Source organism: Lupinus angustifolius, chromosome LG01, assembly GCF_001865875.1.
Source record: "Lupinus angustifolius cultivar Tanjil chromosome LG01, LupAngTanjil_v1.0, whole genome shotgun sequence".
NCBI lineage: Eukaryota > Viridiplantae > Streptophyta > Magnoliopsida > Fabales > Fabaceae > Lupinus > Lupinus angustifolius.
In genome coordinates, this window is record NC_032009.1 from 20,758,340 (window position 1) to 20,827,133 (window position 68,794).

Below are 68,794 nucleotides of genomic sequence, written 5' to 3' on the forward strand. Positions count from 1 at the left end.
ATTTTTCTGACAGCCAACTACCTCATACGAAGATGCATTAGTGTCTCGTCCATCATCTGGCTTTGTTGAAAAGCTCAGCACATTAGGATCTGATGGTGGCAGAGAAGCATGATTACCTACAACGTCTTTAACCATGTTATCATACTGATCTGACTTTTGTCCATGGTTGATATCTACCTGTTGTTTGTCCACCACATTATCTGAAACTTTGAATCTCTTGAAATCTCGGTTATTGGGATCAATATCAACATCTTGCATGGACTGAGCTTGATTTAGCGAAGAGAAATTCTTATGCAAAAAATGGTTTGGTCTTAAAGATCGACCAAAATCTTCAATATCTCTAGGGGTAGCAGCTGGACTAGATTGAGATACATCGCGTGTGGATTTCATATGTGATGCACTTGTTGTCTCTTCAGAAGCATCAACACTCAAAGGAAATATCTGCTTCCCAGAGAGCTCATTACAATCTTTCTCTGAATCTTCAATACCTGACTTCTGCGGTCCAGGTGTAGTTTCACAAACATTAATTGGTAGTGGACGGGATGGAATCATTGAAGTATTAGGATGTTGCTTGCTAGAAATACTGGTCCATACATTGTGTAAAACTTTTGAAGGGGCATCGTGCAGTGATGTGCTAAATGTAACAGAAGGATGAGGAGCTGTGCTAGCCTCCAATGATGAAATTTGCATGGCAGACTCGCCTGGAGCAGAAGCCAAATCAAAATGGCTACTTTGTGCTCTTTCAGATTGCTCGTCTAACTTATTCATGGAAGCAGTCCGATCAACAAAAGTTTCATCGGCACAATGAGTATTAGCCATGTTCTGATTTTGAGTGTGAATCCTGGGGAAAGGAAAGCCAGGCGTTATAGCCTGTGGAATATTTCCCAGCACACTGTACTGTGACGCTTTATCAAAAGTTTGTCCTGAGGAACCGGAAATGTTATTCCTATGCTCATGAGATGACTCTCGAGAAGGAAAAGTCTGAGTAGCAGCCAACCACGTATGACCCATATCCATAGTCTCAGATGCGACATGTGGTGTAGCATGAGAAGATGCAATAGGAAGCCTCTGAGTGGGAGGAGCCAATTGTAACCCAAAGCCTTGAGTCGAAGAACTTTGATATTGTTGAGGATGTACAGAAGATCCATCAGAAGATTTAGTATTTGGCACCCTGGAAGAGAAATGGCGGTTAGAAGTGCTTGTGTTTGTTGCAATCCCATGCTCCCCTGACTGATCCACTTTATGAAGAAGCTCAAGAATATTTTGACTACAATAATTTTAACAAATCACGGTTGAGCTAATGTAACCATGTAAGTCATGGAAGAGAAGAGTAGAAGGAAAACGAAAGAAAGATAAACAAGTAAAAGATGTTGCAGTGAAAACTAGAGCAGAAGTTGGGATATCGTAATATAAAACAGACAGTCATGGTTACTTTGACATTAAAAAAAAGGATAGAAAGACTATTTGAAAAATAATAATTAAGATGGAACCATCACATGATGAAGGCTAAATTCATAAGCTCAAAACAAAAGCGAGAAGATTTTTTTCAAATCTTGTTCAACTACCTGGGTGAAGTAGTCTTGTTCAAGGCATAATTACCAATACTTCTATCAAATGAATTCAATGTTTTCGGCATATGACTAGGTGATATGCCTCTTGAAGCATTATCATCTGAGCTTTTTGAGTCAACCTGAAAAGTAAGCCGATGCATCTGTCACTTTTAGAGGATATAGACAACTTTGGATTCCAATAAGTAGAGAAAATTTTGTGCAATTTATGTGACACTTGTATGATAAAAGTAAAATCTCAAAATTACCTTCTCCGATTCAGTATAATTCCCATCGTAATGACCATACTTCGATTGCCCAGGATAGCTTTGATCCTGGCCTTTAAACCCTCCAAATGATTGATGGGGCATAGGCTGTGAATTTAACACATGTTTGTTTCCATAAGGTTCCATCTTAACACCAGAATCCCCCATCGGATGATACTGAAATTTACGAGTTATGGGAGTTCTTTGATTTCCCGGACCAGATAGCTTGGGACTAAGTGAATCACATCCATCAAAACTAGAAGTTTCTCTCTTACCACCAGCGATATGATGGGAAGGATTAGGGTCAATACTGTCTGATGATTTATCCTTTTTGTTAGAGTTCTGCATATCATGTGCTTCACCGTCTATCTTTTCATTCTTTGATGACTCCAAAACTAAAGGGTTCTTCTCCATATGATGTGTATGTGTTCCTGGAGCTTCATTCCTTCTATAGTTTCCCACAGAATCTGCATGTCTCCAAGCATCAAGATTAGGAAGCTGCTGGTTGTTTTGCCGGCTGACCCATGTAGAACCTGAATTTGGTATAGCAGCAATTCCATTTATACCAGAATCGTCCCCACAAACCTGCATATTACTGCCAGAATTCACATGTTCCAACCCGAGAGATGAATTAGTGTCAGAATCATGTTCCCACATAGCAGGAACCTGTCCCATCTCCTGCATGGCTTCTGTTTGGGCTTTCAAAATAGAATTGTTATCAGGTGGGGCTGATTTGATAGCATTCCACCCATTAGATCTATTAAATGGCTCACCGCTACTATTAGGAGATGATAGTGTCTGCTGATGGGCCCAAGAGTCTGAAATAACCTTCTCATTCATTTCTAAACCTGAAGAATAAGCAACATTTCCATAAATGCGGCTCCCTTCAGCATTTGGTTTTTGATGAGGATTGCAATCTAACCATTTGCCTCTTTCTAAAAACTGTGGAACTGATCTCTGAGAAGAATCACTTTGTAACCTGTCATGCTGTTCTTGTGCAGAATCAATAGCAGACTGTTGAAATCCAGCAACAGAATAGTTTACAGTGGTATTGGGCCGGCTAACATCATTCGGGCGAAGAAAAGGTCTTGAATTTATATTGGATGCTGACTGCAAGTTATTTTCAGACCAAAGTGATTGTTGTTTGCTGCTATCAATAGTTGAAGGCTGCTGAATTCCAGATGAACGTTCAGCACTCTGGAAATTTATACCACTCCATTCTTCCTGTATAGCCGTTTCACTACTAGTAGTTTCAGCTACAGCAGATTGCATAAGTGCACTCCAACTCCCACTCTGAACAGATGGCAATCCATTAAAACTATCAGTACTATCCAGTATATTGAAACCTGCATTCCTGCCAAATCCATCCCACAGACTGTCATCTGAACCAAACAAAATCTTCTCTTCAGTTGGATCTAGAGTAGCCTCGTTCTGTGAAGGAGCAAACTGCATTATCATCTTGTCCTGTGAAGTTTCTGATGATCCAGCTAGTTCCCGCCTCCCATGAAAATCTTCAATTGGTGCATTTCTGTGCTCAGAATTCACTTGCTGCAAGTTATCCATATTTAGTCCACTATTTAGATCTTGAGCAATAGAACCAAACATACTTTTTCCTGGAATATCTTGTCTTGAAACCGAAGTTCCATTGTTTGTGTTAGTTTGATCTGAAAATGCACCATACTGATGGGCTGGAAATGAATTAGCACTGGCTGGTATGTGTGGCAATGCAGACTTATCCCCTTGAATGTGAGAATATTGGTGTGGCATAGAAACCTGAGACACTGCAGGCTTATCTGCTTCAACATGAGGATACAGGTTAGATACTCCTCTTGAGCCAGAAATCGGAAGCCCGTAAAGAGACTGATCACCCTGATTAGGAACCAAGCCCATCAGGCGCACTTGTTCAGGAGATAACGCAGGTCCATTAGAGGACCCTTGCATAACTCGAGATGCACCACGCTGGAGCCAATTTGCATTAGTCGCCATAACTTCAGGCTGCCACAGAAGGTTAGATGCCTCATTGATAGGAATGCCATTGATATGAGATGCAGGATGGCTTGTGACTGTCTGTCTCGAAGTCGAGGAAGCCGGAGTCATACTACTATGTTGCCTTGCTTCTAGTTGATGAAATTGTTGCTGCCTCTGAAGTTCTTGCATCTGGTTGAATATTGCTTGCTGTTGTAAAAGATGCATGTCATTTATCCCTGACGACTGTCTAGGCAAAGACTGCTGAAGCATGCCCAAATGCCGACCACTTATTTGCTGCTGATTTCCAAAAAAATCATAATTGACAGGAGATTCAGTGGCATCAGTCCGAGTCAGGTTTTTCTTATAGAGTTCAAGACCAGCCCCTTGTTGTGACTCCATCACTGATATTCCTCTAGGTAGGCTAGATATGCCATGCAAATCAGCTTCTGCACCCACTCCCAAAATATTTGCTTCATTTTGCCGAGACTGGAAAATCTGAGGTCCCTGCATATAGCCATTAGCAGCTGTTTGTTGGTTTGGGGGTTGATTTCTGCCAGAGTCAAGTCTCCGATTTGATTGTGCCAGGTTGAAACCATGTCGCAAATTTTGAGAGCTAGTTTGTCCCTGTTCAGAATCTTGGTGCATATAGAGGGAAATACCATTAGTAATGTAAAACCAAACCATATAGCAAAGTGAAAATTCAAAATCACAGTTATTAATTACGTAAAACCAATAGAGTAGCTACAAATAAATACATTATTGATAATAAAATAAATAATTAAGAAACAACTTCACAAAATAAAAGAAACTCTACCTGATTGCTGTAGATTAAAGTTCTTCAAATTGGGAATAAAAGGTGCACCAGTTGGCCTCTGGCTACCATCCCATAAATTGTTGTTTAGCCCTGGCCAGTTCCCTTCAACTGCCTGTGAATGATATTGGCCCTGGGACAAGTTCTCTTGACCAAAAAAATTATGGACCCTGTCTCCTACTTCGTTTCCAGGCATAGATAACCGAACCCACAATATTTCAGTAGATAATTATTGTAAGAAGTCTATGTGGACCAAGGAAGATCAAGTTTCGCTAAATATTATGATGCCCAAAAACACACCTCTGAGAAACTACCATTTATTCCTGGAAATTGTTAAAGGAATAAAAACTATCACCCAGATGCAAATTTATTTGGTTTATATGAACTAATAAAATAGTTGTCAAGACACAGCAGATTAACAGTAAATGACATCTCACACAAGACGCCACACTCAATTCATAGTCAACCATAAGCACCATGTTATCTCCAACGACACAAGGTTGAACCACTGCTTATGTGACACGTCCTAAGCATAAGCTTATTTTTCATATATTTTTGATCTATTCTCAAGTACGGAATATTGTTCCAAACATATACTAGTACTAACACCGTAGCTCTGTTTTCAAAACTAACAAAAGGTTCGAACAGAAATGGTCCTTCTCCAAAAGTAAGATTGTAACTTATAAGACATGAGTGATAAGTACCACGCCTCACCACAAAATGCATAAAAAATTACCAAACATGCTTAGCCCCCTACTCCAAAGTTCACAGCAAACTGAATGAATGATTGAATGATGCAAACAAGGATCATAATGATAAATACTTAAACAGGCTGCAGCAACTTCCAAACCAACCATAACAAAGAATATTAAGAACTAAAGAAGCATGCCTATGAAATAGAATTACAGAACCTTAAAGATGTTTACTGCATAGTTAAGTGTCGGCAAAACCATAGTCATTGGAAGACGGGGAGAACAGTACAATACCACTGTAAAGCTTATATTTCATATTCCCTATATGCAACTCCCTCTTTTTTATTTACAAATGGTGTTGTTCTAGCAATGGCATTCAATATTATTATCGGTGTTATGACATATTTAAGCCCCCCAAGTTCTTAACTATTCATATAACTTATCATCTTCAAGAAATTTGAGGAATGCATCACATTCTTAGCAAATGGCAGTTATTCTTCAAAAATAAAAAGCAAACTTCAATTTAATGAAAAACATATCAAGTAGAAATCCAATGAGTAAACTTGTCCAAAAACCGCAAAGCGTCTATGGTCTTACACTTTTTCCTATCAGTTCTATGTGTACACACAAAATTCAGCCACAGCTATACAAAGAGGTTCACTGCGAAAAATCCAACATTTGTGCTCATGCCCACTGGTTATAAAAATCACTTATATGGCAGAATTTGACAGTGCAAGAAACCCTTCTAGTTTTTCCACATAACACAGAGAGAAAGTACAGAGGTGCATGAGCTGATTAGCCTTAAGTCATATTGGGATGCCAAGGATTCAATTCACACTCCCTATGGATACAGCAGAAACCAAAACCTAGAAATAATCCATTGACACAAACACTATGGGAATGGGAAAAGAAAACCACATCCAAAAACTAAATCAAATATGCACAATTGGGGCTCAAAATTGAAAATCAAATAAGCTGAAAATTTGCACTTGTTAAACAAATGAGAGGAGGCAAAATACAAAAAACTCAAATTCGTAGCAGCTGAGCTCATCCAAAAACCTAAAATAACTTCGAAATCTCAAATTTATCCCCAATACTCATAAGATCCGAAACAACACAATTGGGGCTCAAAATCGGCATTCAAATTGACCACACCATACAAAACCACTACACGAGCTTCTTAAAATGCGCCCAACACGAAAAACCAAAGACGCAACCATAGATTTGATTTATTTTCTTCTTTTTCGCTATAAAAGGGTTCCTAGAGAGAGAAACATGGTTTATATAGACAGAAACATAGTCCAATAACTCACATCGACATTGAGGATCCACCATTGAAGCTGAGAATCGATCCTGGGTGAAAATTTGAAGAGCCACGCGTTAGGGTTTGGAAGCGGTGAAAGGGAGAAAAAAGAGAAGTCTCTTTGAGCTCACACAGATAAAGTGATCGAAATAGTGCAAAATTTTCAACGAACAGAGAAACGAAGCTGAGGTTCGGGCTGGAGCTGAGGTTCGGTGCCACAGGTTTGTGGTTCGGAACCGAGGCTGGGCCGGTTTCTCTTACGAAATGGGAAGTGTTCAGAAAGTGGGTGTCAGCTATACACAAAAGCCCATGAGGATAAATGGGCTATCCAATTGAATGCAGACACGTGTCAAGATGACGGCACCACAATGACTTTCGTTTTTTAATGGGTCATATATGTTCTTTTACCTGAAAATAAATTAATATTTACCTTATCTTATTATTACTAACAATGTGTTCGTCTAATGGTATAAAGTGTTATTATTATTATGTTCATGAAGAATACCTATATAGCTTTAAAAGATACACATGAAAACCTTAAATAGCCATAAGGCTATGTTGGTATGCACCTTACCTAAGCTCCAAGGTGTAAGCCTATATTGTCAATATCTTAGTCATTTGGCTAATGTATAGTTCACTTTTCAAACCAATTTGTTTCATCATTTCATCCAAAATTAGTTCAATTTTTGTAGATTCTACCTCAAGTGGTTACAATTTACTTTAGAATAAATTACACTAATATCTTATTAGTTTAGTGAAATTATACAAATCATATTTTTTATATCTATATAAATCACTTATATTTATATTTATATATTACAGTAATTATCTTTATATGAGAAGCAATTGTGATCCTTGAAATAAAAAAGTGATAAATATAATTAAATTAATCAAAATATGATATATTATGGAGATAAATTCAAATAACATAAGAATCAGTCAATCAACGTATGTTCGTTATTTTTGGTTTGTTACAAATGCATCAATAATTATAAAAAGATATTGTTTGTACCACTCTTTTACTATATTATAACAATAAAAAATAAAAAATATATATTATTCTTATACTATCTTGACGTGTTCTAGTAATATACCCACATAGTTGAATGTAATTTATCTCTTTACTTTATTAAAATGAGCTTAAAATCATACACCATTGATTTGTATTATTTTTGTTTAAGAGTCAATAATGATTAATAGATCAATAATAGATGATTAACTGATAATGTAAAAAACATTTACACTGTCAATATATACATATTAAATCCTATTAAAATTGGGTAGGCACAATAAATATTAAATATATGATATGATTCATGAGTGGCCACACTCAAGTGGGTTATATCCATTACATTAAAGAAGCTATTTAGCCCAACAAGAAAAACAGAAAATAACGAACTTAAAAAGGAAAAAACAAGAAAATGATAGAAGCCTCTAGTACATTCTCCTTGTAATGCATAGTTGTTGGGAAACATCGCGAACCATTGCGATTCATCTTATACGTTAACAAATACACACATTCCCTTCTTTCTCTCTCACACAACACCCAAAACTCACTCAACTTACATTCTTTCTGTGTTATTCTAAACAAACTTGTTTCTTTTTTTGTCCCGTTTTCACAAAGGTTCCATCTTTATCACCCAAAGGTATGTTCTAAAACTATCTTTATTGCTATTACTCTGTTTTTTCAATAACCCAGAATTGTTATATCTTTAGATTTTGATCCTAAGCTTATAAACAATTCATATTCAATAATTTCTCATGATTTTTTTATTAATATTGTTAGAGTAATAGTTGACAAATACTGGGTCGTGTTCAAGTTCTAATTTTTGTATGCTTTGTGACTATTTTGATTCAGGTTTGAAATGAATCCTGACAAGTTCACTCACAAGACCAATGAGGCTCTTGCTGGGTCTCATGCACTTGCAATGGATTCTGGTCATGCTCAATTCACTCCTCTACACCTTGCATCTACTCTGATTTCTGATCCCAATGGCATTTTCTTCCAAGCAATTTCAAATGCTTCTGGTGAAGAATCAGCACGTGCTGCAGCAAGAGTATTCAACCAAGCCTTGAAGAAATTACCATGTCAATCTCCTCCACCAGATGAGATACCTGCAAGCACAACACTCATCAAATCCATTAGAAGATCACAAGCAGCACAGAAGTCACGCGGCGACACGCACTTAGCGGTTGATCAATTGATTCTTGGCATTCTAGAAGATTCTCAAATTGGAGACTTGTTGAAAGAAGCTGGTGTTGCCACTTCAAGGGTTAGATCAGAGGTTGAGAAGCTTCGCGGGAAAGAAGGGAAGAAGGTTGAGAGTGCTACTGGTGACACAACTTTTCAAGCTCTTACAACTTATGGAAGGGACTTGGTTGAGCAAGCTGGGAAGCTCGACCCGGTGATCGGGCGCGACGAAGAGATAAGAAGGGTTGTGAGGATTTTGTCAAGGAGGACTAAGAATAATCCTGTTTTGATTGGAGAGCCAGGAGTTGGCAAAACAGCAGTGGTGGAAGGTTTGGCACAAAGGATTGTTAGAGGTGATGTTCCTAGCAATCTTGCTGAAGTTAGGCTTATTGCATTGGATATGGGAGCATTGGTTGCTGGTGCAAAGTATAGGGGAGAATTCGAAGAGAGGTTGAAGGCGGTTTTGAAAGAAGTAGAAGAGGCTGAGGGGAAAGTTATTCTCTTTATTGACGAAATTCATTTGGTACTTGGTGCTGGTAGAACTGAAGGATCAATGGATGCTGCTAACCTCTTCAAGCCTATGCTTGCTCGCGGCCAGCTTCGATGCATTGGTGCTACCACTCTCGAGGAGTATAGGAAGTATGTTGAGAAAGATGCAGCATTTGAAAGAAGGTTCCAACAAGTTTATGTGGCTGAACCTAGTGTGGTTGACACCATTAGCATCCTTCGTGGGCTAAAGGAGCGTTATGAAGGACATCATGGTGTTCGGATTCAGGATCGTGCTCTGGTTGTTGCTGCTCAATTGTCTAGTCGCTACATTACTGGTATGTATTCGCTTTTGGTTTGAGTTAGATATTTCTGGTTTGAAACTGAATGATTTAGAAATGTAGTCGATGTTTCTACTAGCATGAGATGCTTATATTCACTTTGCTTGTTCAGGACGTCATCTTCCTGATAAGGCAATTGATTTAGTTGATGAGGCTTGTGCGAATGTGAGGGTTCAGCTTGATAGCCAGCCTGAGGAAATTGATAACCTTGAAAGAAAGAGGATGCAACTTGAAGTGGAGCTTCATGCTTTAGAGAAAGAGAAGGACAAAGCTAGCAAAGCCCGTCTTGTCGAAGTAAGCATTGATTTTACTGCATTGTTGAGTTTTCCTACTGATTTTATTTTTAATTGTAACCCCTTTCAATGTTTAGATTTGTGATGGTTCTGATTTCATTATTATGTTCAGGTAAGGAAAGAACTTGATGACTTAAGAGACAAACTACAACCTTTGATGATGAAGTACAGAAAAGAGAAGGAGAGGATTGATGAGATTCGAAGGCTTAAACAGAAAAGAGAGGAGCTTCTCTTTGCTCTACAAGAGGCTGAGAGAAGATATGATCTAGCTAGAGCCGCAGACTTGCGATATGGTGCTATTCAGGAGTTGGAAACTGCAATCCAGCAACTTGAAGGGAGCACTGAGGAGAACTTAATGCTGACAGAAACTGTAGGACCAGAGCAGATAGCAGAGGTCGTAAGCCGCTGGACCGGGATACCGGTCACAAGGCTTGGCCAAAACGAGAAAGAAAGGCTCATTGGACTTGGTGATAGATTGCACCATAGAGTTGTTGGACAAGACCAAGCAGTTAATGCTGTTGCTGAGGCAGTGTTGAGATCAAGAGCTGGACTAGGAAGGCCACAACAACCAACTGGTTCGTTCTTGTTCTTAGGTCCAACTGGTGTTGGTAAGACTGAACTTGCTAAGGCTCTTGCCGAGCAGCTTTTCGATGATGAAAATCAGTTGGTGAGAATTGACATGTCCGAATACATGGAGCAGCATTCAGTTTCAAGATTGATCGGTGCCCCACCAGGGTAAGTGGATTTATAAACTTGAACTGTTGTTACTTATCATACATACTTTGGAATTTAAGAATTACATATCTCACTGTATAATATATTCGATTTTGTTCAGTTATGTTGGACATGAGGAAGGAGGTCAATTAACTGAAGCTGTAAGGAGAAGGCCTTATAGTGTGGTACTTTTTGATGAAGTGGAAAAGGCACATACATCAGTGTTCAACACTCTTCTTCAAGTATTAGATGATGGGCGGTTAACGGATGGCCAAGGCCGAACTGTCGACTTTAGAAACACCGTCATCATCATGACTTCAAATCTTGGAGCAGAACACCTCCTAACTGGACTTTCAGGAAACTGTACCATGCAAGTTGCGCGTGATAAAGTAATGCAGGAGGTATGTTTAGAAGACTATATATACTTTTAATTATTTTTATGTGCTAATCTGTTGTGACTTTTTGTTATAAGCAATATGTTGTGACTGTGTATTATGCTAACAAACATGTTCTTGCTTTAACAGGTAAGAAGGCATTTTCGGCCAGAATTGTTGAATCGGCTTGATGAAATTGTGGTATTCGATCCTCTTTCGCATGAGCAACTGAGGAAGGTTGCAAGGCTACAAATGAAGGATGTTGCTAGTCGTCTTGCTGAGAGAGGAATTGCCATGGCAGTCACAGATGCAGCATTGGACTATATACTTGCTGAAAGCTATGATCCTGTAAGTACCATCATATAACTTGACATATTTGATTTACTATAAGAATATATAATGCATAAATATCGTTAATATGTACTCAATAAGTTTTTGTTCCTATATAAAATGTCTCATGATCCTAGAAAGTGAAAACCCTCTACGCATACATTTGTCCTCTTCAGATTCCGTGCATTGGGTCGTCCTTTTTTATTATATAAAATGATTCATGAGATGTTATGTGTACTGAACTTGTTTTCTTGTTACTTGACAGGTTTATGGTGCTAGACCAATAAGGAGGTGGCTTGAGAGGAAGGTGGTGACAGAGTTATCTAGAATGCTTGTGAGGGAAGAAATTGATGAGAATTCAACAGTTTACATAGATGCTGGGGCTAAGGGGATTGAGTTAGTGTACCATGTAGAAAAGAATGGAGGGGTTGTTAATGCTGCAACAGGTCAGAAGTCAGAGATATTGATTCAGATACCAAATGGAACAACAAAAACTGATGCTGCTAAAGCAGTCAAAAAGATGAAGATTCAGGAAATTGATGATGATGATGAAGAAATGGAAGAGTGATGAATCTTATGATGAAGAAATGAAAAAAATGTTGTACTAACAACTATTTGTCTTGTCAATGAATAATTTTGTTTTTTTTTTTTGTAAATAGATTGACTATCTAAGTTCCATAGGTAGAACTTTATGATATAATGATGATAATGATCCAAATATTAACTAACTAATAATGTAAATATAAGTGGAACTAATTAATTCTAGATAAAATAATAATCTATTAATCAAAATATAATTTTTCAATGGAATGCATATAGTGTCAAGTAAATGAGAAAAAGTGCATTACCAAAATCAAAGTCAGTGAAAATCAATGAGAATGAGAGGAAAGACATTTGAATAATTGTTGGTGTGTAAATTACCATACATACAATAAGAGAAGAAAATGAATTGTTATATTGGATTATGTTGATGTTTGTTTGTTTATTTGGGTAAAGAGAGATGAATATTCAAAAATTCTGAATTTTTGGACACCTCAATAGTGATAAGTGATAAAACATATTAGAAATAATAAAACTGTTCTGATATCATGCAGTACTTTAGGATAATAAAGATTATTGAAATCTGAATATCAATTTGTCCAACAAGCAATTTCTTATATGACAAAAATTATTAGAAGCAATTAGATAATAATGAACCAAATAATATATATAAATTTAGATAAATAAATCTAGATGCCATAAAAAATCAACCAATCTAAATATCACCTAACGCTACACTATATAGGTTTGTTACTAGGATAAGGATCTTTTATCCTAAAAAACTCATATGTCTAACCAATAACATTTTCCAAAATAATATAAAATATTAATTTATGTTTTTTATAAAAAAATCTAATTAAGTAATACATTTTGATTTGTTTGGTACACCAATAGTTTCAAATATCCTTATTGATTATCTGGGCTGGGATGTATCTGTTATGTGTTGTTGTTTTCAAGTTATTTTAAGTCTTTAGTGGATGAAAAGGATGTGTGAACTTGACAAACATGAATTATTATCTCTAAAGGAATAATATATAACAATGCTCTTTCATCTTTCTCAACTTGGAATGATATCATCCTAGTTCTGTACCTAATTTGGGTACTTCAACCGTCGTTCACATGTTGATAGTTAGAAGTACAAAAACGTGTTCTGCTTTGACCACTCGGTACATGGAAAAGTTTTGTTTGCCTCATCTGCAACCCAACACCTACTTAATATCCTATCACTACTTTTCTTTTTGAGTCGGAAATATCCATAAATATGTGGGGTTAACTCTTTTAGTGAATATTTTTGCATTCACAATAATCAAATATGAAACATTGCTTAAGGAAGAATTAAACATGTATCACTTGAACCAACATGCATTAGTTACTATTTCGACTTTTGATGTCACAAACTAGAAAATTAAGAACATAATCAAATCTCTCTAATGGTATCTCATTCTCTATAGCAGACCAATCAAAATATTATTTTTTATTTTTAAAAAAAAATTATTCTATTCATATAACAATATGTGATTACCCAATATGAAAATGAGATAATGTTGGAAATACAATATGGATTCTATTGCGATTTTGTTATCCTAAATCTTAAAACATAAGAATTATAGATCAAAATGTTTTCACTTTCTTCTCATTCGGTTTTACAATAAGAGAAAAATATGTATGTACTCATTGTGAGTTTTATACATTGTATTGTATTATTTATCATTTATTTTTAATTATTATTGACTTTTCATAAATGGTAATCTACCAAATCAGTGGTAGATGATGACGTGTATTTGTATAAATCTTTACACTATCAATATATATATTTTACACTCTTACAATAATGTAAAAATATAATAAATAAAAGGTGGATTGCACCATTATGACATCATAGTGATGATAAAGTAGTTTTCACTTTTCACAATGAGTTTGACTTTATAGAAAGTTAGTTGGCAGATATAGAGCATGTTGATTTGACATTTCAACACGGAAGTAGTATTTTGGACTTGGTCATCACTCATCATTCAATATAATATTTATCTAAGACTTAAGAGTAGTTTTTACCAGAATATTTGTGCAAGTAATATATGATTATATTCTAATTTAATGTAATATATAAACAATTTATTAGCGTCCTTATTAACATTACCACATTAACGTAGTGGTAGCTTGGATTTGTCTTATACACCAACTTCTTTAAGTTATTATTTTTGTTTGAAATAACTAATGTAGAAAAATAATAGTAAGTTTAAATTAATATTTATCTATCATTCATATATTTTTTTATTCCATAGTAAGGTTGTTTAATACATAAATTATAGATCATGGGTTAATGATTAATGTAATTTTTTTACGCTTTTAGTCCATATAAAATATTTCTTCATAATTTTTTTTAATGTGTAAGACATGTTAAGGATACTTAAAAAGTTACTTTTCATAGGAATGATTTGTTTAATTAATACATTATGACATATTTTTTTAATTTTCTATGCAAATGTACTCTTTTAATTTTAATTATGTAAGTGTCATTACACACATTAAAAAACCTCAAATAATAGTTAATTATCCATTGTTTTTTAAGTATTTGTTTTTTCATTAATAGAGAGAATTCTACTTTATCGAAACATATATTAATTCTCAAGATATTCATCTTAAAATGGAAAATATGATCCACTATAATGTGAGAATTAAAATGGGATAAGAATTATTGACGATATTTAACTTAATTGATTGAGCTAAACATAAAGTGTGAATATTTGATTCCAAAAAACAATTTGAAGATATTATGGCTTGTAGTGATTCATAGTCCTAGATCAGTGACTCTATATTTAGCCTTCAAACTTATCTTTTGTTTTTGTCCTAAGTTTTGTATTGGGTTGACCATTCATTATACCCTCTTTATATATATTTTTTGCTAAGCAAAGAAAAAAAGTGTGAGCACCAAAAGACTATTAGTTAAAAAAGTCAGTAGAAAATTAATTGAAGATTGAAAAGTGAGTTGAAGGTTTAAAAATCAAATGTTTATGAACTAATTTATTGACTAAAGTGTTGTCCAAAACCACATGATCAACAAACTAAAAAGTTTGCAATGATGTAAAATAACTTATCAATACCTTGGAGGAAAGTACTAGTCACTTGTTCTTTTATTCAATATCATATTTTGTTTAGCAAAAGTTTTATTCTTATTTTGGTCTTATATATATTATTCATAATAATATAATGACTCTTTTTGCATCTCATGAAAACTTGATATGGTTGGAGAACAAGAAAAAACAGTTACGAGTGACTCTTTAGTTTGTCACAATTTGGACTATTTGGCACATTAGGAACAAAGTTGTCTCTGAGAACTTGAAGTTCGAAATAGAGAAGATGATAAAACTTATTTTTCTGCATTCATGAAATCTTATGATTCATCGTTTTCCTTTCTTCTCTTACTCTTATGTTGATTGGGTGAGACATCCAGCAACTTGTCTTTCTCTTTGTTGATTTAGAGATTGAGTGGATAGGAAAGTCACTTTGTTAATAAAATTTTGATTGCTCATCAAAAAAATTATGGCTTATAATTAATTTTATTAGGAACTTTTTTAAATCATTCTTCTACCAAAGTGGACCGATCAAACACACACGAAACCTCAAATTAAATATAGTAGTTGGATAAAACTCTCTCCAAATGTAGAATCTTCTATATCCCATTTCGTATTACTCATCCCTATCTTATAAAGTTGTGATTGGTAAACAATTATAACATTGGTTATTTTAGATATATTTTATTTTTTCAACTATGTTGCATTGAAAGTGTTAAAATTTGTGGTAAAGAAATGTTGAGCCTTCTCCAAAGTGTTGATTATGGAACTTATTATTTTTTATAAGCGAATATTAGTATTTAGAATGACTAAAACTCAACTCTCAAACTCTTTATTACCTTGTTTTTTAAACTCTTCATTCTAACTACTTAATCATTATCCATCACTTTGTGAATAAAATTTCGCCAGTAACACAATTTAGTTCAACCATAAGGTAGTCGTAAGGAATGAAGTGCAGGAGGTTGTGGATCGAGTCCCACCATCAACAAAAAATATGAATTATAAGGTAGTTTGATAGTAGGGTGTAGGAGCCAAGAGATTAAGAGTGAAGTCTTATCCACAACAAAATACTAACACTTACTAGCAACTAACATATTAACAATTGCCGATAAAAAATACACAATCCAGTTCCATATGCATCAACCACCGTTAGGTAGTAAGGACGTGCGGTTCTCTATGCAAAAAGATATATAACAAAACTAAAAAGTAAACAAATTATTTTAATCAAATTCAAATTACTTCGTGGATGTCACATCACTTAACGCATTAAAAAACTTCACATATATATTAATCAAAAGTTAGGTGTATTATGTATATAAATATTAATGTGACTTTGTACCCAAAAAAACATCAATATGTGACGAGCACAAATGGACATGCAAACATCATAGCGAGTCAACCCTCCCAAACGAATGGGAAAAAAGAGATAAAATGATTCAATTTTAATTGATTCCAAAATTAAAAATATAAAAAAATGTCGTTAGGTTGTCACTATAATGAAAATAATAATAATAATAATAATAATAATAATAATAATAATAGAAAATCAAACAATATTTTAAAAAACCTTTAACTAGTAGTTGAAGTTTCTCTATACCCAAAAAGTTTAGAGTCCTTTAAAATGTCAAAGACGTGACACTGTCATAAACCGAAAATAAAAATAACAAAATACTCAAAACAGAACCTAGGTCATCTTTTTCTCATTACACCAACGAGGTATTTGTTCAATTGGTACATGCTTGATTCCCTTTAAGTAAAGTCTCAAGTTCGAGTGTTATGAATGGAAAAAAATATTGCTAAGAGAATTAGCCCCACGTACCTGTAAATATGTTTTCGACTCGGATAAAATTATCTCTAATCGAGGATAAGAAATCAAAAAAATCTTTTTTCTGCATACATAACATGACCATGAGGTTGTGGTTGTTGTGTGAGACACGATAATACTCATAAATCAAATGATTGATGAATTACCATAACAGTAAGTTTGGAAGTTATATAAATATAAACCAGTTCATACGTTTGAACATATGTTAAAGTAGTAAACAAACACCAACCATTGATAACCCAACATGTCTACACCTACATGGGTATTAGCCTTTGGTTCTATTGTAACCGCTACTATTCTATACAAACTCTTGAAACTTATTTCTCGTCCTTCACTACCTCTTCCACCAGGTCCAAGGCCATGGCCAATCATTGGAAACTTGGCTCATATGGGTCCTATGCCACACCAAGGTCTAGCCGCTTTGGCTCTTAAACATGGTCCTCTTATGCACCTTCGAATGGGTTTTGTTGATGTTATTGTAGCTGCTTCTGCTTCTGTTGCTGAACAGTTTTTGAAGGTTCATGACGCTAATTTCTCTAGTAGACCACCCAATTCTGGAGCCAAATATATGGCTTATAGTTATCAGGATTTGGTGTTTGCACCTTATGGACCACAGTGGAGGTTGCGCCGGAAAATAAGCTCCGTTCACATGTTCTCAGGGAAGGCTTTGGATGATTTTACACATTTGCGACAGGTTAGTAAGTTTATCAATTCAAAGCTTTCGTTATTATGTCATTAAAATCATTCATTTTGCTTCTTAATATGGTTAATGTGATTATTCATCGCTTATTCACGTGCTCTTCATTCCAAATCACGTAACATTCATTTTTCATGATGACTCAAAACAGAACCTAGGTCATCTTTTTCTCATTACACCAACGAGGTATTTGTTCAATTGGTACATGCTTGATTCCCTTTAAGTAAAGTCTCAAGTTCGAGTGTTATGAATGGAAAAAAATATTGCTAAGAGAATTAGCCCCACGTACCTGTAAATATGTTTTCGACTCGGATAAAATTATCTCTAATCGAGGATAAGAAATCAAAAAAATCTTTTTTCTGCATACATAACATGACCATGAGGTTGTGGTTGTTGTGTGAGACACGATAATACTCATAAATCAAATGATTGATGAATTACCATAACAGTAAGTTTGGAAGTTATATAAATATAAACCAGTTCATACGTTTGAACATATGTTAAAGTAGTAAACAAACACCAACCATTGATAACCCAACATGTCTACACCTACATGGGTATTAGCCTTTGGTTCTATTGTAACCGCTACTATTCTATACAAACTCTTGAAACTTATTTCTCGTCCTTCACTACCTCTTCCACCAGGTCCAAGGCCATGGCCAATCATTGGAAACTTGGCTCATATGGGTCCTATGCCACACCAAGGTCTAGCCGCTTTGGCTCTTAAACATGGTCCTCTTATGCACCTTCGAATGGGTTTTGTTGATGTTATTGTAGCTGCTTCTGCTTCTGTTGCTGAACAGTTTTTGAAGGTTCATGACGCTAATTTCTCTAGTAGACCACCCAATTCTGGAGCCAAATATATGGCTTATAGTTATCAGGATTTGGTGTTTGCACCTTATGGACCACAGTGGAGGTTGCGCCGGAAAATAAGCTCCGTTCACATGTTCTCAGGGAAGGCTTTGGATGATTTTACACATTTGCGACAGGTTAGTAAGTTTATCAATTCAAAGCTTTCGTTATTATGTCATTAAAATCATTCATTTTGCTTCTTAATATGGTTAATGTGATTATTCATCGCTTATTCACGTGCTCTTCATTCCAAATCACGTAACATTCATTTTTCATGATGCATATAAGACTATGTTAACAAACATATACTATATATATATATATATACGATTGGGTTAATCATTGTTCTTATGAGCTAACATGACTATAGTTTCCATATCAAGTTGTAGAAATGATACAAGTTATAAAGTTATAAGATTTAGGTTAATAAAAGAATAGGAGATGTAAGGTTAATAAAAAAAGAACTGTGTAGATTCTCCAATGGTGCACAACTCCTTACTTACATTTTTAACTAAAAAGAAATTTTTTAATAACATAAATTAATATTTGTACATTATTAAATGAAGTTTAATTGATTTGGTACATGTGAACATGATCTTCTTGGGATAGAGGATCCTTGTCCTACTTACTGCACTCTAATCATATTGCCAACACCAATAAGGCATTTTCTAATAGTATAAAGTCTCATTAAACTCTCAATGTCGAGAGTTCAATTAATGAGAGCGACACTTGTTGGAATGAATAATCATGAACCCAAAAGAAAAGAAAGAGATTAGTTTCTTACCAAAAAAAAGTGAAGGGATAGTCTTAGTAGTACCAAAAAATCTCATTGCCACCCTTTTATTTTTGTATTAAAATATGAAACGTGTAATTATCCCTTTTAGTTTCAGAATTAATCAATTTTTTGCACTTAAAAAAATCAAGTTGTTGCGCATGATATTAGACTACATGTATACATATTTAATTAGCATGTTTGATAAGGTTAGATCAACCTTAACATTTGGTAGAGGATAAAAAGATAAAAAAAAAATATGTCCATATATATTGAAAAACTAAGACAATACCTCTTGAATTATTTAATATATATTAAATTAAAATTCAAATAATATATTGTTTTGTAGATTTTAGAAAGTATATTTTTACCATTGAATTAATGTTTGTGATCATTATAATGTGTGGTTTGAAAAACTATTTAAAAATTCGAAGAAGTGTAAAAAGTTATTGATTCAAAAAATTTATTACTCATAGTTACTTATAAGAAAATGCAGATATTTAAAATAATAAAGATGTAACATCCGGACGAGTTGTGATTATTATTTTTAGAATATAGTACAACCTTAAGATATTAGACTAATGCACATTTGATCTTTTTGGATGAAGATTTAGTTGTAGTCTTCCTTTGAATAAAGGATGGTGTTTTTGTCATTTTTATAACATTTTTAAAAGTACTTTTGATAAAAAATTGTTTATGTATTTGATGTATTTGTTTGGTTACATTGTTTAAAAATATTTAAAATGGCTTATAAAATTATTTTTGAAAAGGTATTATTTTGAGCATAGACAGATAAATCTACATACATCTTGTTTAGTCAAGACTTTTCACTATTGATATATAATTTAGTGTATTAAAATCTTGATATATATATATATATATTTCAGTACACTAGACAAGTGACAAGGACACTGAATTAATGTCATGGAATTCGACCTATTGCTATTTTTGGTCCACAAATTCTACCTGCTCAGTTCTTCTAATGCCACAATCTTCAACTACCTACCCAAAAATATATATCATCTTATAAAATTGTTATTTGAATTCACATATATAAAACAAAATTAATATATTACAAAATAATATTTAGAATATGAGTGTATATTCAGGCATTATTGGTATAAAAATATATACATAGTTATTACATAATTAATCATTATATCTATATCAATATATTTAAAAGTAAAAAATAATCAAATATGAATGATAAATTATATAATCTCTTGCAATAACAATTCCTATATCATTTTCTGTTAAAATATCTTTTATGATTCATGTCACTTTTGATATATAATGTAAAGATATTTTTAGGTTGATTTTATAGTTTTTGTTTGAGAAGGCCACACAAAATCATTGTCATATACAAGGTTCCTTAACTAGTACTCTAAAATAGTAATCCTGATAAGGATTATAAAATAATTTCCCTTACAAACACTAGTTGAGTCCCCAAAATATGAAGAGAAAATATGTATTTTTAGTGTTGTTTGATGTATCATATAGTAGTGATTAATTGATTATTAACTCGTATATAAGAATATTCTACCTAATACTTAAATAATACATTAACAATATATATTTTTAAAATATTTCTTGAAACTCAAATATGATGTCTTTTGTCGTCACTCAAAAAAGTAGTGGTGTCCATTTCACACATGTCCCAGTAGATGAAAATCTAAATAATCTTTAGGCGTGTTTAACAAAGAACGTGTAACATTAAAGCGAAAATACAGATCATTATTGTTTTTTAATTTACTTTCCAACGTGTGTGCTCATGTTTGAGAATTCAAATAAAATACTAGTAGTTATTTTAAGAGTAAGTTTTTTACACATAATTCTTATCTTAACTATCAATTTTATAGACATCTAATAGTTTATATCTATTCATTACTTAAAACTATTGAATTTCCTTAAAATTAATGGTTAGAATGAGGAATGAGTTTAAAAAACTTACTCTTAGATTAAGTAGATCACTCTTCATTTATTATTATTGAAACATAAGGTGTTTAATGTTCCCATAAACAATATGCGTTTATTCAAATGCTTAAAATATGCTCATAGACACATAATGAAAAAACTGTTATTATTATTTTTGAATATATAGAGATAAGGGATTTTCTAATTTATGTTATATGATATATGCTAAGATAAAAAAGTATTCATAGAAAAACTAAAAAGACCACATTTCAATATATTAAATAAAACATTTCTCCACACAAATTTATTTTCTTCAATATGTTTAACTTGCAAGTATATTACATGATTCATATAAACAAATACTTATATAAAGTTGTCATAATTTAATTATTGAAATAACCAAAATGTACATGCAGGAAGAGGTAGCAAGATTAACCAGCAATTTAGCAAGTTCTAGCTCTAAAGCAGTGAACCTTGGACAACTTCTGAATGTATGCACCACCAATGCATTGGCCAGGGTAATGATCGGACGGCGAGTGTTCAACGACGGCAACGGCGGCTTCGATCCTAAGGCCGATGAATTTAAGTCTATGGTGGTGGAGCTTATGGTGTTGGCCGGAGCTCTCAATATAGGTGATTTCATTCCTGCTTTGGAGTGGCTTGATATTCAGGGTCTACAAGCCAAGATGAAGAAATTACACAACAAATTTGATGCATTTTTAACCAACATTATAGAGGAACATAAAGTTTCTAGAAGTGAAAAACATCAAGATATGTTGAGTACATTGTTGTCACTTAAAGATGTCCCAGAAGATGGAGGCAAACTAGCTGATATAGAGATCAAAGCATTGCTTTTGGTAAGTACTCTACACATTAATAACATTCATTACACATGCTTTCAATTCAGAATTTTTTTAATAGACACTACTTATCACATTATTCACATGATCTATAATAGTTGAAAAATATAAATACACTCTTTAAAGTTTGGGCATTCTTTATCGAAAGAAATCACTTGTCTCAAATAGTGTTTCATTTCCTATCACAAGCCAATCATAGTACTACTTTTTATTACTTTCTGTTTTCTAAAATTTTCGTTTACTCATGTGTCAATACGTGATTGGCTTGAAACAGAGGATAAAACACCAAAGTTTAGGACAAGTAATCTCCATTCCATTTTTTACAAGAACTCAAACTTGTTCCTTCTACTTTTTTATTCCTAAAGTATTGTGATGTGGACATATAATAGAAAACCATTCATTAGAATTAGACTTACATTATCTAAAGACAAACATGAGTACTCCTTAGTCCTTACTCAAAATCCTATTGTTGATTTGGTCTTCATTACCCTATTGTCAAACCACACCATGTGCAATGTATGAATTCATGTCACAAGTCTCAACATGTTGTGTGCATTTCACTTTAATTACAACATAAGAAATACAACAATTAATTTGTTCTCCACCCTATGACAATCCACACCATGTGCAATGAATTTCATACCATATTGTTTGCACTTCACTCTAAGATATTGGTCAGATTTAGTACAATAATATATGTTGTGTCCAATTTGTGCAGAATATGTTTGCAGCAGGAACAGACACATCTTCAAGCACAACAGAATGGGCTATTGCTGAGTTGATAAAGAACCCAAACATTCGGGCCAAACTTCAACAAGAACTAGACTCTGTTGTGGGCCATGACAGGCTTGTGACTGAAGCAGATTTGGCCCATCTTCCCTACTTGGAAGCTGTGGTGAAAGAAACATTTCGGCTCCACCCATCAACCCCTCTTTCATTACCACGTGTTGCATCAGAGAGTTGTGAAGTTTTTGGGTACCATATCCCAAAAGGTGCAACACTATTGGTTAATGTTTGGGCCATAGCACGTGACCCCAAAGAGTGGCACAACCCATTGGAGTTCAAGCCCGAAAGGTTCCTCCCAGGTGGTGAAAAAGCTAATGTGGATGTTAAGGGTAATGACTTTGAGGTTATTCCATTTGGTGCTGGGCGTAGGATATGTGCTGGGCTTAGCCTTGGGCTTAGAGTGGTTCAACTTTTGACTGCTACTTTAGCCCATGCTTTTGATTGGGAGCTGGAAAATGGGCTTAACCCAGAAAAGCTTAACATGGATGAGGCCTTTGGGCTTACTTTGCAGAGGGCAGTGCCACTTTTGGTGCACCCTCGCCCAAGGCTCTCACCGCATGTATACTCATCCTGATTTTGGGTACACATCTAATAAATTGTGTCACTACATGTATCATAAAAAAAACATTAACCAATCATAGGTCGGTGGTACATGCAGTGGTACAAGTTGTAGGACAGCAAATGTGCTCCATTGATTTTGAGTTTAGCAAAATAGAAAGGTTGTTATTTTGAAGATCCATAATTTGTTTAAGTTTGTGTGTGAATATGTTTAAGAGACAATTATGAGTTTGAATATTATTTTTTTAATTTGATGAAGTGATATGAATAATATTTTTGTGCTTGAGAAAATGATAGAATGTTAGATATGATATACAAATCAAATGAAACAAAAAAGTGCGGTTTAGAATTGTTGGTTCTTACTCACATGGCACGGTTGTATGTTTGCAATTTTCTACTATACAGGTGCACTCTGATTAGGGACGTCAATATGTGCATTGTCCCCAAAAAAATACGAGCATGACATGGTATTTTTGCCTAATCGTATTTTATGCATTGGGTATATACTTTCTCAAACACTCACACCCTCTTACCCATTTCTCTTCTTATATCTCTCCTTTTCCTTATTTATTTGTATGGTAAATATCCTTTCATTTATTTTTGAGAAGTTGGGGACAGCAACATTGAAATAAATGGGACCTGAACACTAAATGCCAAATGGCAATGAAACGTACAAGTCTAAAAAGGAACGGTTAAAATGGGAAAATCATAATTTGAATAATGTATAATTTTTTTGTTTCTCTAATAAAAAACTATCTATATATGACACTGTCATTTTAGAAAACAGTTTATCTATTTACTACTCTGTCATCATATCTTTTCTATATAGAAACCAGTTTATCTAGATTCCTGTCATATTTTTTGTCCTCATATCTTTGCTCCATTCTCTAATCTCACACTGTCACGCACCCACCATTCCCTTCTCTCTCTCTCTCTATATCTCTCTCTATCTCTATCTTTGCTTTGTACAACATTTTCCATCTGTCACTGAAGCAAGTGTGTGAACTTTGAACCATTACAACATCCCCTAACATGGCTGCTTTTGCTCTTTCACTCCTTCTTTTGGCTTTCTTCACACCCTCTTCAAGTATGTTTTCTTTCTAACTCTTTTACTTCAAAACTATATATACATATCACTTAGCTTCTTTTAGTTTAAACATAGACTCAGATCTCCCTTCTTTCTTTTTCTATTCTCCATCTGTATATATTAACATATACTTGGCTATTTCTTCTATGTTGATAAACTTAAAGCACGTTTTTTGATATAATAAACTTGGGTATTTTGTTTTGTGAAAGGTGGGTCTTGGTGTGTTTGCAAGGATGGGAGTGACACAACACTGCAGAAGACATTGGATTATGCTTGTGGAGCAGGTGCTGATTGTAACCCTCTTCATCAAAATGGACCTTGTTTTCAACCTAACACTGTTAGGGCTCATTGCAACTATGCTGTGAATAGCTATTACCAAAAAAAGGGTCAAGCTCCTATGTCATGTGATTTTGCTGGATCAGCCACTGTTACTGCTTCTGACCCTAGTAAGTAAATAAATCACACTATATTTCTTTCACAATAATAGCTATAACGTTTTTTTATTTGACCCTTTTATTTGTTATTCTTTATGAGCAGGTTCTAGTGGTTGTTCATACCCTTCAAGCGCCAGGTATGGATTTGATCTATTCATGTTCTTTTGTTGGTGTGATTGATTTTGCTTAGTTTAATGTGTGTCTTTTTATCTTTCTTTTTTTGACTGAAAAATTTATGGATGGTTATGATTAATGATGGAGTAGTGGAGTGGTGACTTTTACTTTTGTTTCTGGTAATGGGGGCTATGGAGCACTTTGCATAGGTAGATTAATATTCACAAAAGAGGGTAGGGGTCCCGAACGGTCTCCATGTCTCAAGCCAATCAAAATGTGACTTTTTGTTATTTTTTATTTTAGAATTTTTCTATTATTCACGTGTCAAAATATAATAGGTTTGGGACAGGGAACATGTTAGGGTTGGAGACAGGTGATTCCAATTCCGATAGGTATTGCTTTGCAAATTGGCATATTAGCAACATGATAATGATAAATGATAATGTGCCTAATGTCGATACTGTTCTGCATTCATATAACAACAATTTTATACTCTTGGATGGTTGTGACTATGAAAAATCACTAGACATAAATTATTTATAAACCTATCATAAGTAATAGTGCTCGTATAAAAACAAAAAAAAATGTAGGAGTGGATGAATTTCATATTCGCATTTGCATAAAACAATTTTGTCTATGCTTTTGAGATCAAGAGTTAAAAAAATGTTTATTATATTTAGTCTATGCTTTTGAGATCAAAATTCAGTTATGGTGTATTTAGATTTGATTTTGTCAAATATATAATGTAAGATTAAACTTAATTTGAGGTGCAAACTATAGATAAACAATTTATTGCATTTCATTTGAATAAAATGGAGATGTGGTCCAATATGAACCCTTCTTTCATTTAATTTGAACAATATACTAATGTCATGGTGATGTCTAATGAAGGGAGATTTGGTGTCCCGGTCCGTATCCTTATCTTTGTCCCAAATTAATTAAAAATTATTATTTAATTAAATAGAAAAAATATAAATACAAAGTTATATTTTTTAGTGTGTATTTATTGGATAGGGAGAAAAAAAAAATAGAGTTTTTGATATAGAGTATCCTTATTCATGTCTAATAGCGGTTGCAGTGAGACAGTGAACTTTAATTTGATAAAAGATGGTGCAATAATTGGGATCCAATGCCTTAGAAAAGTTTGAAACCTCATTCAAAAAATATATAAAAAAGGGGCCACCATCTTAGGAAAAGACAAACTTGTCCCATTTGATCACCCCTTATCATACTTTTTTGCTTTTCATTTTTTTGGGAAGAAATAAATAAGAGAATAAAATATATGGATGTATATGACTTTTATATACTGTCATTGTATTCATGTTTTATTATTATTGATTTTTCAAAAAAGTAATATAAATGAATGGTAGATGATTAGTTTTTAATAAAATGATGCACTTATGATGTAGTCAAAAAGTGGTGGTGTTCTTAGTGGTGTCTCATTTCTTGTCTCAAGTCAATTACATATTGATATGTGAATAATAAATTTTTAAAAGTAAATAATAATGAAGTATAACACTCTAATTGGCTCGAGACATAGAGATATACAGTTTGGGATATGTGATCTTTGTCTCGAGAGCCATCCCTCATGAGTCAGTAACTTCGAATTTTTTGATGACAGTAGTAATAGTAATAAGTGTGAAATGTGCAACAAAGGCATAAACACTAGCTTCTAGATATGGGCCTACATATTTTGAAAAGCTAAGATTTTTTTGATGTTTGTGTATGACTATTTGACTAATGTTGGCTACCCATAACTTTCTCTAAATTTATTCCCCCTTTTGTTTGCCATTACCAACCTGGGCTAGTACTTTCTGATTTTGATCCTAATAAATACCAAACTAATAATTAGCCCAAAATAAAGGCACCTAAATATTAGTTATGGATACAGCATAAACTTGTTTGATGTATAACTTCAAATGCAAAGTTAGAAATATGTATCATTGCAATTCCAACTGTTATAGATATTGTGGTTCCTCTCTATTAAGACCTATTTATACATGAGGTGTGAGTACTCCATTTCAAACGCGTTGGTCTAGTGGCGTGAGACCCTACTGGATTTTGAGAGTTCGATTCGTGAGAGCGACACTTGTTGGAAGATTAGCCACGAAACCCGAAATGGATTAGTTCTTTATCCAAAAAAATGTGAAGGATATCCTTGGTAGTATAAAAAAAGAAAACTTTATATGAACATTTTGAGACAACTTTGATGTGAAATGAGTGATGGTTCCTTTTCATAATGAGCAGTGCAGGCACTAGCACAACTCCAGTGTCAACTACACCAACCATAGGGACCAACCCTACCACTGGAACTCCATCAACAACCACAGGCTCCACCAGCAGCACTGGTACTACTACTCCATATGGTACCACCCCTGGTGTATTAGGAGGCATTGGCACTGGTATGGGACCTTCAGGATCTGGCATGAACACTGATGAAAGTCATGGTGGGCATAAACTTGTTCAAACTAGTTTGTTCTCTCCATTTTCACTTGCCCTTTTTTTTGGCTTGATCATGCTTTGGTGGGGTTGAAAAGTTAAGTTTTGGTCATGAACTGTGACCTGTATTTATGCTGTAATGTCACATGTTATTGTTGTTTTCTAGGTGTTGAACTTGAGACATTAGCTTTTTTCTTTTCACTATTTTTCTCCACCATGTACTTCCTCTTGGGTAAAAATATGGGCTTTTGATTCTTTCCATGTAGTGCTTATGCTGTTGAGTGTTAGATATAATCAAATTTAATAGTATATGGTCCTTAATATTGAAAGAAAGATTAATATGTAATCATTTGCTGCAAGAAGGAGGAAAATACAGACACATGCATAAAGTCAAAGTGCAATATAAATTTATACCACTTATACACATTTTTATCTTAGATTTGTCTGGAATTATTTACCTATTAAAGTAGTGCACGTTTGTACCTTGATGCACTCCAAATCTATTACAATAATGAAAATGATAAAAAAACATGAAAAACAGTATCATATATGAATCACATGGTAGCATAAAAATTTAAGCTTTGAAAATCTATGAAGTTTATAGTACACCATTTGGATTTTGTCTGTTTTCTTTAATTACATCATCACTGATAATTGTGGACAAATCCCAATTGATTAGTTGTTTATTGTAATACTTAATAACATAAAATAAGAATGCGAGTCGTAAGACACGAAGTGTCTCTGAACACATTAGTAGTTATATAAATGAGCAAATTAATTTATCCATAAAGAAGATTCAATGAAAAAAATGTATAAATTAAGAGTATAAAAACTTTTATCTATTGTTAATTTATTATTCACAAATTCATTTTTAACTATCATTATATCATCATAAAAATAATATATTTACTCATGGATATAAATCTTGGGACTTATGGCATATATGTTATGCTTATCCAAAATCTAAAGTCTCCCAAATACCAAGGCATGACCTTATCTTAGGATTGGACTACGACCCAGGGCAACACCATACTCTTCTACTGCAGCAACGGGCACGGTTAATAGCTATCTGCTACCCATTTCAAAATATGAGAGCATTATCCATTCATACCCGTATCTGTACGGGTACCCATGTATGGGTATTCGTGAGTATTTCTAGGTACCCGTGGTATAATGGGTACATACGGATTTCCTATATTATAAATGAATTTTTAATTTTTTTACTTCTCTTATGTTTCAAATGAGATGAAACTTAATTATTTTTGTACCTTTTAATTGAATATTTGACAAAAATGCTAAATTTATTGGTGTTTTTTATTTGTGTGATTCTTTGTTCTCATTTCCTTAACAAAATATATATTTTATCTGTAAAACATGTGTGTTTATACACATGTAATAATATTTGTAGGGTGTTTCACCATCAAACTCAATAAAATATATAAACAAAGTAAAATGAAAAAACGTACAAAATATAACGAATGTTAGAATAATGTAATTTTTATTTTAATTAAATATAATATATTAATCACATAAATAACGAGTACCCGCGAGCACGGGTACCATAATACTCGTACCCGCCCGTATGTACAACGAGTATTTTTAAAAACCTATTTATAAAACTCGCAGGTACCCGTTTGTAACCTGTACCCGTACCCATACAGGTTTTACCTATGGGTACCTACTGGTATGAATTCTTTTGTCATCCCTAACCACACCTTTGTTTTTTTGGGGAGAGTTTCTATTCATTATTTATATAAAAAATTACAAGCATATTTAATTCTTAAGAGTAAAATTAATATTAATTAGGGCATAAATTTCGAATGATATAAAAAAAAAAGATTGTATAGAGAATAACTAAAGTACGAACTCTCTGAATTCCGAAACAGAAATGGGGGGAAATTGGTAGCAGAAACAACTCTGTTTTGAAATTGAATTTGGCACAGTATTTGTATAACAGTTCAAAGTTCAAACTGAAAGAGAGAAAGAAAAATACAAGTAGCTTAGAAACTGAACTATGGCTTCTGTGGTTACGAACAATGGTAACGAAGTCAACGGTCAACGACGTGTTGGTTTAATCTACAATGACAGAATGTGCGACCATTTCAGTTTACAAGATCATCATCATCCCGAAGCCCCTGATCGAATCAGAGTCATATGGAACAAGCTTAACAAAACTGGTATCTGCGATCGGTAATAATCATTTCATAATTCCTTATTAGGGTTTTCAATTTCATAATTCCTTATTAATGAGTTCGTGGTTAATGTACTTGATTTTTTTAATTGTTTCTTTTTAATAATCATGAACTTCCTCATATGTATTTTTAAATTAAGCATTGCACAACTTATAGCATTCATTTCCAACCGAATGATGTATGGTAATATTTTAGCATTAAACAGAACCACGTTGTAGGAAACGCTAATATCTTGAAATTCAAACTAGAAACGTTATCACAATATATACTTGTAGATAATGCATAGCACAGATTCAAATAAGGCTAGAAATTTGACACGACATTCCCATGAACCGAAATAACTTTTCCTCACACATGAAATGTTAAGTCATACCAAGGGGAAGGAGGATGATAAGATCAAGAAGAAAGGAAGGAGTTAATGGAAAGCAATACCCTAAACAAGAATCAATGTGATTCTTGGTTGGGATGAAGAACAAGAATATTATTAGAAAGAATGAAAGAAGAATTAAGATGTACAAAGGTCCCACGACCTTTCCCCTGATTCCACAATCAGAATCTACTTCCCAATTAACTCCCCTTCCTCCAAGAGACTAGTTCCTTATTTATAGCCTAACTAACAAACTATTATAGAAAACCTAACAAACTAACTGCTTAGGGATATTTTAGTAAATGTGTTACAATTAGAAAATCTTTAACTAGACTTACATATTTCCCATTCTATATACATTTTTAATACCCGGCTTAGGCCTAATCTTATCAGAGGATTCCTTTATCTGACCATACGTTATATGATATAGTTATCACTCATTTTACTCGGTCTCATACTTCAACATATTGATTCCATCCAATTGAAGCCGGAAGTATGTTTAATTGAAGCATTCATGATAACATATTTATACATTACATTCCTTCTTGTGGTTGAAACTTGCTTTTTGGTTTTTTCCTTGAGGGTCAGCCATGGTGCAATGCCGAGGTTGTTGCCTTGTGATCTGGGGTCACGAGTCGTAATCCTGGAAATAGTTAGCTCGCGGGGTAAGTACATTTACCTCCCAAACCCCACCGAGTGGGAATCATGTGCATTGGGCCACCCTTTTATTGGCGAGTTAGGGAGCACACAGGAATTGGGAAAATGCAGTTTTTACTTTCATTATATAGTCCATTCAAGTTAACATCTATTGAGAGCAAGGGTATGTCGGATGAAAGATAATCTTATAGTTGCAAGTCGGGGGAGACCTGGAAAATTTTGAGGTGAAACTGTTGAAAAGGATTTGGGTTGTAATGGCCTTTCAAAATATAGAATTTGATAGAACATAATTGCGTTAATTGATCCATGTAACAAACCCTTGTGTTAAAAAAACGGGATGAGGTGTGGGCTCGCTTTAAATGGAAATAGGCTACGCTGACTTGAGTTTTGTATTGATTTTGAATTTATTGCGATGATTTGGGCAAATGGTTCTTATTTTTTGCCCAAAATGTGTTGTGTGGATTTTTATTCTAATAACAGCCTGTCTTTTTATGCATTGACATAATCTTACTGCTCTCTTTGCTGTGCTAAAATTTTTGGTGTTTTATCATATTCCAGATGTGTGATTTTGGATGCCAAAGAAGCTGAAGACAAATACATACAGTTGGTGCACTCCAAAAGTCATGTAAATCAGATTAAGCACATCAGCACAAAACAATACGATTCTCGAAGGCATAAGATTGCGTTAAAACTGAATTCTATATATTTTAATGAAGGTTCATCAAAAGCTGCTTATCTTGCTGCTGGCTCTGCTGTTGAGGTGATACTTTGAAGAATTCTTAATACAGTACAAACTTATGGACTTTTTGGGTATTATGGGTTGAAGTTGTTTGCAGTATTCTACTTCATATTATCGTTGGCCATATTGATAGCATGATTGTATTTAATAACTTGCATAACTCAAGTTTTTCTTGCATAAAAAGAAATTTACTGTATGCTATTAGTGAAACATTTGGTATTTGGTGAAGTTTTTCTCCAAGGTTTAATTGTTTTCAGTTACTTCTATTGGATGGTTACAATTAGACATCCGAAGCAAAACTTTTGTTTCTAACAATTTTACCCCCTCCCTGAACACAACTAATTTTAACACCAGTAAACCTTTTAGCATGTTTAATTTCCATCTTTGTTTCAAGTTCTTTTCCAATAGTTCTGTCAGTTTTTAGTTCTGTTTTTTTTAATTTGCATTTAATAAAAGCAATGGCAGGTTTGTCATGGTGTAAAGATCAGGTGGTTAGAATGAAGGGTTTAAGGAGTGGATTGACAAGGAGGTTGAGGGTTCAAATCCCACTTATTAACAAAAATATTAACATATTAACATTTGTCTATAATTTTTTTTTGTTGCTTTGTAACTTGGTGGTCACATGTTCTACTTGCAAAATAGGCTCTTCTTGATGGTGAGGTTGTCTACATCTAACCCTCGCCGAGAAGTCTTAGTGGCGCAAGTCTTGTGCATGTGGCTGCCTCTTTCATTATCAAAAGAAGGATTCTTAAAATTACTCTTGTATTTTTGTGGGTCCTTTTGTCTGTCTATTTGAGATAATTTCACACACAATCTGATTCAAATAAGCTTTTGTATTCTGTTCATACAAAAGTTTATGAATATAATTGAAGATGTTTTCATGATAGGTTGTTGAACAAGTGGCAAGCAGGCAATTGCATTCTGCTGTTGCTATTGTGAGGCCTCCAGGTCATCATGCTGAACATAATGAAGCCATGGGATTCTGTCTATTCAACAATGTTGCAATATCTGCTTCTTATCTCTTAGATGAAAGAGTGAGTAACATGTACATATTACGTGATCAGTTCTGTATTTATTGAAAATATTAAGCTGTCAGTCAGTTGCTGTATTACATCCTTACTACTCTGGTAGTGCCATTTTTGTGACAGCCAGAATTAGGTATCAAGAAAATTTTAATTGTTGATTGGGATGTCCATCATGGAAATGGTACTCAAAAAACGTTCTGGAATGATTCTCGTGTCTTATTCTTCTCTGTTCACAGGTGTGTTTACTATGTTCATGTATTTTCTGGTCATCTTAACTGATTAGTAGTATTGTAATTGTTTCAGTGTTTTATTCACAGTTGCTTATTGTTTTGAGGACCGTTGATAATGTAGTAGGCTTGACTGCTAAGTTCTCCCCTCCTTTAAACTGTGGTGTTTCAGGGTCGGATATTTGAGGATTTTCGATTTGTAAACTTATGATTAAGTTTGATTTGTGGTTGTATCAATTTCATAGGTGATCCTCAATCATACCAACTTTCATATTCATGCAGGCATGAATTCGGAACTTTTTATCCGTGTGGTGATGATGGCTTTTATACCATGGTTGGAGAAGGAGCCGGGGCTGGATATAATATAAATGTACCCTGGGAGAATGGGAGATGTGGTGATGCTGATTACTTTGCAGTGTGGGACCACATTTTGCTCCCGGTTGCCAAAGAATTTAATCCAGACATAATTATTGTCTCTGCTGGATTTGATGCAGGTCTATAGCTTAACATTTTAAATTTGAGGTTTGTTTTGGTCGGCGGGGATGCTGGTTCTTTATATGCCTCTGGAGGATTATAAGCAAGCACCAGTTTTTTATTCTAGTTTATTGTTGTGCAAGGAGGGACTAATTGCCCTTAATAGCACTTTTGAAGTACAATAACATCTTTCTTTTTCTGATATAACAGCTGTTGGTGACCCTCTGGGAGGATGTCTAATCACACCATTTGGTTATTCTATTCTGTTGGAAAAGGTTAATTTTAACGTTTGAATATTCATGATTTCTTCCTTTATATGTTTATTGTAATATTTTAATTACTCCATTCTTGATAAAACCGTTGCACTGTGAAGTTAACTCTAGTTTATAGAAAAGAATGAAGATTCAATCTTTATGTCTGTATGTACATATGTATCTGATCCTGGTATTTTTATATTTCTGTCATCATTGACAATTATTTTTCTTCAATCATGCTTCAGTTATTTCTTCTTCTCCTCCTCCTCCTTCTTCTTTTTGACTTCTCTCTCTTTTTATTTTTAACTGAACCACATTTTGTTACTTCATTAAATTTTGAAAAAAACATCAAATTTAATATGCAAATTTTCCCTTCTACATATTTCAGTTGATGAATTTCGCTGAAGGTAGGATTGCACTGGTTTTAGAAGGAGGATATAATCTGGACTCCATTGCAAACTCAATGCATGCTTGTGTTGAAGTTTTGCTTGACGGCAAACCCGTTACCGAATCTTCAAAGGCTTACCCATTTGAGTCCACATGGCGTGTGATTAAAGCGGTAACATCATACTTTCTTATATGTGTTCCACTATTTTAGGGGTGGGGAGATTTTGTTTTCATTGCTTTTAGAGGATGGCTTCCATTGGTGTCGTGCCAATTAAATATGGGCTTTTTGTTAAATTGGTGTGCTTTTTTTTTGCAGGTTCGTCAGGAGTTAAGTCCCTTTTGGCCTTGTCTTGCTAGTGAATTACCAAAAGATTTAATTTGTCTAGTTGCACCACCTCCGGTAAAGTACTTTTCTTGATTGTTCATTTTTTTTATAATTAATTTGATATCATATACTTGTTTTCCATTTTATGTATTTGTGTATCTTGCTTTCATCCTTTGTATTTGAATGTATCCTCATTAAAATACTTTTTGCTATACTTTTCTTTTGCCCTTAAAGCATACTCTTATTTCAAGCTCCGACTCTGAGGCAGAGGATGACATGGATCCCCTCAATTCTGATAACCTTGGAGAACTTCTTCAGGATCTCATAATACCGCTATCTAACCTGAAAGTTGATACAGGTATCCATGGTTGTTATTTCCCCATCACAATATAGATTTAAAATTTGAAATGCTCATCAAGTTTGACCTTTTTGTTTGTAAAATAAATTTTGTGCTCCATTAATTTTTATAGTCTTTCCTTTTAAAAACAAAATATTTTCATTGACATGGGTGATTATGATAGCTAATATGCAAGAAAGTAAAGCTCAATTGATAACAATATATTAGATATCGGGACCATGTTAGCAACATTGGAATAAGGAAGTTAGCTTAGAGCAAGAAGTAGATAAAAAACGACATGCTTATTGGTTTGGGTTCACAAGCTAATCGAACCAATTCACATGTGTTGACCTTCAGCGTAGCAGGTGTTGACCTATCGCTTCGTCCTTTCCCTTAGTTAGGCCAGTTATCCGGGCATGATTGACAGTCGTGAAGCACAAATCTTGTCTGCCTGGGTATGATAGACCGTTGTGTGAACTAGATCTTGTATGTCCGGTTGTTGGCCTCTGACCCGTTCCTGTCACCAGGATGGAACACACCTTAAGTAGATGGCTATCGCTGTAGACCATGTGACTGGGTTGGTCCTATGGATTGGTTTTGTGTCCAATCTCCAACTCAGTCCATACAGTACATTGGCAAATAAATTATACTTATATACCACTTGACAAGCTCTATATTTTATGCAGATCAAGTGATTGGTACTTCTAATACTTGGCGATCAGAACTGTCAAATACTTATGTATGGTATGCCTCTTATGGATCAAATATGTGGAAATCAAGATTCTTGTGTTATGTAGCAGGTGGACAGGTAATCGGACATTCAATTCAAGTTGCATTTTAAAATTGCACTAAAGATATATAAACAATCATGTTGGTGTGAAATATTATTTTTCATTTATTTCAATCTTTGCATCAGAATTGGAGTTATTCATATAGTATGTTTGGATCAGTTACAAAAATAAAATTTTAATTTAATCAGTTTTTGTTTGGATGTAGTTGCTAAAAATGATCTTTAAGATAATCTATTTCATTTGGGCTGTCCAAAAAAGTTGTATTTATATGCTAAATACCAAAAAAATGTCTGCATTTGGGATCATGTTCTGTGTTGGAAAGGAAGCCTGGTGAGAGGAAATTTGAAAGGAAGGGGGAAATTTGTGAGTGTGATACCAGTAGATTTGCAGTGTCCACTTTTCAGTTTCACAGAAATCAGCATTTTTCCCGAAAAACATTTCTTGTGTCCTAATATTTTTTGTCAAACATGATGAGAAATTCAGTGTTTTTTGGAAAGTAGCTGCCTTTTTTAGGTGAGATAATCTGAAACGAACTTAGTCTGTAATAAATGAAATTGGGATAGTTAGTTTATATAGAATAAGCCTTTGCCACTTTTTCATAAAAGCTATGAAATAGCTAGGGTGATTGCTATGCATTGGTTGTTTGCTCAAGAATTTGCAACCTGCCTTTCATTTCCTTATAAATTTGCTTACATTCTCTCTTTTTCTACAGTTTTGGTTCTTCTGTCATCTGTTTTCTCTTTTTGATACCCATATTGTTATTCAGGTGGAAGGTATGCAAAAGCACTCTTCTGGTTCAGTGGACAAAGCTCCACCAAAGGAAATCCTTTGGAAGACTTTCCCTTGCCGTATATTTTTTGGTCGCAATTCTTCCAAGTCATGGGGTCCTGGAGGGGTCACATTTCTTAATCCTGAGAGAACTTTTCAGCACAATACCTACCTATGCCTGTACAAAATTTCGTAAGTAAATCCTCACTTTCCAAAGCTGCTTCTATTTGTAGAAATTCTGTGTCATTTTCAAAGCTTTTCTGTGGGAGCAGGACATTGTTGAATGTTTTTTCTCCCCTTTGTATTCTCATCTTCCTTTGTTACAGGCTAGAGCAGTTCAATGATGTTTTACTTCAGGAAAACGGTTTAAGCCTTAATGTGGGTTCTCCTTTATTTGATATAACTGCCCTTAATGCTATCTCTGAGAAGGAGTTCAATTCTTCAGAGGCTGTCAAGGTATTCTTTTGTATCCGGACTCATTTACTGTTAGTGACTAGTGCATTTGTTTTATTTCCTTCTCTACTCTGAGGTAAAGCATCAAATGGTACACCAAAGATACAAATGTTCCGAAATTTGTCCTCCAAAGAAAAATGTTACTAAATAAGTTCAGGAAATTTTTAAATGTCAACACATGGTATAAACAGATTTAAGTGCCGCCAAATTACTCATTCAAAGCATCAATGTGGTGATACTTGTAAACTGGTGAAAGTTGTTGGCGTTTATATCTTTGGAAAATCAATTTGAGGTTATTTTTTACTTCATCAAATGTTAACATAGGTAGTGACTTTTTTCTGATACTGTCATGCAGGGTTCTTGGTATGGTGATGTTGTCTACTTAGGAAAGGAGCAGAATATCCCAATTCTTACCATGACGTGAGTATACTTTCTAGTTTCCATATTTTCATTAACTTATTAATCGTTCTTCTAAGCATTGTATTTAATTTAACCAGGTGTTCATTTCTCGATATTGAACGCTTTAAAGCGGGGGAGCTGCCATTAAATGCTCCTAATAAAGCATATGCCAACACCTTAATTAAAGGGTTGGTAGAGGGAGAACAACTTTCAGAGGTGGAAGCCATTGCTTACATAGAAGAAGCTGCTGCTAAACCCTTGTAATTTGGACATAGGTGTGTTATTGCTTCTATAACAGCTTTTTGTTTCAGAAGATTAGGGTTTATTTGTAGTTGAAGAAAACCCTTATGATATTTGTCACTAATAGTTAGCTCAGTTTAAAATGGTGCAGACATGAATCGTGATTGGTAGTGTTCAAATCTTGATAGCTACGCTCTCTCTTCCTGTGACTGTAATATTGAAGACAGCATAATAGTCAAAATGGTTGAATTGCAATGCTTATTACTACAAACTTTTTTTTATACATTTTCCAATTATTACTATTATTTAAAAATAAAAAATCGTCATATTTAAGAACCCAAATCCTCTATGCCAAAAAAATTGGCTCTATACCAACCCAATTTAAATAACACCTCATTATTGGTTCTATACCAACCCAATTTAAATAACACACCTCATTTGATTTCTGGTTGATCAAAACATCATTGAGATAGTGTAGAGATATAGAAATTTGGCATAGAGGATTTGGGTTCATGTTGGTGAGTCTCACGGATGAACTAGCTTATTTTTTTGACTCGCAATGCTTAAAACTAGAAGGAAAAGAGGTTAGGACAGTTGCAAAACAAGAAAGAAAAATGGTTAACACAAAAAATGACTAATTCACAGGATGAAAGAATTTCATTATATAAATAACACATTTAGCTTTACATTTTTTACTCCAAAACTACCAACGGAATGAACTCAAATTGGTTCCTCCAGCAAAAGTAAATTATTGCAACATCACACAGGGAGTTCTGTGTATCCATTTCTTTCTCAACTGAACTGTTAAAAAAATGAAGAATGGACCAATAATTGAACTCTAAGATGTATATACGTGAAATCCAATATTTGTTTTAGTAGTTCCTTATCGCCTTTTTATTGTGCCATGCCCAGTCTCGCCAAGATGCATATGCAATTTATTCCTGTTAATCAAATCATGTTATTATATACTATATATTTATCAAGAACAATTTAAACTATGATGAACAAGAGAGACATAAATTACCTCGACTCAAACTCCTCTCCACAAGCGTCACAGCTATTGCCGACATTCTTCGAAGTTGCCTTATTTAAGAAACAAAAACAGAGATCAGAAATCATAGTATAGGTGACAAAGAGGAACATAGTAAGACAACTAGAATACATAATATCTTTGTCCTGGCTACAGCTACATAGAAAACCACTAACATATACATGAATAAACCTCATGAGTTCTTCTTACCTTTCCTTTTCTTTCTTTGGATGAAGTTTTTGCTTTGGTTTTTGTGTCCTTTGCGGTTCCTTTCTTATCAGCTACTTGGCTTGAAGCCTTCTTATCTCTACCTATAGGCTCATTCTCTTTACCATTAGTATCATTTCCCACAAAATGTTGGGAGGAACAAGACTCTTCAGTATAAGAATCATTGTTTCCCTTACTGTCCAAATTCTCAAGATCCGCATTGGCAGCAGCCACATGGGATTCTTCCCAGTTTTCCTTACCCTTCTCTTTCTTGTTTCGTCGTTTCTTTCTTGCACTCTTCCGATTGTCATATTCCATAGGGCCATCCCCATCATTCACATTCTCAATGTGGGTTGTGTCTGCCCAATCCTTGGGCTTCTGCGTTGAAGCATTGGGTTTTCTGCTCTTGTGTCCAGCCACCATTGCTTCAAGAACACCAATTTCATCATCTTCACCAAAATCTACCGACACACCAGCTGCGTGACCTTCCTTTGCATCAAAAAATTCACCACCATCATCGTTGTCAAGCTCAACTCCATTTCTAGACTCCTCCTCGGTAACATTGAGACCATCTCTAACTCTCCCCTCCAAATCATCAACCCCATAATCATCCTCCACCAACCGATCATCATTCACTTCAACTCCATACCCCTCACTATGCAATCCTTCTCCTTCAATTTCCACTTCTAAATCCTCTTCAACTTGCTCCTCTTCGTCATCATCAAGCGAATCCCTGAACTCAGCAACCTTCTCCTTATGCTTCTTAGACTGCTCATGATTTTTCCACTGTTTCTCACTCTTAAACTTCTTCCCACACAACACACAATAAAACTCCTTCTCGGCCTTCGTCTCCTCCTCCAAATCCTCAACCCAATCATCCTCATTATCCTCCTCCACCTTCGCCCACTCCGGCTCCTCGTACTTCATAGCCCTCTCCTTCCTCTCCTTTTCTAACTTCCTCTTCATCACCATCTCGTCCTCCTTTTTCTTCTCCAACTCAGCATTCTTCTTCACCTTCATATCAATCACCCTCTTATCCCTCTTTTTCGTGAAATCAGCCAACTTCCTCACAGTATCATTATACTCCTTCCGCGCCTTCCTCCTCGCCTTATTATTCTCCTCCTCCATAAGCCTCCTCGACTTCCGGTTCGGACCAGCCATAGCATCATACTCATCAGCCCAACAGAAATCCATAATCGTCACAAAACCAAGCCAGTAACTATAAAACGCTGTAACCTGAGCGTAAGGACTCTCCAAATTCCCCATAACCGGAGCTTGTCGAACCGAATCAACACCGATCCCCATCTTCTTGGCGAAATTGATCTCATTAGCGTGAATTTTATCAAACACATCGGAATACACTTTATAGAAACCCTTGCCGGAATCGGAGTAACCGTTAAATACCGTGTTGGAGAAAAATGAGAATAGGTCAGGGACGACGGAGCTACCAACGGAGTTAGGATCGGAGAATAGGATCTGAGAACGGTGAGAGTCGTACCAAGTTCGTTCCTTAGGATCGGATAGAACCTCGTAAGCATGTTGAAGCTCTTGAAACTGAGCGGTGGCTTCGGATTGGGAGATGCCGGATTGGACGAGCTTGTCAGGGTGGCGCTGAAGGGCGAGGCGGCGGTAAGCTGATCGGATTTCGTCGGCGGTGGAGTCAAGGGAGACGCCGAGGACCTCGTAATGGCACCGTTTCGCAGAGGCCATTGATAGGCTTAGGTTTGGGTTCAGGTTTTGTTTATGAAGCTATCCATCCTTTTATTGAAACAAATATTAATATTATAAAATTATCCGTAATCTATTCAAATTAAATTCATCCAAATTTATTCATTAAAACTAATAAATTTAAATGAATATAATTTTGATTTCTGAAAATTTCTTTCCCTAACTTTGAATTCCATCGTAACTAAGTGCAACATAGATTGTTCTCTACATTATAGTGAATGTTGATAATTTGACATATTTATGTTGGCATGTCATAGGTTTACATGATTGATATTAGTGTTGGTGTATTATGTTATGCAATAGGATAGGATGAGTATTTTCATTAATAGAAAGTGCTTGAGTGTGAAAGGCTTTAGTATAGAGTTAGGTATAATTTTGGAAAGCAACATTAATCATGTTGTATGCTGTTTTTTAGTTTTGTGTCGGCTCCTCTCTCAATGAGTGCCGCTTCCAGAAATTAAACTTTTAACCTTGGATTTAGTGGAGTCTTACATAACTATATCAACGCCTTATTGATAATTTATGCTATTAATAAATATTAATTAGATCAAGGATATAACATTCACAAATAATAGTAATTATTAAATTACCTTTACTTGCTGCATGCCTATCTTTACAATCAAGAAAAAAGAAGTTGTAAAATGAATTTTAAATTTAATAAAAAGAAATAATAAAAAAAGGACATTTGGTGGGCCTAACATGCAATTCATAGATCCAAAATCAATTCACTATTTCTTCTCTCTCTCTCTCTCACTGTGATTGGGGTTCTACAAAATTAACCATTTTTTTTGTTTTGAATTCAGATACTTGAATCAATGAAAGGGTTAGTGAGTAATGTGATTAACCCAATCCCAATCGGTGTTAATGGAAGAACAAATCATCTTCATTTTCCCCAATCTCTCTCATCTTCATCTAAATTACTGCAATTTCATCTCAGCAAAATTCCCATTACTCTTGGAATGAACCATTCAAGGCCACTCCACATAACTGCTTCAGTTAGGGATTCCACTCAACGTTTTCATAACACTGCCCCTTCCAAAGGTTACCTGTTTTTTCAATCACTATCATTGTCAAAAAGTTATTTTTTTTATCACTGTGGTTGTGTTTTGTTGATGCTTGATTTGTTGAAATTGTAGAGAGTATTGAGTTATGGAGAAATGTTGATGCTGTATGCTTTGATGTGGATAGCACTGTGTGCATCGATGAAGGTATTGATGAACTTGCTCATTTCTGTGGAGCTGGAAATGCTGTTGCTCAATTGACTGCTAGGTTAGCTTCAATTTTTTTGAGTTCTTGAATGAGATTTGTTTTTTGAAGATTGTGTTTTATTAATATATCTGATTTAAGTATTGAATTTTTGTAGTGCAATGGGTGGTTCTGTTCCTTTTGAGGAAGCTTTGGCTGCTAGACTATCTTTGTTTAATCCCTCTTTATCTCAACTTCAGAATTTTCTACATCAACATCCTCCAAGGTTTGATTTGTTTTGTTAGTTAACCATCTTCGACAATTTAGTAGAGTTTAAAAGCTTTATTTCCATTAATTTGCTTAAAATGTGATTGCATATCCTAATAATTAAAAAATTAATTCACTTTTCGATGTTCTCTTCTACATTTCCATTTTCGGTTTTTATGTTGCTGCCTTTCTTTATTTTTGAGTGTGTCCACTGTGGACTATTTTTCCACCGCATTCTGATCTCTATTTCTACAATGAGTTTCGTGAATCACGTTGTGACAGTTTTGGAGCAATGTTTATGACCCTACTTCTCAACATGCAGGCTTACCCCTGGAATTGAAGGCCTAGTTCAGAAGCTAAAGGCTAAAAACATTAATGTTTATCTGATCTCTGGTGGATTCCGTCAAATGATTAATGTATGGACATTAACTGTGTTTTATGGTGTTTCTATTGGTTTCATTTTGAACATAGAGGTGCAAATTATTATTTACCGTAACATGATATGAATTTTGATAGACTTGAACTAGATATTGCATATGAAAAGATTTGAGTGTTTGGGCGTATTGAGTCAATGACCTTGCATGCCCAGGTCCTTGAGCGGAAGATATTGCATACAGTTGCAATATGATTAAGCTCAGTGTTACTTGTTATACATATATCTTGCACAATAGAGACTGTTAGAATATCAAGAAAATATCTCTCAATATTGTCATATTGTATTAGAATAGTTTAGAGTATCCAAGGTGATGCCTTGGGATTTATTTCCTTTGTATACCCTTATTTGATTAGGACTAGGAGTGTACATTGGCTTTTTTTTATCGCTTTATCATCACATCAAATCAATGTCGGTCTTATTATTTGTTAGTTTTTTATAGGCAAGTTTTTTTAATGGGGAAGGGGAGAATTCAGCTGTCGACTTTTGAATCCGGGTACTCAAACTTAATGTCCCACAGCTCTACCAGTTGAGCTAACCCTTGGGGATATTATTCATTAGATTATTCTCTCTTTATGTCTCTGCATAAAAACCCTTCCATCCAACAGAAACTAATCTTCATTTATTTTGGAATATGGAGGAGGTTTGATTAATTTAGAATTTTAGATTGCTTAACCAGAAAGGGGGAAAATCTGTCATTGAAATTTTGAATGACACCTCCATTGTTCACTTAGACCTTCATACATGTTCAAAATATTCTTTCTAACTATTAAGACACTTATTATGAAGCCTGTTGCATCGATACTCGGGATTCCAAAAGAGAACATTTTTGCCAACCACCTGCTTTTTGGAAGCTCTGGGGAGTTTGTGGGGTTTGATAAAAATGAACCAACTTCAAGGAGTGGAGGAAAGGCTACTGCTGTGCAACAAATCAGGAAGGTTAGTTTTGCACATACTTGTTTGTTTCTGCTGTCTGCATTGTTCGTAAAGCTGATCAACTACTTTTCAGGCTCATGGATACAAATCCTTAGCCATGATAGGTGATGGTGCAACTGATCTTGAGGTTAGTATGATCCTGCATGTTTCATAGTAGGAACATTTATGAATACCAAACTTCCAACTGTGGGTACCCACTGGTTTTGTTTATGATGTATGTGCTCTAATTTGTACACTGCCCTACCAAAAAAGAAAATATTAATAATGTTGAAGTGAATGACATTATTATTACTACTTTTTAAGAGGGTAAGCGTGACGCAACGGTAAGGTTGTTGCTTAATTACCATGAGGTCACATGTACAAATTTTGTAATCAGCTTCTCCACTTTTGGTGGTAAGACCGCGTATATTTACCCTTTTCAGATCTCATTAAGTGAGAGTTCTCGTACATTGGGCCGTCCATTATTATTACTACTTTTCTGTTTTTGGTCATGTTATATAATTGATATTTCTTTGTTTTTTCCCCACATTTAGGCTCGTAGTCCAGGTGGTGCAGACTTGTTCATTTGCTATGGTGGTGTTCAACTTCGAGAAGCTGTTGCTGCAAAAGCTGATTGGCTAATTTTCAGTTTTGAAGACCTTATAAATTCTTTAGGGTAACTTAATTCCTTTTCATTTTGGGATGTACCCTTCTATTTTAAAGGTTAACTACTCATTGGGTAAGCTTTTTTGAAACAAGCTAGAATGAATTTATTTTCATAAGCTTTTCTATTCGATAAGTTAAAGAAAGCTGATGGAAAGATCATACCTTATTCTTATAAGCTCAAATAAGCATTTATTATGTAAGAACTCTTCCAAACACTGAGAATATGTAACGTTTTGGTTTACTTTATAGTGGTGGCTCATATTATAATGCTTTGTTAGTACATAATTATAATTTTATAATGAGTTCAAATTGTGGCGTAGCTTTTTTGGAATTTTTTTGGGTATAAGATTGTATATAGTTCTACTCCATACAAATAGTATTAAAATAAAATATATTTTTTGATAAGCATGTATTAGAAGAGAGTACTAGGGATACTCATCCCATCCCAAATACAAAAGAGTCTAATACAAATATAATACAGACACATGAATTTATACATCAGTCTGGAAAGGAAATATCAAATTCGCATATACTATTGAACCAATGTCAAATACAAACTTTAATTAAATCTAACACATTTAAATTTTTATTCTTAAAAATAGAAGCATTTCGAGTCGACAATAATTATCGTACATAATTAAACATTCAAATTAATCAATTCATAAGAAAGTGAATTAATAATAATGTTATATTTTGGACTAGTGTTATTTTCTTTGGATTTCAAAATGAGGGAGTAAAATTTTGTTAAACTTTGGACATTGTTAAAGGACCTTAAGCATGCAAGATAGTCATAAAATATGGTATGAAACTTTTTATTTTCCTTTTTTCTCACCTAAAATCTAATTCACAAAAATACCAGATCAACCAAAGTTTACAAAAAAAATAAGATTAAATAAAAGCTTTGTACAACTAAACATTAGTTTATTAATGTAAGGTCGCGCAAGATCTTTATAATAATCAAGAGGTCGAAGATTCAATTCCCAACAATGACACTCGTCGATAAGTTGAAGATAGATGGGCCTAAGCCCATGAGGGGGTTGTGTATATTGAATGGTAACTACTAACTAGAGTATGGTAAGTTAATGTTTGAGAATTGAGATCTTATTCCAATGGCACATTCCTCTTCAATCCTCGATTCTCTCGGCGAAGAAATTCTGAGAATCATTACTCCTGTTTCAATCTGCATGTTCCTCGTCGTTATCCTCGTTTCCATTCTCAACACTAACTCCTCTTCTTCCTCTTTCTCCGTTTCCAGCATCGCCACCATTGCTTATTCCGAATCCACTTCCGATTCCGTTTGGGACAAATTCATCGGCGCTCTTTTCAATTCCCTCGCTTTCGTCTTCTTCATCACTCTCGCTACTTTCATCTTAGTCCTTCTCTTCTATTTCCGTTGCACCAGGTTCCTCAAACTCTACATGGCTTTCTCCGCTTTCGTTGTTCTAGGTTTTCTCGGTGGTCAAATCTCACTCTTTCTTATTCAGCATTTTGATACTCCAATTGATTGCGTTACGTTTTTAATTGCTTTGTTTAATTTTGCTGTTGTTGGTGTTGTTGCTGTGTTTATGTCCAAAATGGCTATTGTTGTGACTCAAGGGTATTTGGTTCTTATTGGAATTTTGGTAGCTTATTGGTTTACTATGTTACCTGAATGGACTACTTGGTCTATGCTTGTTGCTTTGGCTTTGTATGATCTTGCTGCTGTTCTTTTACCTGTTGGTCCTTTAAGGCTTTTGGTTGAGCTTGCTATATCCAGAGATGAAGAGATTCCGGCTTTGGTTTACGAGGCTAGGCCTGTTAACCATCATATTTTCGATGCGAGGACGGATGCTGTCACTCAGAGGAGGTTGTGGAGAGATAGGAGGATTGATGATGATGATGATGATTCTAATGTGAATGTTAACTCTGTGTTGAGTCATGGTCATGGCCTTAATGATGAGTTGAACTCGAATATGGATGAAGAGAATGGTTTGACTTCAATTTCAAATGCCAATGTCGCGGATCGAATACATGGTGAGATAAACTTGGTTAGGGAAAATGGTTCTTCAAATTCAGATTTGAATTCTAATATATTGTATGACAGAAATCTGGTCACGGTAGAAGAGGGGCGGGTTCGAGAAACTAATACAGACGTTTCTACTCCGCTGATTGATCGTGGAGTGACTGTCAGGCTCCATGGAGTAGAGGAGTCTGCGTCGAGTGAAAGTTTAATGCTAGAGGGAATTGGATTGGGCTCATCTGGTGCAATCAAGTTAGGCTTGGGTGATTTTATCTTCTACAGTGTTTTGGTCGGAAGAGCAGCAATGTATGATTTTATGACAGTGTATGCATGTTATCTCGCTATCATTGCTGGTCTCGGCGTAACTTTGATTCTTCTGGCTGTATATCGGAAAGCCCTGCCTGCTCTTCCTGTTTCAGTAGCACTAGGTGTGTTGTTTTATTTCTTGACCAGGCTCTTACTTGAAGTATTTGTAGTACAGTGCTCCTTAAATCTCCTGATGTTCTAAGGTGAGGAGTTATATTGCTTGAGCTTGGAATTTAGCTACAAAAATATTCCATGACTTTCTTTGTACAAGGTACAATTCTGGGCTTAATGTGCCATCTTTAGTTGTAAGGCTTTCAAGCAGTGCATATTCTTTATGTTTTATTGTATGTGTATCTTTTTTTCCACTGATTCTAAGGAGGTGCTATTGTACCTAAGGGACAATGAAAATGGTACTATTTGTGTCGTGCATCTTTTCATACTGCAGTCTAATGAAAGAATCACACCAAATAAGTTCTTGGAAGATTTAAACGAGACAACATTTTTTTTAAATGACAAAGGTTTACAGATTTTTTTATAAGATGTAGTAACTAGTAAATCATTTCAGTACTGCACTTTAAAGGAAAGCATGTACAATATCAAATGATTTATTATATTGTGTCGTGCTATTGAAAATCATAAAAATAGAAAATAATTTTTTCATATTATTTGGTGGAATGTGATTGGCTTGTGACATGGTGACATACATTTTTTGGGACATGATCCTTGTTCTCCTAGTGCCTGCTACTGATCATGCATATGAATCATCACCAAGAAATCCATTCATAGAGCAAACAAGTACAAGCAATAAGGCTAATGTTGGTGCAGTTGAATCATGGCAAAACCAACCATATGTTTATGAAAACACCCCAACAAGAGGGAAAAACACTACTAGTAATGGAGCTTCAAGGGGATTCTGGTTAATTCCTCATACCTTCCCATCACATGTCTTCCCTAGAAACAACACAAATGCACCAGTGGAATGGAGCACTGCATCTAATGAATCATTGTTCAGCATTTACATGTGAAACACAAGCTTCTCAAATGAAATACCTAACTTCAGTGGTGGTAAATCTAATGAGTTGGATAAGCCAACATCGGAATACCCATGCCTGATCAATCACCTAATGCTGCTAGTTCACTAAGTCACTAGAGTTTTAGCAAAATTATACAAAACACTCCTCAATTTTTCACACTTACACAAACCCTATAGTTTTTATACTTTCATTACACGGACTACCACTGCATGAGAAATAAGTGCAGTCTTTTAAATAAAAAAGGTGATAAATGTAATTACGCTAAACAAAACATGATATATTGTGGAGACATATCCAAATAATATATGAGTCGATACTTCTTTATTATTTTTGGTTCTTTACAATATAGTATAATAGTTGATTTGTATATTATTTAGATTTTTCCTCATAGTATATGATGTTTTGTTTAACTTAATTGCATTTATCATCATTTTTATTCAAAAAATTACATTTATTTCTCATGCATGGGTGTTTAGTGTAATGAAAGTATAAAACTATGAGATATTTGTGTAATTTCACTAAATTATGAAGTTTCAGTGTATTTCAACCAAATATATGCTGAAATGCATGTAGAATGTTCCAAACAAAAGCAACTGAAGCAAATGTAGCTGAGACAATGAGAGAGGTTATAATGGCAACTAGCTGAACCAATCCTCACTTTTTCAATAAGCTTTGAATTCTCTGTATACTTTTTCACATGTGTAGATAATGCTTGTGCTTGATGATATAAATCGTAATCATGTGACTTGTAATGTTATCTCTACATAATGTATTATTTTGTATATATGGATATCATACAAATACGTATGGATGATATAACCACTATTGAAAAATTGAAGTTGATAGAAATAAGTTGATAATTATATTTGTTCTCCCTAAAACTAGAGTCTAAATGAAGTTATATATAATTTCTACGAACCATAGACAATAATTTAGACTCATAGTCATAGCCTCATAGGGTATTCAACTTTCAAACATTAATCTTGCATAATGTTATAATTATTTTTATCACGTGACATAAAAGAAAGAAAATGAGTCTGTAAAAAGCTTAAGTTAACTCTTTAAACTAAAAAAAATTATTCACAAGATCACAATTTAATTGTAATTCGCTAAAAATATGTTAAGATGATTTATAAGAAATAATTTATAAATTTTGAAGGTAAATCATCCCAATAAATTAATAGTTTAAAGATGATTAGATTTTTACCTAAATTGATTGGAAGATAACTCTTTTCATGTTTATATAAGAAAGTACAAATACAAATTGTGGAGAAATAATTAAATAATATACTCAATTTCACAAAAAAACGTAATATACAGAACCAGTCGATTTTAATTTCTTCGATTGCCCGGTAAATAAAATGGAAAAAAAGAATAAAAAATGAATGATAAAAATTTGTTCCCATAAATTTTGTGAAAACGCGGTTGAAACGAAAAAATAATGGCGCCAACATAACATTTGAAAGCATATTCCCGCCAAATATCTCACTATACAAATCACAGTCTCTTCTTCATTCTTCATATTCCCCTTCCTCTTTCAACAACACTATTCTAACATTTCAATTCAATGGCTCAATCAATTACCCCAAATGCTATTTCAGCTTTACTTGCTAACCCTTCTCCAGATTCTTCTTCAGATCTACCACATATCGTTGTCCAAGTCCTCGATCTCAAACCTAGCGGCAACAGATTCATGTATTCTATTTTTCTTTTTTTCTCTTATTAGGGTTTCTGATTTGTTATTAAATTATTATTATTATTGCTAGATCTGTAACTTTAACTGTTTCTGGTAACAGGTTCAATGCTAGTGATGGAAAATTGAAGCTGAGGGCGATTCTTCCTTTCAATCAAAGCCCTGAGGTACACTCTGGGAATATTCAGAATCTGGGTCTTATTCGAATCGTCGATTACACTCTCAACGATATCCCTAACAAATCTGAGAAGTAAACCCTAATTTTATACTGTTACCCATTTTCTATTATTATTATTATTATTATTATTATTACCCTTTTTTGTGTGGTTTTAAGCAAGTTGTAATCTTTGATATTTCAGATATCTTATTGTAACGAAATGTGAACCTGTTTCACCTGCGCTTGAAGCGGAGATAAAGAGTGAGGTTAACACTGTAAGCGATTCTTCTTCTGTTGGCATTGTTTTGAAGCCAAAGCAGGAAGTGACGGCAAAATCTGCGGCTCAGATTGTGCAAGAACAACATCATAAGTGAGTTTACTTTTCTTCCATAATTATTTTATTTTTATGTGATGACATTTTGGGTTATGTGATTTTCTGTTTTTCTTATTTTCTGATCTCATTTGTTTATTTATACTTGTGTGGTTTTAGTGTGACTCGTACTGAACGGAAGGCGGTGTCACGGAGGGTGAATCCTCTTGTATCATTGAATCCATACCAAGGTAATTGGACAATCAAGGTTAGTGTTACAAGCAAAGGGAACATGCGTACTTATAAGAATGCTAGAGGAGAAGGTTGTGTCTTCAATGTGGAGTTGACTGATGAAGATGTAAGAAACATTCAAACTCTATTTTGTTAATTATATGGCATTTCTGTAATCATTTATTTAATTCGTTGAAGATGATATAATGTTTTATTATTTAATTTTCCAGGGCACTCAGATTCAAGCAACCATGTTTAATGAGGCTGCAAAGAAATTTTATGACAAGTTTGTTTTGGGAAAAGTTTATTACATTTCAAAGGGATCTTTAAAAGTTGCTAATAAACAGTTTAAAACTGTTCAAAATGATTATGAAATGACACTGAATGATTATTCTGAGGTAGAAGAGGTGGCCGATGAAGCAGCTTTTGTCCCTGCAACAAAATTTAACTTCGTTCAAATTGATCAGTTGGGTCCTCATGTCAACAAGAATGACCTTGTTGGTGAGTGATTTTAGAAGACACGTTTTATCTTTGTATATTCTCTTGCTGCTCCTTTGCTATAATAATATTTGTTATTAATTTCAGATGTAGTTGGAGTTGTTCAGAATGTGTCTTCAACCATGAGCATTAGGAGGAAGAGCAACAATGAGACAGTTCCAAAGCGCGACATTACAATTGCTGATGATACGTGAGTGTCTGTTATTTCTTACCTATAGTAGTTACTCTTTTGTTCTTTATTGTTGTTGAATTCTAAATATTTACATTGGGCATTGTAGTAAGAAGACAGTAGTTGTATCATTGTGGAATGAGCTTGCAACTACCATAGGGCAAGAGTTGCTTGAAATTGCTGATCAATCTCCAGTAGTTGCTATCAAGTCCCTCAAGGTTGGGGATTTCCAAGGTATGCAAAGGTGCAAGCTTTTGTAATCACTGCTTGGTGTGATTGGAGATGATTGCATTTTAACCACTCTTGAATCTATGTTTCAGGTGTTTCTCTGTCAGCTATAAACAAAAGTGTGGTTCTAATAAATCCAGACTTACCTGAAGCAAATAAACTCAGATGCTGGTATGTGAATGTTTACAAAGCTATTTGTCTATTTATTGTGGTATTTTTGTAATAATCATTTTCATATGCTTCTCTGATAACCAGGTATGATTCTGAAGGCAAGGAAGCTGCAATGGCCTCTGTGGGTGCTGGGTCAAGTCCAGCAAGCAAGAATGGAAACAGATCAGTGTACTCTGATCGTGTTTCACTTTCTCACATAACTTCAAACCCATCCTTGGGGGAAGACAAGGTATTTGTTGTTGAATAGTATAGTTTCTGATCTAAATGGAGCCTGCTGTATTAGATTCTAGTTTTATTTATGATAGCTTCATTTTGTTGTTGTTTGATATGCATCCTAAATGAATTTTTTGCATGTTTTCCAAATATTAATTAACAGTGCAATATGAGTTACATATCTTACCTATAGTTTGTTTTATTGCTTTGGGCAGCCTGCATTCTTCAGTATTAGAGGATATATAAGCTTTATCAAGCCTGAGCAGGCAATGTGGTACCGTGCATGTAAAACTTGCAACAAGAAAGTTACTGAAAGCATTGGTGCTGGGTATTGGTGTGAAGGTTGCCAGAAAAATGATGACCAGTGCAATTTAAGGTAATGCAAGTTGGAAGTATCAATTTTATGTGGAGTTTTCCTAGTCCATATTGAGTATTTAAAGTTTATGTTTTGTCCCTTTCAGGTATATTATGGTTGTAAAAGTTTCTGATGCAAGTGGGGAGTCTTTTATCTCAGTCTTCAATGAAGAAGCTGAGAAGATTGTTGGATGTTCTGCTGATGAGCTTGACAACCTTAAATCACAGGTAGCATAAGTTACCCATTTCTTAATTAATTCATTGAATAATTGGTTGGCAATATAATCTGATGCCAATATCATCACTTTGTTTATTTCAGGATGGGGAAGATAGTCCTTATCAAATGAAATTGAAACAAGCTACTTGGGTTCCACATCTTTTCAGGGTTAGTGTTACTCAGAATGAGTATAATAATGAGAAGAGGCAAAGAATTACAGCTCGTGCAATTGTTCCTGTTGACTTTGCTACTGAGTCAAAGCTTCTGCTTGAAGATATTTCAAAGATGGGAGTTTCTCAATAAGATAATTATGCTGATTTAAGTTTCTTGGTCTTTCGGTTCACCACTATTGGTTAATGTTACTGCTGCTTGTAATTATCAATTCCTTTGTTGGATTATGTTTAATTTTTTGCTGACTTGAAACATCTCTGGAATTTCCTAGTTGAACTTTAATGTGATGCTGCAACTACTTGAAACATCTCTGGAATTTCCTAGTTGAACTTTAAATGTGGCTTCACATAACATTTCTATGCCTTAAAATTTTGCCAGCCAAGGTAATACTATAATGGAAATTAAAATTGTAGTACACACTGGCAATATAAACTAAAGGCATAAAAATGTTATGTGAAGCCACATTTAAGATAATGAAGGAACATGTGACTTTATTTTAAAAGTCGAGGACTAAATGATAATTTAAAATTATTAGGAAATAAGTTGGTGTTCATGGAAAACATGAGTAATCTAAAATTATACATTGAAAATGTTTTCAAATGTCATCAAGAATCTAGTATGAACACAGAATAAGCTAATCCAAACACATTGTAAACTTCAGATTACCCATAAGAGATGGCCAACAAAGCAAATATTCCAAGATAACCCTCCAAATAGACCAGTAATTTATGAGAATGGAGGTTTGAAAAAAATAAAAAAAGTTTGAGCAAGATATTACACCTCTCTGAATATAGCCATATACAATTACTTCAATTTACAAAGATTTAAAATGACTTATAAGTTCTCTAGTCTTGAATATGAAGGTTCAGAAAAAGGAAAAACAGAAACATCTTTGACAAAAGTTTCCCTTTACCCTTCTATAAGATAATTATAGAAAACTAAGGATAGCTTCTTTGCTTCCTCTACTTATTCTAAAAGCTAACTCCATCTCCACTGATCTAAAAAGAGTTAGGACAAACAGTGATGAGTTTCATAGGATTTTCCACTTCTTTGCCACCTGCATGCTTCACAAATTCAGCTGGAGAGAGGAAGCTGGCATGGCAGACACATACAATGAATACTTCACCTTTCTCGTAACTGTATAGAATCCCCTTTATTTTCCTCCCATTCGGGCCACCTCCGGTTGTAGTCACAGTTGGCATCTTTCTCAGAATCTCCATTGTATCATCTCTAAGATGAGGATTCTCAGCTTTAAGCTTTTTGACTGGACTGTTAGCATCCTCATCGGGAGATCTTTGTGCCTCGGAATTGCCTCCTCCTCCTCGTCCTTCAGTATAAGCAAGAGTGACTAAAGAGTTGAGTATAAGCAATAAAGAGTTGAGTATAAGCAATAAAGAGTTGAGTATAAGCAATAAAGAGTTGAGTATAAGCAATAAAGAGTTGAGTATAAGCAATAAAGAGTTGAGTATAAGCAATAAAGAGTTGAGTATAAGCAATAAAGAGTTGAGTATAAGCAATAAAGAGTTGTGAAATATATGCATAAGCTAATATAATGTACTGTTAGAAACTTTTCATTATAATTTAAATCCAAGTAATTTCAAGGGTTGGTTATATGGATTTAACAAACTACTAAAATCATGTTTAGCTACAAGCCTATAATTTCTGTTCTACTCTGTTGTGTGTTATGCACAATTGCACAGCCTACATGATTGGCAAGGTAGTGCGAAATAATCGATAGCAACAATCATACAGAAGAATATTTCAGCAAGGGAAGATTACTTCCTGCAAAGTCATTGTTTAGATTTTGGATTAGCCTTTGAGTTCCCTTTTATCGTAACTCGTGACACATATAATGCAGGGCACCAAGACATTGACGTTTATACAAAGGAAAAGGGGAAAAAATATCACCGAAGGAAAGAAAAATCTATAGAAACCATGCTTATCGAAAATTAATTCATGGATCTTTATTTTTCAGGACAGCTGCGAAGCGAAGCATGATACGGTGAAGGCACGCCAGCTCACATCATTACAGTAATACAATGATGGAAGGGAAACACATTGAACCAATGAAGAACACCAACAAAAAATAAAATTGTCATGCATGAGATCTACACCTTTATTAAGTTTTTGATAAGCAGCCTAAAATGTACGAAAACAATGCAATGGCGTAGCCTAATGTATGTAGTTGGCCCCACTTGTGGGAGTAGACTTTGGTTGTTATTCAATTCCTGTTATGTTTATCTTAATAGGATATCATCAACTTTTCTAGTAAGGAGATACTTCCAGTGATTTTTGGCATTATCCATTGTCATTTGTTTAATTGTCATACATTGCAATACTATGGTTGACGTCACACTAATTTTGTACTGCATTTATGCAATTGATTGCCGTATCTTTTGTCGAGCACTTGCCAACTTAGTTCCCTAGCATCTTGAGATACGTGGCTAAACTCAAGTACCGATAATAACGAGTATGATTGTCGTGTTCAACTCATTAACTGTTAACTAAACAAACGTTATGCAAAAGAGTATGATTGTCGTGTTCGACTCTAACGTCAGCCATAAGGAACACTTTTGCACTTTAAAGCTGCCATTTCACGTATTCCACGCATACTATGTTGGATTCATGAGTATCTTCTACTTGTTTTATTACGTTACTTCGAAAGGTAACATGAATACTGCTCTCATATCCCATTTTTCATTGGACTAAAGCAGAAAATTATATTATTACTCTCTCATGCAATAGGTTTGCATTACACAACCTTGGCAAAGATAATCATGTCCATATATATTATTTTCTTTGTCTGAACCTTTCTATACACAACCTATTCTGAAAAAGGAAAATGAATCTGTGCTTACATAACCTCTAAACAGTAAACATGATAGCTCAAAAACTGAATTGATGTAAATATACTGCAATCAGCAGAAGTATTAAATTCAGGAAATCACTAATTAACCCTTATACTGCAAAATAAGTATGATCATTCATGTGAAATTCAACCAATAATAATAAAAAAATTCAAAGGTGAAACAAAGAAGTTACCATAATGGAATGGATTTCCATTTGCTGCTGCTGCCACCACCCTCCGCCGCCTCTCCGGCATTAGCCTCGGGCCAGTCTTGACTCTTCTCAAGAGACCCTTGTCATCCTCCAATGGCAGTGATGCAGACCTTTCCATACATGCAACAATAAGACCCTCTTCTTGGGCCCCATTTCCCACATTCCTCTTCTTTCCTTTCTCCACAGCCATTGATGATAATGACCTTTTCAGACTCAGACTCAGATTCTTTCCTTCTTCACTTTGACCGCAAGGAGATAGCTTCAGAGTCAGGTCCAATTTCTCAGAGTTTGTAGCCATAAACCCCTGCACAAAAAAATAAAAATATCATATTTCATACTACTTAAACTTTTCTCATTGAGCCTCTTCTGTTAGTTGCATTCATAATGATAATACTCAGCAACATTACCTACCTCCATTGGAAATCCTTGAACAGAACAAGTCCTCAAAGAATGTCTGTGTCAGAAACAAAACATGCAAACAAAGTTAGTCACAAAATTGAGAAGAATGGTAAAGTTGATGAAGACAATGAGGGTAACTTACAACTCAGAATAGAGTTATGAATATGGAAAAAAAATGAAGAGAAGTAAATGAGTTATGAAAGAGATTGAGAAAGAGACAAAGATGAGGTGAGGTGAGATGAGTGAGAAGATAAGACAGTTTTATTGTTATGTTTTTATGTAGAGACTAAGAAAAAAAAAGGGAGAAATTCGTTGTCCCGTAAATTGTGTTACTATTAGTTGTGATTGGTCAAAAAAATAGTTAATTATTATTTTTTAACTTAAATATATATTTTTTCAACCGATTATATGCTTGTGATATATGCAATGATATAATTTGTGGGACAACAGATGTGCTCCCGAAAAAAGCGGAGTGAAATTTGACAACGCATTTGGAAATTTACACGTGCTAATCAGTGGAAGTAGGAGAGAGAGGTTGACGTATCTTGTTCTTGTTTGTTGCATAGCTCTTATTAAGTGGCTCCATTCAACATCCAAAGTAACTCCTTCTGTCATTTTCCTAATCCTTGCGTCTTTGTCTTAGCCTTCTGCCCCACATCATCAGGGTGGAAGGGAAGAAATATGTTTCCTTAAATCACCTTTTCAATATCTTATCCCTATCCACCAATAAGTCGTTGATCCGGTGTAAGACCCAACTAGATATACATATACATATGATGATCAAAATATTAAAAGTTCTATATACACTTGTTAAGAGGGGCAGCCACACAACCCAAAAGAGATTAGTTCCTTACTCAAAATGTGTTAGTATTACAAAAAAATATCTTATCTCTCACCCTTTTTCTTTTCAATCATATTATTTTTAAATCTATATTACATAAATTATCTATAAAATAAGTGTAAGGTGTGCTTTAAAGATAAAATGCAATGGTTAGTTACTGATAACAATGACTAGAAGTAATTACATTGAGAGATGCCAAAATGGGTGTTGGCTGAATAGGTATGAGAATATCATGATCACATAGAAAAAAGATTGAGATTAGGAGATAGAAAATGAGAATGGGAGAGACTCCTTTATACATATAGTTGATTATACATGTTTAGTCGAAATGCACAAGTTTAGTTTGATCTAAGAATCTAAAATACTACTTTATATTAGATTGCAGGCTCCAGAGGAGGAAGCTTAGTTGATAAAGCTGCTATACATTAATCATGATTTCAAACCATGTCAGTTTTGCTCTCCACTTTTAAAAAAAATCTTTAACTTTTAGGATTCAGTTAATCACTTATTTAATAACTACAAATCACAAAGTATTATAGAATATAAGAGACAACTATCTTAGTTCATTAAAACCTTCACCTCTGTGGCTATGGTTAAAGCTTTAGTTTTCCATTTAAGACAGAAATCTAGTCTGTGCCCACTGCACTTTTTTATTTACAAAACAAATTGAGCAAGAATGCAAGAAAGAGCAATTCCATATCTGAAATGTTTAAGCATAAAGAAATGATCACATATGCTTAACATCAACATAGCCAAATAGAAAAAACATTCTCATAATTCATCCAAAACATAACCTACACACTACTGTTTATGTAGATAATAAACTTATTTTTTCTATCTTCAGATTGCCATAAGGTCACCATAATTCCGCATAAGTACTATTGATCCTCCAAACAATCCCAATGCCCGCAACAATTTCTGCAACAAAAAAACAGAGAGAAATAATCAGGATTCATTCTAAACTAAGCCAAACACTACTATACAAACATGAATTAAGAGAAAGCACTGAGTTTGATGTTAAGTAAAAAACCATTGAATAACCCATTGATTCACTCTTAGATTCAACTAAAGGTGGTAAAATTATCCACAATACACGATCCATCCAAATCCATCTGTTAGAACTGATGAATTTAAATGGATATAATCCAATTGATAGTGTTGATAATGGATGATTGCATATCAGATACTTGGTTACTTTTAGTTTCTTTTCATCTGTGTATCATTCAATTATTTGTTTATCATTTGAAATATCACTATATCATGTCCATATCTATATCTGTGCTACCTAGGTTAATTTAGATCAAAACTAGTTCACATAACAAGATGAAATGTATTATCACATCAAATAAATAATTATTGTGAATATTTTTTCTTCTTCATTTCAGTAAACAAAATAGATGGAGCTATTGTTCCAATGGAAAATTGTAACGAATACGGAGAAAAAGAGAGATTACCGCATTGAAGGCCCAATTTTCATCGTGGTGGATTTGAGAATTGAACAAGTTCTTAAGGTACTGAATCGAAATCACAGAATCGGGCATTGTTGAGAGAGGGAAAGAGAAATCACCGAAATCTAATAGGGTTTTGAAGATAGATAGTTCTTTTTTTACTTTTTATTTTGTTTCCTGCCACGTGTACACCACTTTTATTTGTTTTTCTATTGCTCAATATTTGTATTTTACTTATTAACAAACAATTCCCATTTTGAGAGTTGCATACGATTACAAAGTGATGAAAATAATAACAAATAAAGACAATAAATGAAAACTAACGTCATAATCATAATTAATAGAAACTAAAAATACGAGATCGTTATTATAAATACTTTGAAATGTGATGCTAACTATACATGTTGCATCACAAAGATGTGAAGTGGTGCTACTTTTATGCAAATAATGCATGCAAAATAGTGATCTTCTTTGGTTCATAAGCATCAATATCATCAAGGACATTTATTAAACTTGTAATTTAGGTATGCACCAGACCAGTTTATTGAGGATGAGTCGGATGAAATACATAAGCACTTAACAACTTGGATTTTCGCATTCTGCTGCTAGATTCATATTACTCCACTGCATTAATTTTAACTTGTTTTATAAGAAAATAAATAATATTATAAAGAAAGGAGAAAATTACGTGAGAAAACACTAGAAACTTATTTTTTAGGCAAAATAAAAGAAGGAGGATAATTCTACCATAAATCAATCATAGAATTCATTCCAAAATTAGTTAACTTGTCAACACAAGCATTCCCTTCCCTGAATATGTGAGAAACTCGGACTTGTATACTCAACATAGTATTCGTGCACTTATACATTAGGTTGCTTAGCTTCCAAGGAACCCCTACTACCCATGAAAATTTCCACCACCCAAGTGTTGTAGTTGCATTTGACATTGAAAGCTTTCTGCTGGGAGATGTTCATCCATGAGTTTTAACATTCTTTCATGGGCTAAGTGAAAAAAACATATAAGTAGGCTTGACACCACATCTTGACCCAAAACCTTAAAGCATTAGGTCTATTGGTCCATCCATTTATATGTTCTTTAACTCATCCATTTTTGCCCAATGTAGGACTTCTTTATTCACATTTGGAATACCCAACATTTTCTTTTTAGAATTCAGTATGGGGCTGCTTTGCATACTGAATTAACTATCCAGAAGAGTAAAAAACTAGAATAATGGGATGGTAGGTCTTGTCTCTAGCATCATCTGTGTATTCATGTTTGGACACAATATCAATATACAAAAGCCAATTTGCAAACTTACTTAGATAGTGCAGAACTAACTAAGGAACAAATGGGGGTCAGAATTTGCAGGATGCTACATTTATATGGTATCATTGGCTACATTATTCATACATTATCATATTGAAGGCGAACTTTGAAGTTTGCTTTGGAGGGGTTAAATGAGAAATTAAAAATTAGTTTTTTAAAATTTAATCAAGTTTATCAAGTATCATATGATACTTGAAACAATTTTAATTTTAGTTTTCTCTTAGTATATAATTAATCTCAACAAAACAGGAGATGTGAAATATTTGATATAGGTTGCCATTTCCAAACTTCGACATCAAAGTTCCATTGTTGTTTTTGTGGGTTGGGTCCCTCCCTTCCAGGCCCACTCATTTTCTTCATTCAATTGGAAGAGTCTCCAAACAATCTAGGTATAGCTCTATTTTTTATTGATGCAATTGGTAGAATGTTGAATTTTATTGTGAGTGAGACTCCACCTTCAACCTCCTACACCCTACTATCTAAACACCTTATAACTCCCATTTTTGTTGATAGTGAGACTCGAACCCACAGCCCCCTGCACTCCATTCCTTATACCACACTCTTCACCATAAGACCATCTTATGACTCTAAAAGTATTGCTCTATGACAAACATAATCCAGACACAACCCAACAAGATAGACTTATTAGCTTAGTAACTATTACAAGGGGTTTAGAATTTATATTAGAACAGCATGTAAAAGGATAGGGACATTAAAAAATAAAAAACATTAGTGGTTTCATTTCATGCATGCTTAAGAGGTAATGAGACATTTGTTTTGGACACAAGGACACTGACCCTGTCTGTCAAAGGATAAATCAAAATGGACAGCAAAGCATCATTGTCAGTCAAAATAATATTATACGATCGATGCAGCTGAAGTTAATTCTGTCATGTCTCTATCTAGCCTTAATTGTTCACTTACAACCACTTCCAACTACATGTGAATCAAATCCTTGCTCTCCTTTATTTTTCATAAACCTTTTATTTTGCTGCCACTAATATAAGGTGTGATTTTGAGGTGTTCCACGTACATTATCTTATGATTCTTAGTTTAAGATGGTTGAGAAAAAAGGTAGAGCCTAGTAGATATATAACTTCATTCATACTACTAATCATAAGCTTTGCTTATTCTTTTATCCCATTGCATGCCACTTGATAGGACCACATCAATTATTTTTCTTTCTGTCCTTTATATTTTTCACCTATGCAATATGTAATTGTTCTTTCTTTGTGGAATCATGATTCAGCTACTCACTCTTCTGGTCTCCCTCATTCCCCTTCATTCCTTGGGAAAAAAGAAAAGTTCACTTTTACTTTTAAGTTTTATATGACAATGCAATAAAGCCCTGAAAACATCTATCTCTTGGGTTTTTCCCTTGTAATTAAGGAAAAACTATTGCTCATTATGTGGCCATTCATATTTTATATTTTATATTTTTACACACATCTTTAATTATATTCATCTTAGAGGAGTTTAATAGGAATATGCATGATCTTCCTAATTATATAATGCCTACATGAGGCTACAACATACTTGAGCTTTATCATTGTGGAAATTAAATTAAGTGTCATTTTATAATTTATCAAATGTACATTTATGGTGAGGATAGGGCAGATAATCCATCAAAACTTGTTAATGGGTTAGCGAAATACAAATGAAAGCTCTTTAAATGAAACTTTAACTCCATTTAAGAAAAAAATAATTATTTGAATAGTGAAGAGAAGAGTGTCCTATTCTAAGAATTGTTCTATAGTTGGCCATTCATTGATTCTGTTCTTTATTAAAATCTAGTCCAATATCGATAATATATGATGACTTCAGTAACAACAGTTTTTCTTCTACTCAGTCACTTTCATTCACATGGATACACCTATATATATATATATATATATATATATAGAAGTTGGAAAATCTCGTGGCCAATGTTGTAACTCTCTTGGGCTTCCCTTGATCCATTCTGTTGTCTGCTAAACTGCTTGAAAGGGAATATTATATATTGACATTTTAAACAAGTGTTCCGATTTCAGAAACTTCTAAAATCTTGAGGTTACATACTATTCTCGAAAAATATCACATCACATCATAATTATAATATCCATATAGTTTGAGCAATTCCAATTCCAAAAACCTTTATATTATGACACATCTAATGAAGGCTAAATTGAATGCTGAATTAAATGATACTAAATATAAAATTGATTGAATCTTTAAAACAAATATATTGATGAGACCAAATGATAATAAATAAATTATAGCAACAAATCTAGCAGTAGTTTTCTCTTTTCTATTCATCCTGCTCCTTCTGCAGTTACACTTAGTATTATTTGGATGGGAAGCACTTTTTCTTAGCTATAATAATACATCTTAACTTGCATTGATCTATTTAACTTTACTTGTTGTTATTGTACCTTGACATCATGTGTTACTCTTCTGTCTAGGGTTTGCCACTCTCGCTTTTGCAGTTTGGGGCACAGTGCAGTAACTGCCTAGGCAGTAGAGTAGATACAATGAAAATCATAAAATTCAAGATAATTAATAGTAAATACCCAGTTTCAATGATCATATATATATATAATGTCTTTCATCATTGTTATATTAGTGTATATACATAAGTTACATAACACTTATTTAATTTTTTATGTAACCTTACATATACATAGATAGATATAGAAACAGAATTTCCTACCCAACCGACAATGAGAATTTTTCAATCATAGAAAAATCCTCAATTATTTATCTGTCCATCTCTCTGAACCAACATTTAATTTATTAACTGGCATAGGTTCTATAACGTTGCAGATAGCTGAGATCTTTCAGTGGTGATGGTGATAGTATATATTCATTAAGGAGTTAATTATCACTTCTACTCAGATGACAGTGTTAGAGTTAGCTTAAAAGTTTCTGAGATTATACATATTGGACATAGAATGAGGGCAATAAGGTTTGATTCCTCCATCCCTCACTATAACTAAGGGGATGGGGATCACCTGTCCGAAAACGAGTGTGTCCTCATGTCCCTAACCAATAAGATTTCTCAAGTAATACAAATATGTTATTTTATGTTTTTTAGAATTTTTCTTTTTAATGAAATGTCACTTTTTCATTGAACCGGGATAAGAATGGAAAAAAGTGCCTCTCTTAGTATGTGAATAACTAACTAGTTTTTATAAATCATCTCATTTCATATATTGTAGATCTTTATTTTTCCAGTTATTTAATTAAATAATTAAGCTTGAATAGAGGGCAGAATTATATATAAAGTTTAATTTAGGAGTAAATTATTATGTCATCATCATATCATTAATATCATCACTTTTTTTCTGCAATAGTTTACAGACACAAAGATAATGCTGCTGTTGGAACACATAAAACAAGGAACTCTTTCAACAACAGAAAACAGTACGTTAAATTCATCATCGCCATTTCATATTGTATATTAAAAAGAATAATTCCGATTAACAATTCCTATTTACCTTAATTAATTAGAGTTATTCATGGTAGCTAGGTTTATACATATGGTTTATGGGGTTAGGGTTTGAAGTTTGAAAACTATATAAAGTAGGCTCAGCTTTTGACAGTACACAACTCCAGTTGCAGTGTCCACATGATCCAACTTCTCAATTATTTCGGTGAAGATTCCTATTTTTTGTAGATATTGCTTGGTTTTGAAGGGAAAAAAGCTGCAGCATCTTACTCTTTCTCTCTCCCCCACACAACATTTTAATGTTTCTTGCGGTACAAAGAAAGTTTACCTATCTCTATACTTTGATTAATTACTAGCTAACATGCTTAACTTTAGTAAATATGAAATGTAGAAGAGTGAGAACAAGATTCACACACACATACATACATATATATATTTTTTGCCTACTACACTAGCATAATATAATAGGCTCAAGATGTATGAGAGATTTCTAATTGAATCAAATTATAATAAGAAAATTGAGTTCAATATATAATATTAAAATTTATCTTCTATTTTAATACTAAGCAATGTGCCAATTCTTATAATAATATATCACTTTATATTTATATATTTATATATATATATATATCACTTTACAAGGATGGCAATATGATGCTGTAAAACTCTAACCTTTTTTAATTACCAAAGTCTTAGTGCTATGGTAAATAATTGTTATTCCTTTGAAGCCTGCAAGAAAAGGTTGAAATCTTAAAAGTTTATGTCATCTTCTCAACTAATTGATATTGAAGTGCTCATTTTGGAAAGAATATAGAGTGTTTCTACTTCTCCTCTCCCTCCTCCATTTCTTCTTTCTCTGCTAAGCTGAAAAGCTTAGAACACAGTTTGGTACTCTCACTTTTCTCTCACGTAAGTTGGTCTTATGATATCAGTCTCACTACTACTGACATGAGCTTTATCTTCTTAAGTTTCTATTCTTTTCACTGAAATCCTTATTTTCTGCACAATTTCCCATCAAGGCCATGCTTCTGGCTTTGATTTTGGTTCATAACTATTAATTCAGTGAACAGAATTCTCCTTGCCCTAATTCTGTAGCAATATAACTTCAGTTGTCATATAGATTTGGAAAATATATACTGAATAGAACTTCCACTACTATTTCTCTCTGACCCTTGCTTTTTAAGTCTTAACTATTTATTTCATGAATCTGTTCCCTGTGCCTACAAAAAAAGCTAAAACTGGAAACGAATCTTAGTCATGTATGCCTCAATTTTAGTATAATTTTGTTGTGATTATTAAACCGATGTTTTTTGTAATAAATAATGACACACATAAAGGTTTTTGTTTGCAATTTTTTGGGCACCAACATATATGACTTCTCTTAATTTCAGTTCTACAGGAGAAAAGCCTTTATTGGGTGATGTCAAGAAGTATATATAGTTAGATGGTGATTGAAAATTCAAGTGAAGGTTATCAAGCAAAGAAAGAGGGTAATACTAGTAATATTGAGAAGCTGTCAATGGCACCATCAACTTCTTCAAGACAATGGTCAGCATTCAGAAATCCAAGAATAGTGAGAGTATCAAGTGCTTTGGGAGGAAAAGATAGGCATAGCAAAGTTTGCACTGTTAGGGGACTAAGGGACAGAAGGATTAGGCTTTCTGTGCCAACAGCAATTCAGTTATATGATCTTCAAAACAAACTTGGTCTCAACCAACCTAGCAAAGTTATAGATTGGTTGATTGAAGCCACAAAACTTGATATTGATAAGCTCCCTCCACTTCAAATCCCTCATGGTTTCCCTCAATTTCATCACCAACAAACCCTATTGCCCAGTGCTTCTCATCATCATCAGTTTTCTCTTGGAGGATTCTATGATGCTAATCTTTCCACATCCATAAGAGATAATGGTGGAAATAATCAAACTCTCTTGGCAAAGTCAAGGTATAATTGGGATTTTGATTTAGAAAATTCAAGACTAAAAGGTAAGGAAGGTGAAAGTGTAATGTCCAATATCTCTCAAAAAGGGAAGTGGATCAAAACTGGTTGTGAACAAGAAAATCAAGATGGGATTGATGGTTATAATAGACAGGATTCAACTCAGAGGCTTTTCCATGGTTTGTTAAACAATGCAATGGCTTATAACTCTTCCTACCATTCTGAGCCTTCAACTTTATCTTTATCCCAATTTGGAAGCCATGGATCTTTATTTCCTTCCCATGTAGATCCTCATCAAAACAGTGGCAATGGTGTCCAATTTTCATCTTATAATTTGGCTGTACCATCTACTTCTCAATTACTTTTTTCTCCATCTTCTGCTACACCATCACTTTTCACTCCCTATGCTCCATTTATGGCCAACTCATCAGTGGAAAATGATCCAAGACAAGTCAACCATGTTCAGATCTTGAGCTCATCAAGTAATAATTCACAAGTCATGCAACCTCATCATCCTCTCATTCAGTCTTTTCATCCACTCAATTCACCACTCAGACGCCTTCCAATACCATTTAATTCCAAGCTTCTTGACTCAGATAGCAACAACAATCGTAGCCAACCAAATAAGGGAAGTGGTTCTCCTTCTTGATGCTCCTCATAATGCAAACAATGTGATAAACATATATTGCTTAATGGATGTTTTGTGAGTATTCTTCACTGCATTAGTTTAGTAGAAGCAAGGCTTGCTAAAGCACATGATTATTTGCTTTTATATTTTTCACACTCTCAGCCTGTGAAGCTGAATAAATATCTTTGTAGGTATGGCAATGCTATATATACATATGGAATATTTGTGTTTGAATTTAATCCTTATGGTTTGTTTAGCCATAGATATGTATACCTTGTAGACAACACATTATGGACACAAGTTACAATAAATCAACCCCAATTAGTATTCATGTGGTTATCTAGATATATAATTAATTTAATTGTTTGTAATACAATATGATATTATTGTTTAATCTATGTAGTCAAAATCAGCTTTAAACAAGTTTAAGTGTGCAAATGGCCATAGGGCCTAAATTTTTTACATATACAACTAATCTTTACTTTTTACACAAAATATTATTTCAATTTTGAATTTATTGTATGTTATTAATTATTACACATTACCTATGACTTTGTTTAATATTTTGTTAACTATAGCAATTACTGAATAATATTATTAGTTGATATATAATTAAAATTAGGGTTGCCCAAGATGGGTAATTTTATGACAAGTCCTCATGCTTTATATGAAATCCTTTTTGTTCACATGTTAGTGTAAAAATATTGCATTATTAGATTCCTTTTATAAATAAATAAGCCCTCATTCTTTTTATTTTGCCTTCATAATTTTATTGTCATTATAACTTTGAGATACAAATTTCACATAATTCATATGATAAATAAGAATCCTCATTTTTTCCACACATTGCCTATAAAATGTCTATGTAGTCATTCTTACTTAGTTAGAAAAGGATCTTGATTATTTTTATTGTGTATATAAAACTAAGTATATTGTTCTTTTTAGTTGGCTTCATAGACTATATAGTATATAGTGATCACCGTAAATATTTGATTCTGATTAAAGAACATAGTGAAGCCTGAAAGGAATATACCATCATTCATATATCCAAAGTTCATGATATAGATGAACATGTAATGTAGCTAAATATACTAGTGTATGATGAATCGTTCTTTTTACTTCTACATGATTTGGGAAATCAAACCTGAGATACTAAACTATAGACATATAAGTTGCAACCCTCATTCCAAATCTAAGAGCTTAATGGCTAACAGAAGCAGCCCTGATAATTATTATTTTCTTAATGACTCAACTATTCCATTGAGCTTCTTCTTCCAGTTATATATTATTAATGTTTTTAAACATTTTTGTTTTTTAGTTGTTGTTGCTAATAGTTGGGTTCTTTAATTATGATGTAAAGTTATTTGATTTTTATCAAGCAAACAAAAAACACTTTGTTTGTAGATAAACTTCAAGCCTATTTCGATAATGTTTCTACATCTTGAAAGAGATTAGTCGTCCGTAATTGACTGAGAAATCCTTCCTGTACACGTAATATCCGATCATAGAAAAAGTCCATGACTGATGTAGCACAATAACATGGCTACATGGTATATAACATCGATTGTTCGATATATAATTCGCAACTTTTTACATTGCTATTACAAGATTTTCTTTATGATGAATCCAATACATGAGGAGCCCCAAATTTAGTATCTGATATATGAGGTAACATAACCTTATAGACCAAAATTTAAGACGTTCATTGTATATATGCACAGTTCTATTCTTTGTTACCTAAATGCCACTACATATAGTACAACTAGGTTAAATAATTTGTACCTTGTTTGGAGTTACGGTATTAAACCATAATGCCCTTAAGTTAAATGACTTTTTAGAAAATCTCTCTGGTCTCATGCATGCTACTAGGCTACTAGATATGCATGCTGAAAAACACAGACTTGATAGAGTCAAAGATAATGAGCAAAAGCTAATTGCAACAATTTAAACACTATACCCTATATTACCATACAAAACTAACAACTATTTATGAAATGAACTCATAAGTAATCATTTAAAGTGCTACAGTCCAAAGATCTTTTTACACGTCTTTCATTTTTCTGTATTAAGAAGTATATTATAGGCAATAAGATCAATCTATATATATTAGTTCACCTTTATACCAGCATAATGATATTGAAGAAGGGTGTGTTAGTGTGTATGACAAGTATTTAGAAGCATCCTATATACAAAGTAGTGGGAAAAAAGTAAGAGAAATGTGGTTTGGAATGTGCAGTTGTTCTGACCCTGAAAAGGAAGCAACATAAAATCACAAGCAGAGAGACTAAATTTGTAAACACAGTCTGTGTTGCCTGCAGACAAATAATTTCACAAGATCCAAGGTGATAAATTAAAGGAGCTGTTGTTGTTGCAGTTTCTGCAATGCAACTTGGGTTTTTAAAGGTGGCATCAAAGAAAAATATATGAAGTAGTTTTAGTTGATAGTGGTCCACATTCTATATAAGGTCTTCAAACTAAGAAAACAATATTCAAAGCAGGATAGTTACTTTTATTGTCAATAGATGATTTTACCAAAGCGGGTATGGGTTCAAGTGGTACATGCTTGATTCCCTTTAAGTAAGATCTCGAGTTTAAGTCTTGTGGATGGATACATGTCGGAACAAAAAAAATAGATATGATTTACCTTTTTCAGTAGTTAGAAGTGGAGTTTGGTGTGTTATGTTATTACTTAATTAATTAAGACAGAATTTATTATCTCAGCTTCTTAGGGTTTAATAATTAGTGTAAGAGAATTTATCAGAATTCAGATCAAGGTTTCACTAATTTGCAGGAACTTGTTATTCTACCAAACAAAAAATTGTGCATAACTTATTATGGTACAGTAGTGTTATTTCTACTGTAAAAGTTTGACAACTTATTTTATGGTTATGCTAGACTAGAAGGTAATAGTCTATTTGAGTAACTTAATAAATTTGAATACTCTATCATTTATCAAATCAACACTGTGTTATTTTGTTTCAATTATATATGTGTGGCAAAAAATCATGCAAATATATTATTAATTAAGCTACTTGAGAACAAAACTATGCTAACAATTAGACATAAAGTATTTTTTCACATAATTTTATTTGGCACTAGATGGTATGTATAGACTATAGAGTACAACATTAGTTGTGTCTAATAGAGTTCCACCACCCCATTAATTTGATTTAATTAACCAAATCTAACCTTTAGTTTTGGTTGTGTAATAAATTTTATTTCAAGAGAGGGGTGGTTTTTGTTCTTAGCGAAATAAATATGTTTTTCGTTTAATTTCAACATTGAAGAGGGACTGTTTTTGTTTTTATTTCACAATTGTAAGCTAAATAAATACGTTTTTCGTTCAAGTTCACTACTGGAGAGGGACCGTTCTTATTCTTATTTCACAATGGTAAGCTAAATAAGCATTGTTCTTAAAGTTGTGAGTCAACATTAAAAAATGAAAAAAAAAATTGTTACAAGAGAAAAATATAAATGTTGGATAGATTTGTGTAGTCCATTTAAGAAGAGAAATAAGTTGCACAATTGGAAATAATTTTGACTTGAATTATTTAAGTTTTGAAAAGTATAAACAAATATAAAATAATCACTTAGTTTAAGAACAATGCTCAACATGTACTTTTAGTAGTTGAAACAGTATAAATGATCCAAATCCAATCAAATATCAATGTGTATATGAAATTATGTGAGAGAATAGTACATGTACGTGCATATATAAAAATGATGGTATATAAACTCTCTCATATCAATAGCTACCAATATATTACCAATCCATTTCAATACAAGAGCCAGTAAGTAAAATAAGAGTGTCATTTTTTCTAATTTGTGACTTTTATACGTATATATTAATTATTGTTACTTTGTCATGTGCGTTATATTTGTTTTTAATGCAAACATCAGCCTGTTAGTATTAAAAATATGGAAAATGTTAAAATAAACCTTTAAAATTAAGGATAAGAAACTTAAAAGGACTAACTTTATATATGTTGAGAAAAGATTAATTTAATACTTTAACACTAAGCTTAGTTTTCTAATACACATATATCTTATCTTGACTATTTTATCCTTTGCATAACAAATATGCCTATCCTCTTTCCATTTTCAAACCGGTTATCAATAAATATAATAATACATTATTGTTTTAAATTATGAAAGATATGTTTAATGAATACAGTAACAGCATAGAAGGTAGAAATATTAATGAGAAATATAAAAAAATAAATCTGTGGCATTTTTTCCATTTATAAGACTCGAACTCAAGACTTTACGTAAGGAGAATCAAACATGTATCATTTGAACGTCCATTGGTCGTATCATTCTTGTATTGTAGGTAGGTAAGTTGCATGATGTAGGAGTGGTGAAGAGTACGTTTTTGCCGACAAAGTACAAACCAAGTTTATGGGCCTTGTGGTCCAAACGCATATAGTTTACTACTCATTAGATAAGGGACCACTTTTTAGGGAATACATCCCAAGGTATGGAAATGGATCCTCTCCGGAGAGTTCAGTGCTGGATAGGATGATGACATGGGGGCAAATTTGTTTTTTAACGACTATGATTATATGCTATTTTTTATTAAAAATAAATAAAAACTCTTTAAAAAATTCTCAACTTCATATTCTAGTACTGGAGAGGAGTTGAACT

At 33.8% G+C, this 68,794-nt stretch overlaps 12 protein-coding genes and 2 long non-coding RNA genes across 20 annotated transcripts in view; 10 read left to right on the forward strand and 4 right to left on the reverse strand.

Moving 5' to 3' along the window:
• LOC109353766 overlaps positions 1 to 663 on the forward strand; it is a 12,700-nt gene extending 12,037 nt beyond the window's left edge. Inside the window, exon 3 of the long non-coding RNA XR_002108485.1 lies at positions 651 to 663. This is a non-coding gene — a long non-coding RNA (uncharacterized LOC109353766). The remainder of the gene's footprint in view (positions 1 to 650) is intronic.
• LOC109353722 overlaps positions 1 to 6,705 on the reverse strand; it is a 9,477-nt gene extending 2,772 nt beyond the window's left edge. Inside the window, exons 1-5 of one of the 2 annotated variants that reach the window (XM_019596093.1) lie at positions 6,598 to 6,705; positions 4,596 to 4,915; positions 1,817 to 4,416; positions 1,566 to 1,690; positions 1 to 1,171 (exon numbers count right to left, since the gene is read on the reverse strand). The exon at positions 1 to 1,171 is cut by the window's left edge and continues 449 nt beyond it. In XM_019596093.1, coding sequence (XP_019451638.1) covers positions 1 to 1,171; positions 1,566 to 1,690; positions 1,817 to 4,416; positions 4,596 to 4,788 — 4,089 coding nt within the window. In that variant the 5' untranslated portion in view covers positions 4,789 to 4,915; positions 6,598 to 6,705. Of the gene's footprint in view, positions 1,268 to 1,565; positions 1,691 to 1,816; positions 4,417 to 4,595; positions 4,916 to 6,597 lie in introns of both variants that reach the window. The other variant, XM_019596085.1, reaches the window with a different exon arrangement.
• LOC109353736 (chaperone protein ClpB1-like) lies at positions 8,134 to 11,910 on the forward strand. Its single transcript, XM_019596103.1, has 7 exons — positions 8,134 to 8,233; positions 8,446 to 9,602; positions 9,718 to 9,899; positions 10,011 to 10,633; positions 10,734 to 11,013; positions 11,137 to 11,334; positions 11,582 to 11,910. The coding sequence occupies exons 2-7, from the start codon at positions 8,453 to 8,455 to the stop codon at positions 11,882 to 11,884; spliced, it is 2,736 nt and encodes a 911-aa protein (XP_019451648.1). The 5' UTR covers positions 8,134 to 8,233; positions 8,446 to 8,452; the 3' UTR covers positions 11,885 to 11,910.
• On the forward strand, positions 16,997 to 17,491 carry LOC109360102 (flavonoid 3'-monooxygenase-like). The gene has a single exon (XM_019604866.1). The coding sequence runs from the start codon at positions 16,997 to 16,999 to the stop codon at positions 17,489 to 17,491; it is 495 nt and encodes a 164-aa protein (XP_019460411.1).
• Positions 17,971 to 23,480, forward strand: LOC109353774 (flavonoid 3'-monooxygenase-like). 2 transcript variants are annotated; one of them, XM_019596141.1, is made up of 4 exons: positions 17,971 to 18,438; positions 21,404 to 21,844; positions 22,566 to 23,210; positions 23,334 to 23,480. In XM_019596141.1, exons 1-3 carry the CDS (start codon positions 17,989 to 17,991, stop codon positions 23,205 to 23,207), a joined length of 1,533 nt encoding a protein of 510 aa, XP_019451686.1. In that variant the 5' UTR covers positions 17,971 to 17,988; the 3' UTR covers positions 23,208 to 23,210; positions 23,334 to 23,480. The 2 variants fall into 2 exon arrangements, with proteins under 2 accessions (XP_019451686.1, XP_019451692.1); XM_019596147.1 differs by having other exon boundaries at positions 22,566 to 23,203; positions 23,325 to 23,480.
• LOC109353790 (PLASMODESMATA CALLOSE-BINDING PROTEIN 3-like) lies at positions 24,043 to 27,522 on the forward strand. 2 transcript variants are annotated; one of them, XM_019596154.1, is made up of 4 exons: positions 24,043 to 24,278; positions 24,488 to 24,724; positions 24,816 to 24,849; positions 27,071 to 27,522. In XM_019596154.1, the coding sequence occupies exons 1-4, from the start codon at positions 24,224 to 24,226 to the stop codon at positions 27,357 to 27,359; spliced, it is 615 nt and encodes a 204-aa protein (XP_019451699.1). In that variant the 5' UTR covers positions 24,043 to 24,223; the 3' UTR covers positions 27,360 to 27,522. The 2 variants fall into 2 exon arrangements, with proteins under 2 accessions (XP_019451699.1, XP_019451705.1); XM_019596160.1 differs by having other exon boundaries at positions 27,074 to 27,522.
• LOC109353801 (histone deacetylase 5) lies at positions 29,101 to 37,185 on the forward strand. Its single transcript, XM_019596166.1, has 14 exons — positions 29,101 to 29,455; positions 31,040 to 31,241; positions 32,108 to 32,254; positions 32,369 to 32,481; positions 32,755 to 32,966; positions 33,157 to 33,221; positions 33,589 to 33,759; positions 33,904 to 33,987; positions 34,147 to 34,270; positions 34,936 to 35,057; positions 35,807 to 36,000; positions 36,135 to 36,264; positions 36,617 to 36,681; positions 36,759 to 37,185. The coding sequence occupies exons 1-14, from the start codon at positions 29,280 to 29,282 to the stop codon at positions 36,922 to 36,924; spliced, it is 1,971 nt and encodes a 656-aa protein (XP_019451711.1). The 5' UTR covers positions 29,101 to 29,279; the 3' UTR covers positions 36,925 to 37,185.
• Positions 37,539 to 40,470, reverse strand: LOC109360205 (DNAJ protein JJJ1 homolog). The gene is made up of 4 exons (XM_019604961.1): positions 40,456 to 40,470; positions 38,141 to 39,886; positions 37,925 to 37,983; positions 37,539 to 37,841 (listed from the first exon to the last, which is right to left on the reverse strand). The coding sequence occupies exons 1-4, from the start codon at positions 40,468 to 40,470 to the stop codon at positions 37,784 to 37,786; spliced, it is 1,878 nt and encodes a 625-aa protein (XP_019460506.1). The 3' UTR covers positions 37,539 to 37,783.
• LOC109353810 (phosphoserine phosphatase, chloroplastic-like) lies at positions 40,584 to 43,579 on the forward strand. The gene is made up of 7 exons (XM_019596174.1): positions 40,584 to 40,906; positions 41,002 to 41,134; positions 41,229 to 41,336; positions 41,640 to 41,733; positions 42,540 to 42,689; positions 42,760 to 42,813; positions 43,220 to 43,579. The coding sequence occupies exons 1-7, from the start codon at positions 40,681 to 40,683 to the stop codon at positions 43,343 to 43,345; spliced, it is 891 nt and encodes a 296-aa protein (XP_019451719.1). The 5' UTR covers positions 40,584 to 40,680; the 3' UTR covers positions 43,346 to 43,579.
• LOC109353816 (presenilin-like protein At2g29900) lies at positions 44,422 to 46,065 on the forward strand. 2 transcript variants are annotated; one of them, XM_019596186.1, is made up of 2 exons: positions 44,422 to 45,241; positions 45,272 to 46,065. In XM_019596186.1, the coding sequence occupies exons 1-2, from the start codon at positions 44,441 to 44,443 to the stop codon at positions 45,836 to 45,838; spliced, it is 1,368 nt and encodes a 455-aa protein (XP_019451731.1). In that variant the 5' UTR covers positions 44,422 to 44,440; the 3' UTR covers positions 45,839 to 46,065. The 2 variants fall into 2 exon arrangements, with proteins under 2 accessions (XP_019451731.1, XP_019451725.1); XM_019596180.1 differs by having other exon boundaries at positions 44,422 to 46,065.
• On the forward strand, positions 48,177 to 51,383 carry LOC109353828 (replication protein A 70 kDa DNA-binding subunit B-like). The gene is made up of 12 exons (XM_019596193.1): positions 48,177 to 48,365; positions 48,467 to 48,613; positions 48,723 to 48,890; positions 49,011 to 49,188; positions 49,292 to 49,562; positions 49,647 to 49,749; positions 49,838 to 49,962; positions 50,049 to 50,127; positions 50,212 to 50,356; positions 50,556 to 50,716; positions 50,802 to 50,922; positions 51,014 to 51,383. The coding sequence occupies exons 1-12, from the start codon at positions 48,238 to 48,240 to the stop codon at positions 51,212 to 51,214; spliced, it is 1,827 nt and encodes a 608-aa protein (XP_019451738.1). The 5' UTR covers positions 48,177 to 48,237; the 3' UTR covers positions 51,215 to 51,383.
• On the reverse strand, positions 51,775 to 54,781 carry LOC109342607 (ninja-family protein AFP3-like). The gene is made up of 4 exons (XM_019580555.1): positions 54,684 to 54,781; positions 54,554 to 54,596; positions 54,125 to 54,446; positions 51,775 to 52,409 (listed from the first exon to the last, which is right to left on the reverse strand). Exons 2-4 carry the CDS (start codon positions 54,557 to 54,559, stop codon positions 52,081 to 52,083), a joined length of 657 nt encoding a protein of 218 aa, XP_019436100.1. The 5' UTR covers positions 54,560 to 54,596; positions 54,684 to 54,781; the 3' UTR covers positions 51,775 to 52,080.
• Positions 56,060 to 57,029, reverse strand: LOC109342619. Its single transcript, XR_002107109.1, has 2 exons — positions 56,837 to 57,029; positions 56,060 to 56,300 (listed from the first exon to the last, which is right to left on the reverse strand). It is a non-coding gene; the product is annotated as an uncharacterized LOC109342619 (long non-coding RNA).
• LOC109353834 (transcription factor TCP5-like) lies at positions 62,322 to 64,412 on the forward strand. Of its 3 annotated transcripts, XM_019596204.1 has the most exons (3): positions 62,323 to 62,493; positions 62,976 to 64,038; positions 64,078 to 64,412. In XM_019596204.1, the coding sequence occupies exons 2-3, from the start codon at positions 63,029 to 63,031 to the stop codon at positions 64,169 to 64,171; spliced, it is 1,104 nt and encodes a 367-aa protein (XP_019451749.1). In that variant the 5' UTR covers positions 62,323 to 62,493; positions 62,976 to 63,028; the 3' UTR covers positions 64,172 to 64,412. The 3 variants fall into 3 exon arrangements, with proteins under 3 accessions (XP_019451746.1, XP_019451749.1, XP_019451742.1); XM_019596201.1 differs by having other exon boundaries at positions 62,322 to 62,493; positions 62,984 to 64,412; XM_019596197.1 differs by having other exon boundaries at positions 62,976 to 64,412.

Coding starts and splice junctions, on each gene's coding strand:
- LOC109353736 (XM_019596103.1), top strand. CDS start 8,453: ATGAATCCTGACAAGTTCACTCACAAGACCAATGAGGCTCTTGCTGGG. Junction 10,634..10,733: donor TTGATCGGTGCCCCACCAGG/GTAAGTGGATTT, acceptor GATTTTGTTCAG/TTATGTTGGACATGAGGAAG. Junction 11,014..11,136: donor GTGATAAAGTAATGCAGGAG/GTATGTTTAGAA, acceptor TTGCTTTAACAG/GTAAGAAGGCATTTTCGGCC.
- LOC109353774 (XM_019596141.1), top strand. CDS start 17,989: ATGTCTACACCTACATGGGTATTAGCCTTTGGTTCTATTGTAACCGCT. Junction 18,439..21,403: donor ATTTTACACATTTGCGACAG/GTTAGTAAGTTT, acceptor ATGTACATGCAG/GAAGAGGTAGCAAGATTAAC. Junction 21,845..22,565: donor AGATCAAAGCATTGCTTTTG/GTAAGTACTCTA, acceptor CAATTTGTGCAG/AATATGTTTGCAGCAGGAAC.
- LOC109353810 (XM_019596174.1), top strand. CDS start 40,681: ATGAAAGGGTTAGTGAGTAATGTGATTAACCCAATCCCAATCGGTGTT. Junction 40,907..41,001: donor TAACACTGCCCCTTCCAAAG/GTTACCTGTTTT, acceptor TTGAAATTGTAG/AGAGTATTGAGTTATGGAGA. Junction 41,135..41,228: donor GTTGCTCAATTGACTGCTAG/GTTAGCTTCAAT, acceptor GAATTTTTGTAG/TGCAATGGGTGGTTCTGTTC.
- LOC109353801 (XM_019596166.1), top strand. CDS start 29,280: ATGGCTTCTGTGGTTACGAACAATGGTAACGAAGTCAACGGTCAACGA. Junction 34,271..34,935: donor TAACCTGAAAGTTGATACAG/GTATCCATGGTT, acceptor TATTTTATGCAG/ATCAAGTGATTGGTACTTCT. Junction 36,682..36,758: donor ATCCCAATTCTTACCATGAC/GTGAGTATACTT, acceptor TAATTTAACCAG/GTGTTCATTTCTCGATATTG.
- LOC109353828 (XM_019596193.1), top strand. CDS start 48,238: ATGGCTCAATCAATTACCCCAAATGCTATTTCAGCTTTACTTGCTAAC. Junction 49,563..49,646: donor CAACAAGAATGACCTTGTTG/GTGAGTGATTTT, acceptor TATTAATTTCAG/ATGTAGTTGGAGTTGTTCAG. Junction 49,750..49,837: donor ATTACAATTGCTGATGATAC/GTGAGTGTCTGT, acceptor TGGGCATTGTAG/TAAGAAGACAGTAGTTGTAT.
- LOC109360205 (XM_019604961.1), bottom strand. Junction 37,984..38,140: donor CCAAAGAAAGAAAAGGAAAG/GTAAGAAGAACT, acceptor TTCTTAAATAAG/GCAACTTCGAAGAATGTCGG. Junction 37,842..37,924: donor GGAGAGGAGTTTGAGTCGAG/GTAATTTATGTC, acceptor TTTGATTAACAG/GAATAAATTGCATATGCATC.
- LOC109353834 (XM_019596201.1), top strand. CDS start 63,029: ATGGTGATTGAAAATTCAAGTGAAGGTTATCAAGCAAAGAAAGAGGGT.
- LOC109360102 (XM_019604866.1), top strand. CDS start 16,997: ATGTCTACACCTACATGGGTATTAGCCTTTGGTTCTATTGTAACCGCT.
- LOC109353816 (XM_019596180.1), top strand. CDS start 44,441: ATGGCACATTCCTCTTCAATCCTCGATTCTCTCGGCGAAGAAATTCTG.
- LOC109342607 (XM_019580555.1), bottom strand. Junction 52,410..54,124: donor TGGAAATCCATTCCATTATG/GTAACTTCTTTG, acceptor CTTATACTGAAG/GACGAGGAGGAGGAGGCAAT.
- LOC109353790 (XM_019596154.1), top strand. CDS start 24,224: ATGGCTGCTTTTGCTCTTTCACTCCTTCTTTTGGCTTTCTTCACACCC. Junction 24,279..24,487: donor TTTCTTCACACCCTCTTCAA/GTATGTTTTCTT, acceptor GTTTTGTGAAAG/GTGGGTCTTGGTGTGTTTGC. Junction 24,850..27,070: donor TCATACCCTTCAAGCGCCAG/GTATGGATTTGA, acceptor TTTCATAATGAG/CAGTGCAGGCACTAGCACAA.